Source organism: Psittacula echo, assembly GCF_963264785.1.
Source record: "Psittacula echo genome assembly, chromosome: 2".
Lineage (NCBI taxonomy): Eukaryota > Metazoa > Chordata > Aves > Psittaciformes > Psittacidae > Psittacula > Psittacula echo.
The window spans coordinates 8,366,390-8,438,478 of NC_137737.1; the positions used below are offsets into that span (position 1 = coordinate 8,366,390).

Genomic DNA, 72,089 nt, shown 5'->3' on the forward strand with positions numbered 1-72,089 from the left:
ATGTCATACTTCTTAATGTCACACTCAGTTTTGACCAAGGATATTTACTGTCTGGGCTGACAGTGAAATGTGACAATTCACACAAGTCATACATAAAGAGATGACTTGGAAACCCTAGCACATGAATCATGCCTAGTGGCAGATTCATTTGCCATGCCAGTAAAGTGCATTGCATAAGTGCAAAATAGAGCCGGCTTTTGCTGGATGCTCACAGTACTGATGGCTGGCCATTGGTAAACTCCACCCAACCCAGTGAGGCATCTGCTCCCTTGGCTGTCTCCTTGAACACTGAAAAAATGCTTTAGATGAGGCACCAAGAATTGTGTTTTCATATATCCCAAGGACTGGGGTTTTTGGGATACTACATTACAGAGGAGAAAAGAAGTGAAGCATTCCACTTATAAGAAATGTTTGGAAGATTAACAGCCACAGTTTTTCCCTCCAGTGAAGTATCCCCCTGAGCCAGAAGAGCACATAGTCAACAGAGAGAATGCTGCTTCTATTTTTGCCTGTGAGCTGGGTGGTCCAGTGGGTTAGTGCATTGGCCTTTCTCTTCTGAACACTTTGATTTTAATAATAGCTTTCAGCATAATAGAATGTGACACATTCATCCTATTTGTGTCATAAAACCTCTGTACCGTATTTAATACACTGGGGAAATTCAGAAACAAAGGAAAAACATCAGTCCGTGACTATTTTTGCCATAATATTTTGCCATATAATTTTACCAATATAATCAAAATTTATATGAATATTTACATTGATCCTATGCTTTTTGAAAGCCCACTTGTTACAGCTGCTGTAAAACTTCCATCGAGTTTTACATAACCTAATGTAATGGTCACATAGGTGACCATTTCTTTTTACTTATCCATATATACATCTTTGTGACCTGTCTAGAAGTTAAGATAAAAGGGGATAGATAATATTTTCCATCTGCTAACATGCTGTTAATACCAGAACCATTTTCAAAGAACCTTAAATGGTGCTTGGTATATTTCTGAGGGCCAAAAGACTGTAGTCTGCATTGGGAGTGGGGAAATGCAGTGGTGGAGCTAATGTTTAACTGACATATGTTTAAAGTTCTTGAGCTGAAATGAAGGTTAACCTCTGTAAAGGAGGGTGTTAAGACAGTCACACACTGAGGTCCAAAAGGAAAGCTCTTGTTCTTTGAATTCTCCAGACTTCAGAGTATCTCCATCATTGGACTCAGAGGCATTTGAACTGAGCAAAAAGTGCACTGGAAGATCAGGAAGGATCAGATCTTTCTGTGTACTTCTTTGGCTGTTCATAAAAAGAGAATGTAAAATGACTGCCAAAGAACACACTTCTCAATGTCTTATCATGCTTCTCCCAGAACATTCCCATCATAATGATTGGAGTGATATTAATCTGCACACTTAGCATCCAGAGAAGGAGAATTTTAGAAAGCACCTTGTGTTCCCAGCCAGAGAGCTGGTCACCCCTGTTACTGTTCTGAGAGCAAAGGAGTCCAACTCTCATCCCTGACCATGGAGAACATTGGAAGACAATTAATGTTTTCATAGCACTCTATAAATACCCTACACATAGACAATGCAAAGCACACTTTGAACCTGTACAGTTATTCCACCTCTAATCCAGTGAAATCAAAACTTGCACATTTGAGAGTTTAAAGTGAGATACCCATGTTAAAGTTAACTTGATTTTCAAATACAGAGCAATTCTTGACCAACGCCTCTTTCAGCTGAAACAAACCACAAGATGAGCAATGTGCAGTTAACTTCTTGCAGTTAAATCAAACCTATTCAAACCTATTTCATAATTATTTTAGATTATATTAGATGCATACAGCATTCAGACCCAGTGATCGGTCACCACAGTTGAAGTAGTCAGATTATGCTTATTGGTTTGACTTTCTTACACTCCTTTCAGGCAAGGAGAGTCTATATAGTAGATTTATCAGAGTAGTTTGCAGTAAGTATTAGAGCTTTAGTTATTAGAAAGGTGCTTTGAAATTCGGACTGCAAGTTCTGCTACTCTGCTAAAGGAGGTACCCTAACCTCTGTTATTTTTGCTAGCAACATCAAATTGTTGAAAGACAGGAAAAAAACATGGAATCTGCAGGTATTCTGCCAACGTGATTGTCAAATGCTGCTGTTTCTCCAGAGGTTTTAAAATGTGGTTTGAATGCCCAGATTAATTCCTAAAAAGGGTAAAGTTTGCTGGCAGAGATTTCACTTGAAAATAATCCGGAACAAGAGAGCTGGGATTCACTCACTGCTGGCGGGAAAATTCATTGCAGCCACCTCCACAATATTATACTGTAAGCAAATATCTCTCCTTAGAGACTCAAGCTCATGGGAATCCACCCATTCAAAATCTCATCAAAGATCCACAGGTCTCTAAGATGCTGATGTGATAAAATTTCTATGAACTGTGACCTCAATTAGTAACAGTTATCCTTAGAAAGTGTTCTCTTTGTCAAAACCTGGCAAACTCGAGTCTTCCCAAGTGAGGCTTTTATGCCTGCAGGCTGACTCCAGGTAGCGCCAAGCTGACCAAAGCACTCCTGTTAGAGTGTCTCGTTAGGACTAGTAAGATTGCATAGACTCACAGACCGGTTTGGGTTGGAAAGGACCTTAAGATCATCCAGTTCCAACCCCCCTGCCATGGGCAGGGAAACCTCACACTAAACCATGCCACCCAAAGCTCTGTCCAGCCTGGCCTTGAACACTGCCAGGGATGAAGCATTCACCACTTCTCTGGGCACCCTGTGCCAGCGCATCACCACCCTCACAGGGAAGAACTTCTTCCTTAGATCTAACCTGAACTTCCCCTGTTTCAGTTTGAACCCATCACCCCTTGTCCTATTGCTACAGGCCCTGATGAAGAGTCCTTCTTCAGCATTTTTCAGATACTGGAAGCTGCTCTGAGGTCTCCACACAGCTTCTCTTCCTTCTGCCACAACTTGCCTTCAAGATCTTCATCTAGAGATGTCCCAAAAGACTATCTAGCAAACAGAATGTGGAGGTGTTGGAGCAAGTCCAGAGGAGGCCACGAGGATGCTCAGGGGCTGGAGCACCTCCTGTATGAAGACAGGCTGAGAACATTGGGGCTGTTCAGCCTGGAGAAGAGACAGAGAGATCATGTAAGATTTCCTCACTATTCCTTACCAAACATAGAATCATCAAATAGTTAGTGTTGGAAAGGACCTTAAGATCATCCAGTTCCAACCCCCCTGCCATGGGCAGGGACACGCAGTGCACCAAGAGGCATCTTGCAAAGAAATCCCGAATTCTTTTGTGTACTTGACTAGTCGTTCCCTGTTCTCAACCATCTTTTTCCTTGCACTTCCGTAGCTCTTGTCCTCCTCCGGCCTTCATCCTTGGTATCTTTCTTGAAAGCGATGGCAGCCCTCTCAGCCTTTGTCTTGCTCCCGGTAGTCATTGTCTTCTTCTGGCAAGGTCTTGCTGAAGCAGTAGCAGCTCATGGAAGGACACTTCCCCAGTTGTTCCTGAATGCAGAAAACCCCACAACTTAGAGCATTTAAGCCGTGTCAGCCAGCCGCACAGCCAGCCTGTCACTTCTCTTCTGCCTGAGCATTTCTTGGGATCAAACACTGTTCTGATTCTAGGAAGGATTTTAAACCAGTTATTTTCTTTCAGGCTGAATCTCTGCCTGTTTTCCTCTGAGACTCTGTTGTAACATAGAATTAATTCACAAGTAGAAAACGAGCCAGATTCTTGGTCCGAGATGCGATTTCCTTGGCAATGGAAACAGGCTTTGGGGGAAAGGTAGCGGACTTCATGCATTAGAAAGTAACCATTAACTCTCACTCACATATAGTACAAGTTAGGTCAAAGGATCCAATAGTTACCACTGTGGTGCTCTATTAATGGTCACAGCTGTTAAGAACTGGACACGGCAGTTGCTTTTTTCCTTGAAACACTATAAATGTGTCTCCAGATTTGACTGCTGAGGCTGCATTAAATTCAGCTTCTGTACCCTTCTATCAAGTATATAAAAAACACAGAGGAAAATCACACTGTGGATGGGGAAGACACACAAATATAAAGCACATATACAGCAGCAGAATCCTTCCCCCTCCCCACAGCACATGAAGGAAAGCCCATTATCTTTCATTCTTTGACTGTTACATTTCCTAGACTCGTTCATCCTAGATTTTATTCTCACATTACATAGAATCCATTTAAACATGGCATTTGTTTAAAGACTACCATACACATCTAGTAGCATAATGCCATCAAGGTGACAGTTTCTTCTTCAGTCTGGTTTATATTGAATGAAGGGGGCTGATAACTCTCAGATGAGCTGTTGATCAGCTGGAACTCAGTTGCAGATGAGCCAGAACTGGCCAAGACTTTGGACCACACATGGCAATCACATTAAATGAACATGGGTTTGAACAAGTCTATAAGTATTTGCTCTGCGGTTTCCAAACTAAAGTTTTGAGACTCGCTTTGAAGCTTGGTGAAATTTAAAGTAAAATGAGGATTACAGTGAAACTCCATGCATTATTTGGGGTTTGGTCACCAAAAATGCAAAACCAAACACTGTTCTGGATCAGATGGATGGGTTGGGGGTTGTACCCATCACTAGTTTTGGTGGACTGAAACATTGTAATGCGGAAAATCATAGTTTGGTAGAAAACTAAAGCAGAATCCTCACTGCGTATGTCAGTCTGCTTTTACAAAGGGAAGTTTTCTCCCAGCATCTAGAGAATGAAAAAGGATCTTTGGAAAAACACACAGGAAACACCTTTAGAAAATGAATCATTCAAACATGAGGATAATGAAAGAGCAAGCCAGTGCCTTCAACTCTTGTGAAAGGATGTGAAAACAAACCAGTACAGCTGCAGGGGTTCTTCATCTAGCTACATATAAGCAATTCCAGTAATGGGGGCACTTCTGCTTTGATTCCAGCCTGGAAATGCTTCTCACACACACAGACCTAAGTCTCAAACACAGGGCAGAATCTTAAAGGAGAAAATCTCACTAGCAGAAATACACACTCATAGAATGGTTTGGGTTGGAAAGGACCTTAAGATCATCCGGTTCCAACCCCCCTGCCATGGGCAAAGATAAAACACCATTCAACCTGTATTTCACTTGTGTGTATGGAAAAATGAAGAGTCACTTGTAAGAGATACGGCTCAAAATACAATAGAAAAGCATTCAACTGAAAGGCATTTTGTGAAATGACAGAAAAGAGGTTTACAACACAAACATGGAAGTTGTTTTATTTGGGGCATATAATCTTTATTTAATCTGTTACATTGGAATAGCTTCATAGCATAAGATTTCTGAGTAGAATTTTTTCTCTTTCCTCCTATGTCTGTTCCTGTTTGATGTTCATGCTTTAGCTCCCCACTCTTCACGGGATGAAGAATGATTTATGTACAAAATTATACTCCGAAAGGCACCTCAAACAACACGATGCCTTTATATTGATTTGTAGGATCTCTCTTGCACCGAGTGAAGTGAGAGCAGGGAATATACAGTGAACACAAGTCGTCAAGAATAATCACTATAAAAGAGGAAAAACAGAGTCTGGCATAGGAAAGTTTCTTCATTATTCCTTAGTATATTTATAATCAACCGATTTTCCATTTTTCAGCTCTGTAAAATAAGACTTCCTGTAGATCTTCCCAGAGCTTGTTTGTAAGCCATACAATTCCAAGCAGCCATGCTTAAAGGCATTTTATAACCTGCCTTGAAAGTGGCATGATAACTTTCCCATGGTGATAGTCACTGGACACATAAATTGTTCCTTTGCCAAAACAATACTTCCAGTTCTTGATGGTTTTGACTGGCTTCCAGGAAGAGCTGCCACTTGGTTACATCCCATGTTCAGTTCCTCTGCCAGTGATCTTCTGTCTGAGTCACAGGGTTCACAGATGAAAACCTCCAGTGTCCTGCACAAAAACTCCAGAGATGCCATCTTCCCCACTGTCAGTGTTACACCACATGTACATACACTCACATACAGTTCTGCAAAACTTAGTTTACCAACCAGCTTTACCTATGTGAAGTAACTTCATCCCTTTTGCAGTAAGGGGTCCATTTGCCTGGAGACGCTCCTGTTTCTGAGAGCTGCCTGAGAATTCCATGATGATGAGGCCTGATGGAAGTAGAGAGCTTTGCACCAGCAACACCAATAGCCAAGCTCAGAAGCAGTGACTTTGGGCAGCAGCAGCAGGCAGCTCTTAGTTCACAGGAGCATTGTCTCAGTCTCAGTATCTCACAGGTTCCATTTCAGCAGATCTGAAAGCCTTCTGACGAGTTTCTCTCTTTCTTTCTTAGTGGTTTTGGAAGAAGGAAATGGAGAAAAACAAAGCTGAGAGGAAGAACTTACACCAGGATATCACTTCTCTTGCTGCACCATACTACCAGTGTTATCATGGCACACGTCAACATGACTGGGATCAAGATGAGAGTTACAAGGATTTCATCCGGTGGATCTTCCCAGTGAACCTTCTCTGAAGTACAGTTTGAAAAGAACTGTTTGTGAATTCCACTGATGAAGCCCTCTGCGAGAGGGTTTGGCCAAAAGCAACTTGCATTGTTGGCTTCACGTTCTGTGCACTGGGTAAAGTTGTCATAATACCTGGGAGAAGAAGGAAATGAAGGAAAAAGTTTAACTAGAATGCATATGCGTATTACACTTAGAGAAAGCTACGTAAGGGGCCATATGGAATCCGTAAGAGTGGGTCTGTCATGGAGATACTCTGCTGAAGGACCTCTACTGGAAGCTGTGAGTACCAAATACTACACAGTGAGGCACAAGGAGAACTGACTCACACGTACTCATACAACTGGGAGATCTCATGTGAAACCCTGAGACCCCCAATGGACAGTGGTAAAAACCCTGTCTTTTGGGTGCTGCTACTACAGCCAGGACCTCCTAATGCCACTTAAGTAGAATTAGTACCCTCACTAAAGGCATCTACAGGATCTTTAAAAAACATATACACAAATGTGCTAAGAACAGAACGTTTTCAGCAAAAATGGGTAATTCATGCCTCATCTGTCATTGGGCGTGACATTGTGGTGAAAATAATGATGTGGTACTGGAACTGAGCAACAACGTGCGTTACTGTGTAACAGTTTCAGTTGTGTTGTACCCTCAGGCAGTAGAAGGATAATGGTAAGATAAACATACAGAAAGTCAGCTTCTGACAACCTTCATCTTTTTCCCAATTCCAGTGAATGCCAGGCAGGGGGAAAAAAATAATTCCTAATTACACATGTTAACAATCCTAGAATCACAGAATGCTTTGGGTTGGAAGGGAACTTAAAGCTCATCCAGTTCCAACCCCCTGCCACAGGCAGGGACACCTTCCACTAGACCAAGTTTCTACTTCTGTCAGTTCAAAGCCATTCCCCCTTGTCCTGTCCCTACAGGCCCTTGTCCAAAGCCCCTCTCCAGGTTTCCTGCAGCCCCTTTAGGCACTGGAGCTGCTCTAAGGTCTCCCCTTAAGGAGCCTTCTCTTCTCCAGGCTGAACCAGCCCAGCTCTCTCAGCCTGGCTCCAGAGCAGAGCTGCTCCAGCCCTCGCAGCATCTCCATGGCCTCCTCTGGCCTCGCTCCAGCAGCTCCACATCCCTGTTGTGCTGTTGCCCCAGAGCTGGATCAGGACTGCAGGGGGATCTCTGCAAAGCACAGCAGAGGGAGAGAATCCCCACCCTCAACCTGCTGTTCATGTTGCTTTATTGAGAGCCACTTGTAATGCCTAACACCTGATCTGAGCGCCCCATGTGCTGAAGTTAACCTGTCCAGGGTAACTTTATTTATGAGAATTGGCTACCCCTCAGGAAAAAAAAAGGAAACAATAAGGCTAAATGAATAATTGGATGGGTTTTATGGTGTTACTATAAACCAAAGAAATTCAGGAAGCAAATGATATATGCAGGAGGAGTTCGGAAGTTAAGAAGACAAGGAGTGTCTGGTCAGTACAGGAATAGGACACGAAATAAGGAAGCTGCATTATTGTCTGTTGCGTTTTTAAACATTTATTTCAGTTCTCCGTGACTCAATAAGCTCACTTCAAAGCGAAATTAAAAATAGAAAGGAGAGGGCAAGAAACCATATAACACCTCATGGGATAGCATCCTGCACATTGATCTGAAGGCCCTACCCTCCCTTACAGTGCATGTAAATATGGTAACTCCTGACAAATGGCTCCTTCTGACATTAAGTACCAAACGGGACTAATGCTGACTCAATCCTTTGTTGTGAAGTAGTGCCAGTATCTGGGTCAGGACTAAGGTCCACGGCCTATTGCCTGTCAAGGGAGATGTCTGCCTGCCTGTGCTACAATCACAGAGCTTGGGCTGATGCCACTTTATTCATAAGCAAATACACTGAACAGTCTGGTAAATCCACACCCAGATGCTCTGACACACAGATGCCTATATGCACAATGTATGTATATTGTAAGCAAAACAACTAGAAAGGAAGCTTTTGTGACAACAGCAGCAGCTGCAGGGAAACAACAGGAAATAAGCTAAAAATAAACCACAAATATAAGCTGTTATTTCAGTAGTGTCATTCTTCCATGTGACCCAGTAGCATCCATTCTTTATGTCCTTGGACCAAATTAGAAGCTGAAGATGTCTAGCTGAATATGGGAAAGATGGTCCCAGAGGAATCGTACATCCAAAGGCAAGCCTACAAGGCTCAACAGACTGCAATGCAGAGATGGTGCACCCGGTTGCCCAGGCAGGTCAGTGCTCTGTAGCATAGACACCAGGCAGGTGCCGTGCTAGAGAGAGCTCCAGCTCCCTGTGGCCACAGCCACCTCATGGTCATGCAGAGTATCAAAACCAACAATAAATCCTGATGACCTGAGCAGACTTTACAGAAGAGCACCCTAAACAGGAAGATTTATTTATAGAAACCTTTCCTCTTCTTTTGTTTTCTGCCTGGGTATAAAATCCTATAGAAAGCTCACTGGTCTGCCAGGAATTCTGTGGATTTTCCGTGGTATGAACAGGAGCTTTTCCCCCTGATTTTGCACATCAAGTACAACATAGCTAGAAAAATATCTGGCTAAATGTTGCCAAAAGGCCAGATAAAAACCATTAGAGAGTTACATTGTATTTGAAAGAGCAAATCCCTAAGAGCCAAAATAGAATAAAAATGCTATCTTAATAGTTTGAATTCCTCACAGTCTTCCCTTAATACCCTCTTCGTTACCTGCACTATAACTGGGGTTTTCACACAGTTCTGAGAGTGTAGATAAGGAAAAATCTCAGCTATTTGAGAATGCCACATCTGCCAGTAAAGCTCAATTCACTTAAATATTTATGTAATTAAGTAATGTAGAGTTTAGGCACTGCAGCAGAAAGCTCGGGTTAAAACCAATCCTCTGCATGGTACTAACAGCTGCCTCAGGAGGGAGTAACTGAATCCTCCTTACGTGGCATTTTGTACTTGATCAATTTGTTCGCAAGTTGTTGGGCTTTTGTAAGAGGGAGGTGGGGGTTAATAGATCTTTCATTCCAATTTGATTCTCCTGCGCTTAATTCTCTTACGCCGTATGCAATTCTCTTTATTCCAATGGGAAAGGCTAAAGTAGGAAAACTACTCATTCTGTGTAATAAAATGACTACCACAAAGATGCCCTGACCTCTGACTGGAGGTACTGCAACATCAGTGCATAAAAATTACATATTTTGGGAAAGGAAAGAACAAGAAATGACATTTTCCACTTACACCCTGAACAAGTAATTGGACAGCAGTACAGCAGCACAAGCTTCTTTACCTCTTGGACCATAATGAGGTGTGGAAGGTTATTATTCTCTGTCCTGAGTCACATTTTCATCTCTTTCAGGCTAGCTCCAAGTTAGTTAATACTCAGCAAAGGCACATTCACTGGGAGCCAGGTAACAAGCTTTGTGATCAGTGGGCTGAAAAATTAATGTATTTCCCTTGAGTTTCAACTCGGTTTGATAGGCCAGTACCAAAAAACAAGAGCTAAGCATAGTCTGAGCACCAAAATTCATCTAAAGCTGTGCTTTCCCCTCATATGCTCACGGGAATCATTGTAAGTTTTGAGGAACCAGCTACTTGGGCATAGGGCATATTACTGCAAATAGTTCCAGAGAACATGAAAAATCCTTAATTCCTCTTTGGAGCAATCTCTGAGCTGCAGCACATTTGTCATGAAAGACAATATTAAATATTCTAGAACAAAACTTCATTTTGAGAGCACAAACACTTTTTCTCCTGTACTTTATGTTTCCACTAAAAGAGAAAATAACAATCAATGTGGCTGGTTTTGTGTAAAACCTGAGGAGAAATTTAGTTTGTGAGTTATTTTACCCATGATAAAACATATTTATATATATTTATCTATAAGCAAGAACCTGGACAATAGGCACTTATTATCAGTGCACACATTTGCCCTAATGGGACAGTGTCTCCTGGAGTGCCCACTCACACTATTTAATGAGCCAGCTGGATGTGTTACATCTCATCCATCTTAGGGTACCCAGCTGCCCACCACTCAGAGCACTGGTTGGTCTAAGTGGGGCTTCATCTCATCCATAGTTTCCCACATTCCCAGGAAGGAACGTGGTAAATCCTTGCTCTTTCTTCTTCAATATCTGTACGGAAAAACTGCAGGGATGATTGGTTTATAGAGAAAATATACAACTCCCTCCTCCAGGCTTGCAAGAGACCAAGGAAACAAATGGATTGTTTCATGATGAGCTTCAACAAACCAGCACTTCCCAAAGAAAAATGTGCTTTCTAAACCCTCCAAACAATTCTCCAACAGCAGAGTGCCATAGATCATGGTGCTGAGGACAAACTGTCGAAGGCATCTGGTGGCTGCAGACAGCAGACCCACCAGCAGTTCCCATAGGAGAATTTGCCACCTCTGCAGCACTCATGGGTAGAGATGCTCTACACACAGAGTCAGGGATGTTTTGCCATTGCTTAGTGAGATGGGTGAGGAATTCAGAACCAAAACAACCACTCTCCTGTTTTACATAAATCAGGATTAGTGGCAGAATTATGGAAGGGTTCAGTGGGGTACATACATCATGAGCTCATTTTTGTTATTTTGAGTCATACCAAGTATTCAGAAACTACAGGGGAAATTCCCTCTAGCACAAACGAGTCTTGATATAAATCAGGTAACAGATCCTCCAGAGACACTCCTACTACTCAACAAGCCTGGAAAGGAATCTAGAGGCACTGTTCAGGATACCACAAGTTATGCGGTGCATTTTAATAAAGAAGTTTTAAAACTCTTCTCCCTCATACAGCCCCCAGATGCTTCAACCAAGACATTTCTTTATACACAGTTATATATTAAATCAGAGTTCAAAGTGAATCATTCTCCTTGTAGCCTCCACCCAGTCTGGAATGAGAAATGCTGAAATAATACTTATAAATATCTTCTGATGAGATTTCTTGCAGCATTTCTGGACGGAGGCAGGAAGTACCAAACAACCTCACAAAACAAAGCAAAAAGCCTGTTCTTGTGTGATATGCAGCCAGAGTTTATAGGATTTAAGGGTGTAACAATCTGGATGAACTTCAAATAAGGATCCAAACCTTAAGATTACTATCTCTTGAGGTTTCATCATCACGGTGAAAGCAAAGCTTTAGTTCTATAATCAGCTATGAGCCTACAGATATGGTGCAATATTTCTCAGCGTGTTCCATTCAACATCTCTCCAAACAGATCCATGGCTGTGTCTCAGCACTGCTTTTAGAGGAACATTCTCACAGACACACTTCTACCTCCCTGTTCAGATCACGTCTGCTGTTGTGCATCTCCGGCATAGAATTCAGCTAGAAGAAAATAATGCTCTACAAAACATAAGGAAGGAAAGGGGGGAAAAGGAAAGGGGACACAAGAAAATCCTTGCTGGTTTAATGTAAAGTGTCATTTACTCTCATGTCACTAAATAATGGGCATTGTGAGAGATTTACTCACTTGGGTTGAGAATAATAAATACATTCTGGTGTCCTTTGAAATAATTACAGATCTGCACCCTTGGCTTCACATCAACAGTGTCTGATGTGAAGATGCAAGATGATTGAATAACCCTCACTGAAAACCCCAGAATGCACAACTATTATTCAGTTGTTGTTCATTTCCTGAAGAGGCCAGGTTGGAAAGGGCTTGGAGCAACCTGGTCTGGTGGAAGGTGTCCCTGCCCATGGCAGGGGGTTGGAACTCAATGAGCTTTTAAGGCCCCTTCCACAACCCAAACCAGTCTGGGATTCTATGAAAATGTAAACATACAGAGCAACTGTAGATGTAAGCAGTAGTTTATAGACCTATTATCTATCTCCAATGAGCAACAGACACTATACATTAAGCAAATATAGAACAAGGAGGGAAGCATAGCCTGACAGCAGGTACTATGCTATAAAGATCAAAAATTTAGTAGCGCTGGAATCTTACCAAGCCAGAAGCTTCTGCTATCAACTGTACTTTGCCTTCTACCACTCCTGAGCTGTGTTTTAATGATTACTTAGTTGTAAACTCAGCCTAATTTGGGGATACACCAGTTCAGAAGGGAAGTATTCTCTGAAGCCATCACTACACCATGTCTACAGGAGACAGTCCCGTAACTCCCTTGAATTAGATAAAAATCAAAAGAGCAAGTGAAGGCAAATCCTAATCCCACAAACACTTAAGCATATATATCCAACTTCTTATATGCACTGCATCTCCTAAGTAGCATCACCATCAGTGAGCATGTGTGGAAAAAGATGTCCTTCATCTTTTTCAGTGAAGAGTCTGCACTGGTCTCAGATGCTTTCTGCCACCTCATGAATTCCCAGCTCTCCAGCCCAGACAGAAACAGCGAATGGACTGTGGAGGGCACAGGAAAACGCAGGATGCAAGAGCAGCACATGGAACTGGCATCCTGCAATCCAAACACTGAAATGCTCTGCAAATGTCTGGCTTGCAAAGGGTCATTCATGTGCTGTATCTTCCAGATAAGAGTTTTGCTCCTTAGAGATGAATACAACATTGCAGTGTCACTCTGCTCTGTGCAGTGATCTGGCTCAGATATAGCATTATATACTATGCTATTGCATGAACACTGAATTATGGCAGAACATATTAGTTGATCATGAAGTCATCATGGACAAAGAATAAAATGAAGAAGGCTGAACTACTCCAAAGAAATCCTTGAGCTAGCTTTCGGAGCAGCAATGAAGAAATAGGTGCTATTTTAGTGGTTAACATGAGTTCTCCACAAAGATGCCAAGTTGAGGCACATCCCCTCAGCAGTTTGACACAACAGGTACCAAGCTGCTGTGTTAATTAACACACCATCAGAAGCTCTGCATTTCTGGCTTAAAAATGTACATTACTTTATTGCAAGAGCAGGGTCTTCTGTGGCTCACTGCTTTTAAATCACTACTGCTCAGTTTCTAAAGTTGACTTGAATTACAGCTTTGATGCTAGAGCACCTGATAGAGACCACAGTTAGCACCACAGCTCATTTCTGCTTAAGCTCCTGAGGCACAGCAATGCTGCCAGTTAACAAGTGCCTTGGTAAGCTGACGTCCCTAGGTTTGCAGCAGCAACCCTACTATCTCAGTTCAGAATGAGCTTAACATGCAATAGTGCAAACTGAGGATTCAGGACTATTTTAGGAAGTCTGATGCCTGCTCTCTGCACTGGTCCAACATCAGCAGCTATTGTAGTAACACTGACATTTGGTGGGAAACAGAGAGAATGGCCAGGAGGAAAGAAGGGCCGTTTGTTACTCACTGAAAGCTGAAAGAAAGCAGAGTAATTTTTAAAACAGGCTTTAGTGCTGTGAGCTGAAAATGACACCCCCTAATCCTGAATGATTCCTAAACCTTGAGAAGGCACAAAATGGTATTTGGAAGGAGTAGAAGACTGTATGTGGAGGAAAAAGCATTAATTAAAGATGTAACCTTGTTACTATATTGTACCTTCCATTTAGAAAACTATGCTATTACAGCTAATAAAGATAACAGTAATTCCAATGTGTTTTCTCATTTTTCCTCTTTCTTCTGTCTTGTGTGAAGGGTTGTTTGGGCTGTATATGCTTGTTTAATGTTGTGCTGAATTTTACAAGCTCAAGTGTGCAGTGTGGGTCTGAAGGGACACGAGCCCTTATGAGATCTACAGCAATGGTTTAGAGACAGGTTTTTAAAACCAGTCAAATCCCTGAAAACAGTCACTAACAGTCCTTGAAATTATGTGTGTTATTGCGCAGCCACTAGGATATAGAACACTGGACACACATGAATTCCCTGGGAGGTACATGTAAATCCTTTTTCTTTCCTCTGCTTCTGGGGACAAGTGAAGTCTCTGTAGCTGAATTTCAGCTACAATCATCCCCAAAGTGTTTGGGAATTCAGGTCATATAACCAGAAAGCAAGGCTGGTTTGACTTGGCACAGATGACAAGGTTTCTACACCGTGCTGTATTCCTCCACCTCCAGCACCATGATTTATGCGCTCTTCACAAACTGGTTCCTGTACAGCACAGCACTGAGCACCACAAAAACTGTGGCGGTTTGCCCTGCAGATGCTCATGAAGGAGAGATGCTGCCAACACAATCTGCATGTGCTCATCAGTGAGACATCTCTGTTCCTTGTGTGAGCCTCTGTAAAATGAAGCTAAAGTAGCATTGCCCAATCTCACAAAAATACTGTGTAATAAAAGACAATAAGGTCTCTAGTGACTACCTTAAGAGGGACCGTATGTGTCATACACATACAGTTTAGATGGCCAAAAACTACCCAAGTAGATAGCAACAATCCCTGTATTATTTCTCTGGAGCCCCCAGCACAAGAGGGACGTGGACCTGCTCAGGCAAGTCCAGAGGAGGCCATGGAGATGCTGCGAGGGCTGGAGCAGCTCTGCTCTGGAGCCAGGCTGAGAGAGCTGGGCTGGTTCAGCCTGGAGAAGAGAAGGCTCCTTAAGGGGAGACCTTAGAGCAGCTCCGGTGCCTAAAGGGGCTGCAGGAAACCTGGAGAGGGGCTTTGGACAAGGGCCTGTAGGGACAGGACAAGGAGGAATGGCTTTGAACTGACAGAGGGGAGATTGAGATGAGCTCTTAGGCAGAAGTTCTTCCCTGTGAGGGTGCTGAGGCACTGGCCCAGGGTGCCCAGAGAGGCTGTGGCTGCCCCATCCCTGGCAGTGTTCAAGGCCAGGTTGGACACAGGGGCTTGGAGCAACCTGGTCTGGTGGAAGGTGTCCCTGACTGTGGCAGGGGGCTGAAAATGGATGAGCTTTAAGGTCCCTTCAAACCCAAACCAGTCCAGGTCTATGATTCTGTGATTTGACTGATTGCCATAGAAGTATTAAAACGAAGCCCACAGTAGCTGTTTGTGCTTATAATTCTCAATCCTGTTTGCTGTGCTGCTCAAACTGTAGGTAGCAGTTTGCTTTTTAAACAAAGCAAAGAAAATCTTCTCTTTACAGTTTCTGCTATAAAAGAGGCAGACAAATGTGGTGAACTTTCTGTATTAGTTCCCATCTGTACTCAAAAACTGAACCATGTAAATACCCATGCAGTGACAGTGGGAGAGCAGATACCACTGAAAAATGAATAACACATAAACCCAGCCTGAATAACTGGCTTTGTTTTGGTTTCAAAGTCAGAGGCCAGTTATGAAATAACTGGTCTAAATAAAGCTAAAATAAAACAACTGATTTCTAAATGAGGGATGGTAACAGGAAACAAGCGTGGCACACTGCTATTTCAGACACTGATTTCTATGCGCAAACTTCTTAGTGGTTTGTATTTTTTACTAATGTATACAGGCAAAAAGATATTGCAAATAATGCCTGTGTGTCATCTAATACCTTCATCCATTCATTTGCAAAGGAAGCAAACATCCACATTGTTTTCTAGATGACAAACATCACACAAGGAATCACAATTTGCCCACAGCAGAGCAGCTCGTGGCAGAACTGGGAACAGAGCGTGGGTCTTCTGGGCTCAGGACCAGGCTCTGTGTACAATCCCCACTGCATATGCAGACTCTAATTCTTACCCTGCAACCGGGGTACTGAGAACAACCCTCTCCTTGTGAGATCTCCACTGTCTGAACTGTAAACACACACACAAAGCATGACTACACATGACTTAATTCCATAGGAAACCAGGCCGGGAAGTATTACAGAGAAAGTGGAGCTCCAGAGGAGCTCAGTCTTTGGGGACTGTTTGGACAATGGAGCACCAGGTCCATCAGAACCTGACAGAGGGAATGGAAGGATGCCCAGAACTTCTTTCAGCTTTTCCCTCTGCACCTGACTGAAATACAGTCAGGAAAGAAAAACGCTGTCCATGCTGAATACAGGGACAGAAAACAAAGCACAGTTACCGCTGAGCAGTTATCTAGGAATATACACAAACCAGCAACAGCCTGAAGGAGATCTTTCAGTGACAGACCCGAGCATCTCACTTACAAGTGAGGAATATATGAACTACCATCTTTAATTCAGTGTATAAAAGACACCCTGTACCTCAGTCCTGAGCATATGCAAGGGCTCTGCTCCCAGAGAGTTCATGCAAGTTTTGGCACAAGCTCCAGTTTCATGTATGTTACTGACACAGTAAGTGTCACATAAGTAACATAAATAACACAGTCCTCAGGTGAAGGGGAACTCAGTTACAGACTAATTCTGCACTGTCATCCACCTTCCCTCTCCCTTCTTTTCCACAGGAAGCAAACCTCAGCACACAGGCCAGACGAGCCCTCTGACATGCTTCAACAGAGCCGTGATAACAGGCTGCTATCAGAAGAGAAAGCTTCTAGAACCTTGCACAACAAGTGAATCACACCACACCACCAGAAATGAGACACAAAACGGCGGTGCGACTCACTGCACTTTGCTTTCATCTTGCTTCATTCCCCTGCAAATGCACTGAGCTTGAATTTTTCACCCAAAGATCAAACCTCTGTCTCCATTCAACAACTGGCTTGTAATCTTAAGCTCTGCAAACCTCATTGAAAGAAGTTTATGTTACATAAACTTGCATATCCAGACAACTTGAAATTGTACTTTTGAGATATGCTGCAAATAAGTCTGTAAAGGTGAGGAGATAAAAGAGATTTAAGAATCCTCAGTACTTTTGTGCCTACTTGAAACTTGACTTGCACACCTACTCATTCTCCCTGCCACGGTTTTTCATGAAAACCATGACCTCAGCAAAGATCTTTGATGTGTGGGAAAACATACATTTCATAGCAGAAAAGAAGTGAGGATTCCATTTAAGAATAGACCAGATATTTGAGTTCAGCTCAGCCACACAAAAGAAATCTCAGTGTTCCTTATTTACATGAAACATGGAACATTCTTTAAGAGACCAATAGCGTTTGTGCCCTGAAGAAGCTGATCTTTCAGAATAAACTCTGGGCACTGACTCTAGCGTTAAATACAGAAAACCACACGAACACCTGGTAAGACATCCACCCCAGTGAGAGGCAGTGCTTGTGCACCAGGCCTGCAGCCCCATATGGAACACTGTCTCCATCAACTCAGCTGTGACCACTCCTCACTTCTCCAAGGACTGCAGAAGTGCTCCTTGCCAGACAAAAAGCAGGTTTTGTACTTGCCCATGGGTAGCTAGGGTCTGTATTTTCAACACATCTGTCAGACTCCTCGCAAGGTCTGCTTTGGAAGCCTGGTCATCCTTAGATGATATGAAGCACTGCTGTGGTGGGTGTTACAAACTCACACTGTTTCTCCTCTCTCCAAGTGCATTTTCCCCACAATGCAGAAGCAAGCTTTGTTTTTGGATAGACAGATTGTGCTGCTAGCTTTAAAGTGAGCAAAATGATGCATGTGAGCAGCTTAAAAGAAACAAACCTGCAAGAGCAGAGTCGAGTCTGCAGTTTGCCTGGGGCTGTGCTTGAACAGTCTCTAATACATAGGTCTCAACAGCAAAACAAATGCACATGAAACCACAAAGATACCTTCCCTAACATTTTGGTCCCCAGCAAAATTCATGCCAATTTGCAAGAGAAATGTCCACCTTTCCATCAGACTCTACAGCAACGAACTAGCCCCTAGTCCTTTGAGAATTAATCATACTATTAAACCAAACATATTCATGCTGCTATTATTAATCTATTTCAAAATGTAGATTAACAGCTAAATTACTATGGATATTAACTGCTCCACTGGCAAACCAATGTAGGAGTGGTTATTGCTAAGCTGCAGCAATGTTCTCCTCAACTTAGGTTTAACAAAATGTAGTGTTCCCATAGGAACAGTTTCCTCCTTCAGCCAAATCACTGAACACACTGAAAAAACCCTAACCCTCAAGCTCAGCAATAGAAAAAACAAAATCACAGCTAAACCACAGACCTAGAATGGAATTCCTCAACAGTTTTGTTTTATTGCTATTTAATCATCACTTCCAGACCCAGATAAAGGAGGTGGAGTTCTAGTGGTTAGAGCAGTAAAAAAGCCTCCCTGTAAACAGCCCACATAACATGTCAAAGAACTCCTGCCTTCAATAATGGTGAAGTGGCAAGGGACTGAACGGTATTCATCTGACCAAGCAGCAACATGATTGTTTCTCACTAATGATTCCCTGGAAAGAACTGAGGTAACTCTAAGACAGCAACTTTCCCTGCAACTATACTTATACAGCGTTAGTCCATAAGCTTTGTTCCGATGGTAAATGAAGCACAAATAAAAAGATGTTCAATCTGTAAATCAGCTTATACTTAAGCAACTAAACTAATGCAGTGCAATACAATTATTCCATGGTAACTTTTAATTAGCCAGCCTGACTATTAGAAACAGTTTAGCCTTACCTACACGCACCTCAGAACAAGCCCACGTATCACGTGTGGTGCACACATCTTTGCTCAGCTCCGTTCTCCTGTGGAGTGGACTGGTATTGCTCCCAATCTACTTTGGGTTTAAAGGCAGGCAGTTGAACTGACACTGCACTGCAACGGAAGCTTTTATGTGGACACATCCTCCACAGGACTCCTTTTCTTCTGAAACACAAACCTCAGGTCCCTGCTCAATTCCAAAAGCAGTGATTCATGTGAATGAGAGGAAAACCTGTTTGCGTTCATTTGAAAAACAAGGATCTCATTTGCAGAACTGCAGCCAACAGTGAACGTCACATCTTATTAGTAAACATATTTTCATGCTTCTGCAACATGAGTTGTGTTTTCAGCACTACTTGGAAATGAAGAATAGCAAGTGGCAAGTGTTCCTGTTGATCAAGTCCTATCCCATTTATATTCAAAGCAACATCACTGAAAGTCTGAGGATCCCATAGCAACATTTGTACAAGATTACTGAGCTGCCTTGTTCCAAGATTTCTATGACCCTCCAGGTTCTTTCAAGAAAAACTGAAAGCTGAATGTAAATGAATCTAATAACCAAGGGACATTTCCTTGATACCTTCAAATAAGCAGAATCAGAGATAACAAAATTAAAGGACCCTAAATAATGTCAATGAAGGCTTAATTTTGAGTTACTATTGTTATAAAATAGATGCTTTCCTTCCTGGAGTATTCTGAGTGCACAAAGAACTATCTCTGTGCAGAAAACCTCAGCTGTGCCAAGCTTACCAATCAGCTGGTGATGCTGCATCCTCAGACACCAGCACCCCAATCACCAAAACCTCTTACACTTGTCACTCATGTCCTGCTCAGCCTTGCTCTTTACCTCGCAGCTGAAATGCCAAACAAGTGCCTGTGTGTCAGTAGAGAACACAAAGTACAACCTAACAGCGTGTTGGAAGGAGGAATTGTACAAAAGCACAAGATGGCTCAGTGGCTCAGAGGGTTTAATTGCATTAAACATCCTCAGTGAGGACAGTTACCTTGATACAAGGGCATGGTACTGAACAATTCAATACTGCTCAGCAGTGATTCTTTGTTAAGAAAAACAAATAAAATCCACACTTCCTCCAACATCAGCATCATGAATTCATATTAGATTGTAACTTTGAAGCAGAATGGGTCTGAATGATAAATTCTGTAGAAGTACCAAGTACTTCCAAACCTGACTAACATTGCGTAGGTTTTGAGGAGAAGAAATATGTCATAAGCACAGTACTGTCCAAACCATAATGTCCTACCTGTATTTTGTTGTCTCTAGAATGGGAAAATTCTATCAATAGAATACATTTTCAGTTTATCAGCAAGGACATCACATAGAATTGTTATTTTATTCGAGGTATCACATGCTGCAGTTTTGTTAGGGACCTCTAATGAAAGGGAATTACAACAGCCAATACTCAGAGTTCTAAGTCACAGAGAGCAGAACTGCTGCAGTAGCCTGTTCTCTCACTTAGCATTTGTCTCCAGCCACTGACTGCGTTTCATGGGGAACAAGTAACACATTTCTGCTTGGTTAAGACTTAAAAGCAAAGCTTTTCTGCCAGTGAACCCAACCTCTTTCAGAAAGCTGAAGGGACTGCTGCTAGAAAACAGCTTTTTTGCTCCCATGATTTACATGACAGTTTGTATGGGGATAAAAGGCTGCTTCAACTGATGATTAATTACCCCCTAAAAACTGAAAAGACAAAATAGGTGCATGTCAGTTGTCACCAGTTTTTCTGCCTTATCTATCAGGTGGGTATATTTTCTTTAACCTTACTTTTCTCACCAACATACCTGTATAGAAACCCTTATTACTCTTTGCATCTCTAGCCAATTTCAGCTCCAACTGTACCTTTAGCTTTCCTGATAGCATCACTACACATCTGGGCAGCATCCCTGTATTCTTCCCTGGATACACATCCCTCATTCCACTGCCTGTGCATTTCCTGCCTACACTTTCATTTGACCAGGAGGTCCTTACTCAGCCATAGAATCATAGAATAGTTAGGGTTGGAAAGGACCTTAAGATCATGCTGCTCTCCTGCCTTCCTTGCCTGATTTCATACACATAGGATATATCCTTAAAGAGCTGCCAGGTCTCTTCTGCTCCTTTATCCCTGAGGGCAGTTTCCCAGGGGGTCCCATCTACTAATTACTTGAGCAACTGAAAGTTTGCTCTCTGAAGGTTCATGGTCCTGACTGTACACTTCACCTTGCCCATATCTCTCAAGACAGTGAATTCCAGAAGGGCATGATCGCTGCTGCACGGAGCTGCCACCAGTCTTGACCTTGACGTGAACATTTCCCAGTCTGTTTCCAAAGGCCTTGTGAGCCTCAGTCAGAGCGTGGCTACAGAGATGGCCGCAGTGCCATCTTTGTAAAACAGAAAGCACTCTTTGTAAAGACAAAACACTCTTTGTAAAGCAAAAAGCAAGGGATGAAATTCTCTTTTCAGAGAAGAGAGTATCAGTCAAGAGTTGCTTTAGAAAGGCACTCCAGCTACTGACTGTTTCAGCAGCCTCCTAAGGATTTGAAGGCTGAGGAGATGCATCCACTTTAGGTTCTTTCTGAAGTTGAATAGCTCCTCAAGATAATGCTGTATTTTGGACCCTCACATGCACACCTGCAATGCTGACATGCAAATAATATCAAATCAGAACCTTTACAAAACCAGAGAGATTTTGTTTCCAAAGAGATGTTTTATTGTGGCTGTTTATCTTCCCCTTTCTAGTTTGCTTTCCAAGACCCATGAAATGCTGAGTGGTTACATCAGTGTGTCTAGCCCCTGAATCCTAAACTCTTAACATCTGCAGTTTGGATAGAGCTTCCAGACCACTCTGTTGAGAATTAAGGCCTGTGTTTCCAGCACTCCTCAAACACCCTGTCCACTATTCCTTAGTGTCTCTTGTTCCTGTTGTCTGGTACAAGCTTCACAATACTTTCTATGTAATAAAGTGACTTCTAAAAGCTGTGTTGGGGCCTGTCCCATGTCAATTGAGCCACTGTCCAGTGCCCTCAGACTGGTACTGAGACTAAACCAGAGACCTAACACTCAACTATAATAGTTCCTATAGTCTAGTAGAAACAGTGGAAACGGAGGTCAACTCAGTAAGAGAAAAGCTCCTCCTGAAGAAGGGAAGAGAGGAAGAATCAGAACAGGTAGCCTATACTGTAGCAGGACAGGAGAGGAAAGAGATGGAATAATAAAAGAGGCAAAAACTGTCCAGTCCCTATCCATGACCAAGCTCCGAGACAGGCAAAAAGATTTCACCCATCACCAGAATATACATGTATCTTTCAGGAGACATCAGTTGATTACAAGTAGCACAAACCATTACACACCTACCACTTACAGTCAAACAAATCAGGCTTGTGTTTCTCTAAGTTAAATGTAAACTTTAGGACTCCTTACTTATGGATCAGGTTTCAAACTTTCTGTCCAGTTGGTCAACTAATGAAAGCCCTTCATCTTTGTGAGCTTCTCATGAGAGGAGACAACATGTTTCTGGAGCGAGCATTCAAACACATCACATGAGTTCGTGTTGCTGTACTCATCAGTAGTCAAGATTTTACATCTAAAATGTCAATCCTTGTGCTAGCACATGGAAGGGAAGCAGGAAGTACTCCCGAATTCAGATCCAGAGGTCTGAATATCTTTTCATTTCTAGTAAATACTCCTCAGTGCTGAAAACCACAGGTGCGCAATCTCTGTTGCCTCATCTGCCTTTTCTCTAGTACATTCAGCTATTTCTCCATCCAACTCAGATTATTTCACAATAGGTCAAGGCAAAGGCAAAATCAGACTAAGATCTGGTATTTTTTCTCTCCCGTTTTACCTCTCCCTTCAATCTCATTAAAAGTACCATTACCATTTTCTAGTGCATATCCTCCTTCAAAGGCCAGAAATGACAGAAATGAGAGCCCTGAGAAGCTAATAACACCATCTGAAGGTGTATTCCCACTATTTCTTGTCAGGTTAGATTTCATAGCAAACTTCTGCATGCTTAGAAATTAGTCTGCCTTTATAGTCAGCGGAGACACTGGAATAACTATAGGGCATGATTTATATGATATCTTTTAAGACACCGAGCTTAAGTTTCTGCTGACTAGGAAGGGGGTCCAGGACAACTAGTACATTGGATGGATGAATCCCACAACTGTTCTGTGTAACAAAGAAAAAAACATCACAAAAAAGCATCACAAAAGGCAAGAATTACACTCAAATATGCCACTGTCAGCGACAGAGAAACATGCAACCAATATGCTATCCTTGCATCTACTTGAGTTTATCTCCTTTCCAGAAAGGAGTCACCACTTGTTCGCACAATCTTAGCTCCAGTCAGCCCAAGTGCAAATGCTCTTGGGGCATGCAGGTATTCAAGAGATACCAGTCATTTATTGAGGCAATCCTGGTTTCTCCCAAACACATCAGTCTCTCTGTTCGTTCACTTTGTAAAGTTTACTGACCAGTGATGTATTTATCACCACTTTTCTCCAAGTGTTCCAACTCCATGCTAAAACCATTATCCCAACTGTGCTTCCAGACTTAAAGGCTCAGCCAGCTTCAGTCCAATCCTCCAACACATCAGGAGGAGCCAGAGTCAGTGGGGAAGAGCCAATCCCTAGCCCAGTGCCGCTGTGAGCTAGTCAGTGGCATCTCACTCCCTGTATCATCTCAGCAGCTCCAGGTTGTGCTTTCCATCTAGATGAACCAAGCTGACACGCAAGCAGACAAAATGTGGCTCTGATCCAGATCAGTGCTACACAGCTGGGCCTCCCAACAGCTATTCCAAACAGGCACCTGCGAACACAGTCATTTTTCTGACCAGCAGACAAAAACTCATGGGGAAAGCAATAACAGAAGAGCCCTCCTCATTCATTCCAGCCTACATCTCCAAACAACTGCTTCAGTTCCATTTTTAAAAGGATAATAAAGGATATTAAAGTGTCATCTGCTGAGTGGAAGCTGTTATTAGATTCCACTTAGTCCAAAGTAGCACAAGCCTTTCATAACACCACAGCATCGTTTCTTAAAGTGAAAACAGGGAGGAGAAATATCTGATGATACTCAGCTGTGAAACAGGAAGCATGGGTCAACCAGGTTTGCACTTTGAGAAACACCCACTGCAGCATGTCCACAGAGTGAAAAATACATCAAACGAAAAACTCAATTCATATGGTTCTAAGTTGAACTTTCTATCATATTTCCCATACCCCTCCTTACTTAATTTGTATGAGCATGCCAAGAATGTTGATTTTTTTTCACTATGGAAAATGGGTTTATATATACACTAATAAAATCCATTTGCTTTGGGAGGAGGGTGGCAGTTGTTTTCTATTGCAAGCAGAATGCAAATAATGAGGGTCAAGAAGCAGGTGACCAGTTACAGACCTAGATATGTATTAGGTATATATACTTCCCAATAATATGGTGCAAAAATCCATTATAGATTACAGTGAAACATTATAAATTATGCATAATATAGACCCCTGTAAGATCATCCTGCTTCTGAAGCTACCTTTCTGCAGATCAAAATCAGACTCAGAGCTTCAGTGACTCCCAGTCCCACAGGCTCCATAATGGAGGCAGACACAGAAACCAGTTCCAGATACCAGAATGCTCATTTTAACTTTTCTATGTCTCTGATACAATCTGATACTCACATTAATACGAAATGGTACATTTTAGCTGTCAGTAAAATGTATGAAGGACACCTGTACACCCAAGAGAAATGTAGAACATCAGTTTCTTGAAAGTTCAAGAGTGGTGCTCTTAGTTGTTTGTCTCTGCACTATGCCTTGGCAACCCTGCTCTTTCCAGCTCTTATACACTCAGGTCTTATCACAGAGAAAATCTTTAATTTTACAGAGCTCTCTTCTACCTCTATCATGTTTCATAAGTACTATAGTCATTTCAGACATTGCATCAAGTTTGTCCGTGCAGCTAGCAACATACAGGTTGCCCAAAGAAGTGGTTGCATGCTCCATCGCTGGCAGTGTTCAAGGCCAGGTTGGACAGAGCCTTAGGTGACATGGTCTAGCATGAGGCATCCCTGCCCATGGCAGGGGGTTGGAACTGAATGATCTTAAAGTCCTTTCCAATCCAAACCATTCTGTGATGCTATGATACATGTCTGCCTTTTGCAAACTATATGCCAGGCTGAAGAAGGTGACTAATCCCTGTAAGAGTGCAGAACACTGCTTTTTTTTGTCTTGGAACTACTTTCCAGCATTGAATTATACGTTGTTGTGCAAAGATAAATAGAAATGCCAGAGCCTTGTCAATTAACCATGTAAAATACTTACTGTAAAATACTGTTCTCTAATAAACTTCTGTAATTGAAACAAGACCCTGACTATAGAACAAATGGGTAGTATTAATTCGTACCTCATCGTGCAGTCAACAGTTAATCACATGACTAATACTGCATGTAGCTTGAAGCAAGCAAATCTATTTTCTTTGCCTCTGCTGGGTTAATCTGGGTTGGTTTATATGTTTGTGGTTAGTTGATGCAGTTAGAAAACAAAAATGTACAAAATGTCTTGCAAACCAGAACAGAAGAACCACAAAAGTTGGTATTATGCATTCATTTTCATAGCACATTTACCGTCTTTCATTTTCACCGCCTCCAAAAATAGACTGTCCATGATATTTGCATTGCATAATTGATACCAGTCTATCACTAATGCCATATTGTTTTACCACTGAGTAACTTTAGACAGAAAACTTACGTATTGCTTATTTTGAAATATGACCTTCTGTAATAAGCTCCATGAAGACAGTTTTCTATTACTGATCTTTCCACAGCAAAATTCAGAGGGCATGAAAGGTGTTGAAAGGGCCTATCAGCTGACAGCCATGAGATTCAACAGCAGAGTGCTTTCTAACATCACCTCTAAATTGCTTACAGTATCTTTTGCAAGTGATTTATCCATTAGGATCGTTATATTAATGTATTTTGAACTATTTGTTATTTGACTTACTTTACCAAGTGCTGACATACCGATCCCACCTTGTGAGTACAAGCTACCAGCCATTAGTCTGATGCATCTGCAGCAGTACACATCAGTTTGGTGCATGGCACCCTTGCTGAAATATTGCCTGTGGGGCCTTCTAGTGACCTTAACTTCACCAGTGTTGGAAACTCTCCAGGACTTTAAGAAGAAATTATCAATATATACATTGGTGACCTTTTGGCAAACGCCAGATTTCACTCTCTTCTTGAAAACAATGACTCATGACAAATGTAACAGATGTCAAAACTTGTTGGAAAAAAAGCACTTGAAAAATTGAAATCTGATATTAAAAATGGAAGAGTTTTCAGCTATTGGTAATGAAAAGGTCACACAGTGACAGAACTTGCACAAAGACGTGCAAAATTCTCTGTAAACTGAAGAACAGGAAAGTTTGGGCTCTTAGAAACTTTAAAGAGATGGAGAATGGGCTGCAAAACCACACTATTTTGGCATGATAGAGTCATCTCTTTCCCAATGGCAGACACACGGTCTCCAGTGGTTTAACAATAAAGAAACAATTATTCTTGATGGAAACAAACTCCAGTCATTTTCTCTTCTCCCCATGCCTCAGTATTGGTATCCCCAGGTTGAGGCTTTTGTAGGCTGTGATTATGTATGTTGTGGAATAAATAGTAAATAACATTGGGTTTAGTTCAACAAACCTGAGCTCCTGGAATTGTGTGTATTTAACTCGGCAGCCTCTCAGAAGATCGGCCAATTTCTCCTTATCCTGTGCATTCACCCATTTGCTGGTTTCAAGGAAGCTCTTCAAAGCAAGGTTTCCCTTGCAAAAAGCAAGATTTTTCAGTGTCCAAACCAAAACTCATCAAATGTAAAGTTGACAAGGCTTTCCTAGTTTGTAGCATAGCTATTACTATAATGTGCTGCAGAAAAAGTGACAGCTTTGCACAGAATTCATAAATTCCAGTGTCAGTGCATCATTAAAATTTGGAGGTCAGAATAATCCATTTAAAATTCAGTGTCCATTAATGTTTTTCACCACCTTTCTGCATCATTTAAGTAGCTACAGCAGCCACAGATTTGGGAGCAGGTTGCTGTAATGTTGCACTAAAGTGAGTAAAAATGCTAGAAATGAGTGTCCAAAGCCATAAGCCTATTCAGTCCCTCATCTGGAATTATCAAATATAGATTCCATTTTCATAGCCATGATCTGTACAAAGTATCTTTCCCTCTCCTATGTAGCAAAGAAGAGACAATGTTAACTGTATAAATAACCATATTTCAGCCTCCACATCTACCAGGAAGAAAGCAATTATGTGGCAATGAGGTGTTCTTGCCTCATGTGGAACCCTGGTCTCTGAATTCAAGCCTTATGCACATTCATCAGGACATACTCTTAGCTACATGGTATAATCCAAAGCTAATATATTTTGTATGAAAGTAATGGAGATTCATCTGAAATGTAGTTCCTCTTAAGATGTTCTAAAATCCTCAATCAGGGACAAGCTGTGCCTTTGCATTAACTTCATGGCAATTTTGTGGCTAGAACGGCTGATCCCAAACAGGAGGTGAGTGTATACATTTTCAGCACATCTCTGCATCTGGCAACTTTGTGAGACTTTATATCGGGGGGGGGGGTGGGGGGGGTGGGGGGGTGGGGTGTATTTCCATTGTTTTAAAGAATAGATAGCAAACATGATTATTTCTGCAATGAAAAATTGCTGTTGTCAGCTACCAGCACGATGGCAACACAACTGCTGAAATATGACATTCCTTTTCTTGCAGACACCTAACTGATTTATAAGCTTTGCTTCACTTTGGAAAAGGAAGGTATGAGTCACCAAAGGAAAATAGTAGATTCTTGAGGGTAATGATTACCAGCCTGGTTTTGCCACTGCTGCCATGACCTCTAGGAGTTTTTAGAATGATTTTTTAATAAAAATGACTGTAAGCTTTGATATATGAAGAGGTGGAAGAAATACACAGGTAGAAGGGATGAAATACCAGCATTATCTGCCTTTCACTGAGAGCTTAAAAAGAAATCAGTAACTGTATCTGCATGAGAAGCCCAAAGGAAACCTGTTCTATTATACCACAGCAGTCCTTGTTTTACTATGCCGCACCAAACACTTAATGGTAAATAAATCACACTGACATGAGGCCACATAGAGTGCAGGTTTCTTCAATCTTCCTTCACAAAGACGCTAAGCCGACATGGAATATTTTCTTCTACAGAATCTGGCCTGACAAAACTGGGAGGGGTTACAGCAGGCTAAATAAGGAATTTTGGTTCCCTTCCCCAGTAAATCTTTAGAGGAGGGAAAGGGAATTCTTCAGACACACACAGAACATAAGGGGAAAACATTGCAGAAGATAACCTGGAGACCAGGAAACAATACAGTGAGCTTTTGTTCTACAAGCACATTTGTGATTTGCAGCATTTTCGTCCAAGATAAAGCTTAACCAATGTAACTTGTCTATCAGCATATAAATCCTAACACAAATACAGACACACACCCCTCTACATGGTGTGTGTCTGTAGCCCCTCTACGTGGCACAAGTGAGGAAGAGTGGGACTTCCTTTAATCAGTACTGTTCTGGATCTAAAAATCACGTGTGCTGGCCACTCAGAGGGCCAGCTCCAGGCAGCCCCAGTTTGCTTTTCATGTGAGAAAATCACATGCAAATACCCAGAATTGAGGCTTTTCTGATAAATGCTGAATAGAACGAGCCAAAGGTGCCCACTTTCTAATTGTGAGACACGTTTCTGTGGGAACAAATTAGCCCACACAAATCAGTGCCTCACCTTAGCTGCAAAACAAAGCCAGTGGTTTGTCTGAGATTTCCACAGTACATTCCCCTTGTACAGCTGTTTTGACATTAGCAGCTGGATGCAATCACCACTCAGCAGCCAGATCAGGCTTCCTGCAGCAGTCAATGGGGAAGATATAAAAAACCTTATACAACCAACCAAGAAAATGACTCAGTTTGGAGGGCTCTTACGTACACACTCAGCCAGCAGATGTTATTAGCTCTGAGCTTTAAGAACTGGGGACATATAATTTCATCTTGGATTGCACATGTTTCTTCCCGTTTGTTTTCCCATTGATTTTAATGTCATCTGGCATTCTTTTCTTTAATGTTTTACTGTGTTTCTTTGAAAACTAGACACTTATTAGTAGTATAGTTTAGTTTAGTTGGGCCAAGTTGTAACAGGCAAAACTCCCTTTGACTTTAAAATTGAGCAACAGCTTTAGGATTATTTTTCCAGAAGATTAGATCAAGTTTGGCTCTAGTCAGATGTATCTTTTTTCCTTAATTCCTTTTTCAAATCTTCAACATCTGTACAGAACATGGTGGACTCCTTCGTCATCTTCAATGGGACTAAAGCCTATTGCTTCTCTTTATAGACTTCATCTTTGATATACAGTGTTCTGGGAAGTCTACATTGAGGCTGTACTGAAAATACAATGGTTGTTCAGCATGAAGATAGACCTCATTCTCCCAGCAGAGCAGGGAGTTCCACCACGTACACGCACATACTCCCAATGAATCAGCTTCAGACACAGTTTTGCCCTCTCCTATGCTTTTAAGGACTCAAATTTAAAACTTCAGAAAAGTACAGTTGTAACACCTTCCAAGTGCCACAGGTCAGTGTCACACAGCCACTGCCTCACAGTGAATTAGGGGCTCTCTGAGCTATGAAAACAGGCTTGATGTGGTAGAAAAAAGCAGAGATTGTAGGAAGAGGTCTGTTACAGTCAATACTTCTGAAACAGAAAAGCCAGATCTTACATGTGTTACATGCACTGCTTTGCTAGAACTCTCTTCCTAAACAAATATTGCTATTTCACCCTCAGCCTCTTGATTCACAAAGTAGCAGGTATGTTCCCTTACACACTTGTGAGATGACTGTGGCAAGAGTAGTATTGGCCTGAAATAATGCAATGTCTTTCTTACACCAAAACAGACAACACTTGACTAGGTCAAAGATAACAACAGAATCCTGCATTTCAGTCCATTACCAAATAAATGTTAGTGAGGCTGCTCTGTCCCTTCAGGAAATGTTTAGAGGACTGGAAACCCTAGAAATTACATATCAGCACTATCTTTTGACTATTAAGTTATCAATTGTTATTTCATTTACTGATTCAGCTAAAGAAAAGCACTCCATAGTTTGCTTTGGATCCATGAGAAGTTAGTTTGGGGATGCACTCCTTAAAAAACTTCTGGCTGGCATGACTATGCGGAGATTTCGGTTAAAGAAAGGACTACTGGAATGACAAGATGTTTAACGATACAACTGAGTAAGCGTGCAGCAAAAGACATGTACAAAACATGTAGCCATCCATTTCTCTTTGACTAAAGGAAGGTCTTTGAAGGAAAATCACTTTCTGGGCTCATTTGCCATCACTGTCCCTAATGACATCAGAGAGACTGATGGGCTCTACCCAGAGACAGATGCTCTTTTCACTATATCTTTCCCTGTCCTGAATCATGCAGCATCCTGCCCTCATTTTGATTTCCTGATACACTTGCCTGAGTGTTGGCAATAGGGTCATGTTCTTTAGTGGCATCTGCTGCTCAGTGCCCCAGACACACAATGGGCATCTTTTGCCCAAAACAGGTTCCTTCTGACAGCTCAGTAAATAAAGCCCCAACTCTTAACATTTCAAAGAAAGGAGGTGTTTTAGTTTGAACCCATTACCCCTTGTCCTGTCGCTACAGTCCTTGATGAAGGGGACTTATATGTGATCATTATACATTTCCAGCAAGGTCAATATCAGCTATGAGCCTAAAACTCTGTTACTGATTTCCAGTACCACCTGCCACACGAGGGCTGCATCTGTTTAAACTCAGTCAAAAGGCTTCTTTTTAAAGACCATGAGTTTGTTAAGAATAAAGTTAATAAATGAGTAATGGAGGTGTCAGAAGATCTTACAGTATAATTCAGTTACAATGAATTGAAGCCACTGAGATGTCTCTCACAACTATTTGGCTGAACAGTGAAGCAATGCGGATAATGCTATTTACAGTCCCATAACCAAGGACAGCTATTTACCCCAAAGTGCTAAAACTCGTCCATAAAGAAAGAGTTCAGAAAAGAAGCAGATTTCCATAAAAGATTACATTTTGATACAAGATACAAAGCCAAATTTTGTAAAAGCTTTGTAAATGAAAAGCACCATGCAGAAATTACTGTATGAAGAAACAGCTTCCTTCATAGTAAACTCAGTTTTAAGCCACTATCTCGTCCAGGCTGACTAATTTTTATTGTTTGAGGCTAGATGTAAAATCAAGGTAAACTAATACTACCAGGTTTAAATATCTGAATTTTAAGTGACCATGGCTAGAAATACTGTTTTTCTCCTGATTTGTCAGAATACTTCAAATAAAGAAGTGTTTTAGGCCCATCTGTCAGGTTCTTCCCATGAGAAGGAAGAAATTACTCTGCATTTTTCTTATATAAAGTATGACATCAAATCACATTGCCTGTACTCAAAAGAGTAAAGTTCTTAAAGGTAGATGTAAATGTGCTGTTTCTTCAGTGCAGTGAACCCTTAAGATAAGTTTGCCATCACACTGATAATGCTTGATTAATACTTGAAATAAATTCCAAAGCAAACTCCTCCCTTTACTCTCTCCTAAGCTTGATCTTGAAATACAAGTGATAGAAAGAAGTTTCTTAAAAATGTATAATGTAAAAATGTAAAGGATTTTTCTTTTGGAAGAGGCTGGAATTCTTCTGGTACTGCATATGGCAAAAAATTAACAAAGCCTCAGACTGACCCATTTCTTCAGACAAAACAATCTTCACAGATAGGCACTTTCTTGTACGGGAATGAAAATGACACCAAAGGGGAAGTGCAATCAGAAAAGATAAAAGCAAGGCAGATTCTTAACTCCCATTGAAAATCAGGAGAACTCAGAGACTTCAGTCACCTCCAAACTTTGGACAAATCTTGTGCCAAAATGTTTGAACTCTTGAAGAAATTTTAGTGTAAGGCTTGTGAAAAGCTGCCTCTTTCTTCATCTGCATTAGCAAAGGCAGATTCTAACATTTTCACTCCTGTAATGTATTTTCACTCCCCCATTCCTTTCTCTGCTGTAAATAGCCCCATTAGTTCAGAACACATCAATATGAACACGAACTCTGTTTTGTTATTATAATACAACTGTAATGAAGACCAAATGGAGCAAAATTACAGTTCTTCCTGCAAAATAAGTAAACCAGCTTGTATCTAGAGGAGTTTCAAAATTAAAATCATTACCACATAATGTACAGATACTTGTTAATAAATCTAGCAGTACCTGCATTGCAAAGATTTTCTTTTCCTTTGCATAAGCACATTTCTCTGTCAGATTTGAAGGCAATTTCTGCAAGCTGGATAAAGAAGACCTTACCTCCTTTTGCTCTTCCCCACGGTGGGAGAGAGCTGCACGAGTGCATCTTTCTCTCCAGTGCCATGAGATTTAAGAATCTACCTTGTAGAAGGTTGCAAGGTTGTAATGTCATCTAGGGTGTGTAAATAAAAGTGCTAAGAAGGAGTAGTATCTAAGTTGTTAATATGCTGTCAGACTAATGAAATGGGCAGGACATGTCAATACAGATATCAGTGGTACGAGAAACATGGGGAACTGCTGCGACGTAGCACAGCAGTCCAGCATTTCGTTATCTATAGTGTCTATTGGTCATCCGCTAGTTAAAATCTTGCATAAGGTGGCTGCAAAACCTAGCATTACCTGAGGTGATACTACATAGGAGACAAGACCAATGATCATATGAGACAAGAAGATATCTGGGGCTATTTGATGCTGTGACAGATCTGGTGACAGCTAGCTTGTGGCTACCCTGCCTCAGGAGCATCCCCTAAACCGTCACAGTGCAGTTTCAAACTCAGGAAGATGCTCTGCTTCAGGCTGGCTTGTAGCACACTTACTCACTGAAGTCTCATTTGTTGAAGTGCTGAATGTCTGCAGTTCCCTCTGATTTCAGGGAGTGCAGAGGATACTCAGCGCTTCCGAAAACCAAGCATTATGCATGAGCAGACATGCTCTGAAGAAGCAAATGCTCCACAAAGCCAAACCCACCACCAATTCCACAAGCCCTCTGAGTTCCCTGCAGAGCAGAGTTTTAAGTGTGCAGCTTTATAGAAAAAAAAAATATTACTTAAGTAACCTTTGTCTAAAGTGTACAGAGATAAAGATTAAATACAAACACAACTGTCTGAGGTAAAAGCAATAGCAGCTAGTATTCATTAGCCCACTGGGTGGTTCTCATTTAAGTGGTCAATTTTGTGCACTCTTTAAGAGTTGGGCCTTTCTATGTGCATGTGGCCATACTTCAGGGACTTAAGAGCTACAGCTTGGCCCTCTGCAACAGACAACCAAATACAGGAGGATTTCAATTTATCTGGAGCACAAACACTTTATATGCATTATGGATGTACACATTACAGTGTTCTTGGTCTATGAGGTGATCCTTTCTTTAAAGGACAAATAGCACTATCAGGTGAGAACTATTAAAACCAAAACTAGCTCTTACATGATAAATTCTGTCAGGTTGCACCATTTTTTAGAGTCCACTTTCTTCATCATCTCTTCAAAGGATTTTCCACAGGCAGGCAACTTTTCTAACATGAGAGATTCATTGCAGAGATTAGTCTGTTGACGAGCACCTAGGTAAAATCAGAAAGCACCTTAAATCTCAATCACTGAAATAGAAGCAGCACAAACATATCACTCACAAGTTACATTGTTGTAAACCTATTAGTTAACTTTCCAAACCATTTTAGAAAATAGATAAAATACACCTTTACATAAATTAATTAAAAACATAACTTAGTATGAAATGCTATAGGTTACCATATATAGTATCATCTTTTAGACCTAACATAGAGGAACCTACCTATTCAGTTTTCTAACCTTACTATCTAGTAATACTATTTATACTATACTGACTTACAAACTAACATAGAAACACCTATTTGCATTTTCAGTTAAAAGCTAACTGGAGTTACTGACCATATACTTCAGTGTAGAAAGTACTTCTCAAGCTCACACAGATGCATCCCATTCGACTAACTGTATGGCTGTAAATGTACTTCAACATCAAAACACTTGTGTGTCTTATCAGCTAAAGGGCTTGAATTCCACAGCCACAGTTTAGCTTTTCCTTTAGTATATCCACTAAAAGAATTATCTACCATTATCAGATGTTAATGTTGCAGCATACAGCTACTGGCAAAGAAAGAATTAACCTTGACTTGAGCAAACCTGTATATTTTGCAACCTGAAGTGGCAATTCGACAATATTTAGAGCCAAAGTCAGAGGTTTTTCTCATCCAGCCCATATGTGCATTGGAATATAAAGACTGTATTTTGGTATTTCTTATAAACTTAAAATTCTGCAAACAATCTATTCAGGCTAACTAAAGCTTTTGATTTTGATAAGGCTGAAACATTTTGATTAATTAAATGTCTTGCTTTACCTTTATAAATGTCACTAGTTTGATTATTCTTCTATATACAAAAAGTATACATTTTGTAGAACATTAAAATTACCTGAAAGTATATATATGTCAACTTATTTAATACAAATGCCTAAATTAAATTAGTCAGAAAAACCTCAGTGTGATTACTTCTCTTTAGAGCAGCACAAATCAGAGAAAAGGATTTACCTGAACAAAACTGCAACCCTAACAAATCCTCATGTGTCAAACAACCCTCCTGAGAACTCTGGAGGAAGAGCTTTTTATACGAATAAAGCCAAGAAGAACAGACTACTTCATCCTTTTTAATCATTGAAAAAAGAAGTGTAAGTAGAATCCTGTCTTGCACCTTTTTCTTCCTGAACTACCTTTTTCATTGAGATCCTATTTATACCAGGGAGAGGAGGTATTTCTTTTCCTTCTATTAGTTACTTTGAAAGCAGGATCCCATCATTGCTGAAAAGAGCCAATGGTTCCAGTGATGTGTGGTGACAGGCAAACACACTGCCAGGTGAAGCAGGTCGAAGGCATGCAAGTCTTCACTTGAGAAGTCAGGCGCAGCCCCTACTCTCAACAGGGCACTGTGTTCCTTACTGTTCAGTCCAAAAAACCTAAGCCAAGATGACTGGTTTCAGGCTTCACATCATGACCCAGCCATCAGTCAAAAACTTGAACATCTCATTCAAAATGGGCCATGTGATTGGAAGACAGGCTGGAGTGCACAGTAAGTGTCTTACCCAGGGAGAGGGCTTTGGAGCCTGGGCAGGAGCACCTTGCAACTCAAACTGTCGCAGCCAACATCTTAGCTGGGGAAGTCACTGACCAAAGGAGACACAGCCGTCACATCTGACCAAAGAAATACTTCACTTTCACATACTTTCCAAAAGCAGCAGATCCATAACTGAGACCTGCTATTTCATACAGACCACAAACTGCTCCGAGTATACGGCTGACTCACTGGGACCCAATCCTTTGTCATGTCTGATTGACAGAGCTCATAAAGCTGATGCTAAGTGTTCATCCATGTCAGAAAAAAATCAATTAATCAGCAGTGATAGGGGGAAAGTTATGAAACAGGGGCAGCATAACTCTGTCCTTGGAAAGTTAACATGGTAGTGTGGGCCCTGCCTATTTAAGTGTTCCTGCCAATGCATCTGGTGGCTGCAGCAGTTACGTTTTACGTTCCACTGCTAGATCTGCAGATGAACACTAAAGCTGGGCAGAATTCAAAACCAAAGATGAAAGTTGCATAGCTGGCAACTTAAATCCTGCATTGATGCTTTGACAAAAGTTAAGCAAAGCTGCCTTCCCTGGCAGACTATTCTAACCAACCAGCTATCATTTGATTTATAACTCTATAAATCCAACAGAATACAAGTGTCTCCTCCATTACATCATGTGCACTGACAATTTACTCCAGCTCCTTCCCAGCAGGGTGTTTAAATGGATTTTCCATGGCCTTGGTATTTTTGGTTAGCTTTCTTTAGAACTTCAATATTTTGCAGGGTTATAGAAAAAACTCTGATAGAGTCATTTGACAGAAACAATCTGATGATGCAAGGGTTTCTGTATAAATCCCTGGCCAAAGGGATTTAAAATTCAGAATAATTGTACTGTTTTACCATCACTCTTGAGACTGACCTTTACAAAACACTACAGAACTTTCTGTTCATACAGCTGTTGGAGATGACCAGTTGACTGAAATGAGACAGGATGGAAGTGCTTCTCAGACAGCTGCCATCAATACAACAGAAAGAGAAGTTTGAAGTTTAAAAGCAAAGCTCACCTGCGAATCCAAGCGTCATCAGACCATTAACTAGAGGGAGGGTGAAAAAAGAGAGATGAGTTAGATACCTCCATGCTGTTATGTCAAAGACAGTACAGATACAAGCAAACCTGAGCACAATTTAGGCTTCAACAGAATACTCAAAGTAATCATTTGATCATTAGTTTCAGTTTTATCAAAGAGTGAGTCTGAATGGAAAAAAATAACATTTAAAGAACATGATGCTTTTAAATTCCTTTTTACCTATCCTTTAAATGCCTGAGTCATGCAGACGTATTGGTCTATCCACACCACTCTTTCCTATAGATTCCAATGTTAAGAATTAGGGACAGGGAAAATTTTACTTTAAGCTTCTTGAGCATGAAAAAGTTGGAGAAATAACACATTTGCTCAAAATGTAGGTGAACTGCACATTCTAAAGTATAAAGCAAAAAAACCCAAACCCTTTTGCTATTAAAATTAAGCAAGCACAGAATCATAAATAAGTGTGTAGTATATTCGTTGAGAAATGTAATGCTGTTTTTCATGGTCTCCACCTTTTGCACGGTGAAATCATACATTTTGAAAACCATTACAGTCAAAACACATAAGCTTCTCACACAGATGTTACTTTAACAGGTATGTCAGAAGAGCATCCAAATGGAAACACAGACTATGCCAACAGAAGGAGACTTCTGATTAGCAGTCTGCAGTACATTCAGATGGATTAAATGAACAGAAGCCCACTGTGTTTGCACAGCCCCAGCCACACTTAGGAGTTTGCAGATAGAGCTAAAAGGGATGTGGCTTCAATTGTTTTTGATGTCCCACTGAGAAGAAGAAAAATTGCTGACAAATCTTTATAGTATTAAGTATATAGCATGCATCAGAAATGAGTAATTTCACACACATGGGTGCCCCCTGCTTCTTGTTTATACTTTACATGTCACTCCAGTAGAATGAATCAAGATATACATAGCAGCATATTAGTCCAAATCATATCGATCTAGCCTGTACAGTCACTGCAATATGCCAAGCTCTCGACTGAGTTAACTGCAAATTGTGTACATACATCTGAGGAGAATTTAGACCCTTCCAAGGAACGTATTTTTCTTCCAGACAAGCATTAATCTCTGTCTTAGTTACTAATGAGACAAAATGTACCGAAAACTGTAAAAAGCAGGAATCCAAGTATCTGAAAATGGAGTTGCATCCAACACACAGAGCTGAAACGCCATTACACACTCTGATGGCTGTATCTCTTTCACAAACAAAGCACTGCTCTTTCCAGACTGTAATACCAGCTGTAATACCAGTAAATATACTTGAGCCTCTTTATCCTCACTTGAAAAATGTGACTGATCAACTGCAGAATACTGAAGATCAAATTAAAAGCACCCACTTTCTGAGGAAGCCAAACCCACTGATTCTGAGGAAAGGGGTTTAGATGCACATAGGTGCCATAGATGCTCCCCTGGAGGACCACAGTCTGCACCTCAAATTTTCTATCAATTTCAGTCACTAATCTCTAAATCCTTCATAGTTATTGCTGTAGTAATCCTCATGAGACCATGGGGAGGCAAATAAACCAGGAATTACAAGAAGAGAAAATCAGTAAGAGAAAACAATGAGTCCACGTTTTACAGAGAAGAGGCTGAGTGACCACCCTAGTGTCAGGCAGGGAAGCTGTGATAAACCAAGCACTGAATAAAGGCTCTCAGGTTTGTGCTCACAGATCCTCCTGCTCACATGAAAACATGCTTTTTGCATTTTCTGATCTGCTCATGACAAAGTAACACAGGATGTTTTGCACCTATTCTCAACCAAGAGAGTCCAGATACCTTCAGAGAAGGGTGAAGCAAAAATGCAGACCACTACATGCTATCATGCCCACCTCTCTTTGTTTCTTTACTCCCAGTTATTCAACTCATAACAAAGATTCAATCAGGAGACTACAGCTTGTTGGCCATGATAGTTTACACAGAAAGTATGACCCTTCCATCATATATTTTAAGAAAGGGCAAGTTCAGCTTATTTCTAGAAAGCCTGATGCCATCATATCTCATTAAAAGATAGAGGAAGTAAAGTGGGTCACAGCATTGGAAGATGCTCCCATGATCCCAAAATAAACAGTTGCCACACACTCCTACCTGAACCAACATCTAAGGGAGAAAAAAAGGAGGTTGAGTTTAACTGTACCAGTTGACTACAGGTTAAATCCTGTTAATAATGCACCACAACAATGGCCATTAACTTTTATGTTCTCCATACACTGTAGCAGCATGTGTGATTGCCTCGAAGATGCTCCCATGATCCCAAAATAAACAGTTGCCACACACTCCTACCTGAACCAACATCTAAGGGAGAAAAAAAGGAGGTTGAGTTTAACTGTACCAGTTGACTACAGGTTAAATCCTGTTAATAATGCACCACAACAATGGCCATTAACTTTTATGTTCTCCATATACTGTAGCAGCATGTGTGATTGCCTCTAGCACTAGTGGAATTAGATGTGAAGGGGCCAACCAGCATGAAGCCACAGCAAGAGGTGAAGGAAGGCATCATTGAAAGAAAGATGGAGAAAAATCAGTTTGAAGAGCCTATGGAAAGAAAAATAGGATAAAGTGATAGAAAATAAGAAAGCCAAGAAAAAGAACAAGTTTTTACTAATAACCTTCTTGTATATGAAAAAAGAAAATCTGGTCCTAGACTTTCACTGCAGCCTCTTATTATTCACACTCTACCCTCCTTTTGTAAACAGGCATTCTTCTGGCATGAAAAAGGGGAATTCAGAATGGGATTCACAGCACCATGTAAATTCACTATTGGGATACATGAGAGGGTAACTGTCCTACAATTTTTCAGGTACATAAATGAAATCAATAAATAAAATGAATAAATATTTCTAAATGGTTGTTTTTCTGCTGTACTGTTATTATTCCCTGGTGTTCTCCCTTGAGGCTTAAAATTAGCACTGGAAGTCTTTGGATTTGAAGCAGCCTCTGAATTGCTGTGTGCTCTTCCTCCTGCACGTTCCTCCAAACACTTTGTAAGGATAATTCTGAAAAGCTTGTTTATGAGGGAGATGTCAGAACATTTGCCTTTGCCTGATCATTTCTTGAGGCTGCTGCACTGCCTGACAGGATAGGAAGATTTTTGAGCAGCTCCAAGACTTTCTCAGAATACATATATCAAATAATTCTTGTTTTACCTAACCACTCTATGCAGTTCTTCACCAGCAATTACAACAAAAGAACATATAATGGCCTCAAGTTAAACCTCTTGTCAAGACCCTACTTCTATACCTCTTTCTAAAGACAATCGTGCCAATTGCAATCATCTAATCTTTAACTACATGTCAGGACATCAGATCTCTATTGGAAGTTATGTATTAAGCAAACACCTGCCTCTCTGCAGAGCCTGAGGTTTTCTTGATAGCTTTACTGATGCCAATATTGAAGCTTTATTGATAGTGTGCAAAAACTGCTCTAACATATAGAGCACGAAAGTAGGTGGAACTGCAGTTTGAAATGGCAACTGCCGCTCTGCAGTTCTGCACCTCTGAGTTGTTGGAAACACAGGAGAAAGGTTAATACTCTATTAGTATCATTTTGTCATATTGATCACATCTCTTTATCCACATTTCTTTTATAAATCTGATTTTAAATACTAAACAAATCAATCTTACAGAAGTGTACCAATGTTTCATCAGGTATTTACCTGTAACACAAATTTACCTGTTGTGTGGGTGGTATTACAGATCATGTTAAATTCACTAATCTTTCATGTAAACCACAAGTTATACCATTACAGGCTCTCTGGCAGGAATGCACAGAGACTTTGGGGTACCTAATGCATAAGAGACTCCCATGGAAATAACTCCATCTATGCTCTGACACAATGTCAAGTACATCCTACTGCATCAGAAAAACAGTGATTACAAGTAGCTAGGGGTTCTTTATTACATATCTTCCTGACATTTACGAGCTCAAGAGCCTCATTTCACTAGGATTTTTATGAATACAGAAGGAAAAGATGAGCTAACACAAGCATCACATGGCTGCTTTCCAAAGAGTTCTCTAAAAGCCCTTCAAGGGGGCAAGTAAAATGTATGTCACCACGATGCAGAAGAATCTGAAGAGGCTAAGCAACCCTGAAGCTTGATGGGAAAGCCCACAAAAGCCTGAGCACTCCTGCTTTGAATAAGACTAAGACAAAACAGTTTCTTCAAAGGTATTTCATCAAACCCACCTTTTCCCTTGCATAATCTCTATGCCTTTCTTCAGACAAATACCATCAGTAACCATTGCTTAAAGGCACATCAAGGTACATCTCTCTCTTCCAATTTTGCATCATGTTAGGGCACTCAGTTTTGTATCACCACCTCAATCGCAGTGCTGGCAGGAGGGGCAGAGGTGGACCAAGTAAGGGTATGAACTGGGCATGCAGAAACTGGTCCCTACAGTAAGAGAAACAAGCAAAAGAACTTAAGACCATTTCTGTCATTTCAGCTTAAAGCCAAGGTTTGCTACACCAGCTGTTGAGAGAAAAGGTACTCATCTTTAGCTAGTATGAAAGAGCACTGATTGAGTTTTGACCATGTCAGCCTGCTGAGGAGCAGACTGACATAGGCTGATTTACCAGACATGGTAACTGAGGTACTGGAACAGATTTGACTTAACACCCACAGTGCCACTGCCTGCAACTGGGAGAAGTCTTAACACAGATAGTTTCCTATAGGGCTGTTAACGCTTGAAGCCATGTATTTCTCAGCAGCCATACAAGATACCTTGTCCCGCAGGCAGCTGGCTGGTCCTCCCCCTGCTGCAGCCTGTGCATCTGAGCCTTCATCCTTCCCGCCCTTACCAGGCCTAGTTTATACCCCCACAAACTGCAGCTGTGGGTTATTTTTTAAATGATAAACTGCTTCTCTGAGTCCAGTTCTCATTCCAGCCTAATCACACCAGGATGCTAAGCCCTCAACAGAGATAACAAAGTGATAATTTAGCATGAAATTGGTATACAGATGGGCAAAGCATAAAATTCTGTTATGAAAATGTCTGAAACACATTCAAGGGAAAAAGAATTGATGATGACGAGTGATGAGCTGGGGTGACCCCAGCACCATCCCCCAAGATGGGCAGAGCCACGGGTGGGAAACTGGCTCTATTCGCAGCTCCATTGTGGCTGGGGATGAACCAGGGAGTGCAGCAGCAGCAGCAGATAGGCCCAGAGGCCAGGTTGGACAGAGCCTTGGGTGACATAGTTTAGCATGAGGTGTCCCTGCCCATGGCAGGAGGGTTGGAACTGGATGATCTTAAGGTCCTTTCCAACCTTAACTATTCTATGATTCTATGACTCTATGAGGTGACCCAATACATAGGTCCAGAGCACATACAGGAAAATAGCCAGTAAGCCAGGAGCACTTACGGTGTAGCTCAGGGGACAGTGGGGGAATCAGGCAGGGGGCAGAGGGAAACTCGCTGGGGCTGTTGAGGGTGCTGTTAATGGACTGGGAGTCTTGACAGTAAGGCAGCAAGTGGTCAGCAAAGTGCAGCCTTCCACCTAGGCTTACAAACATGATGCAAAAACTGGTCCAGATGGATAACTATATCGCTATACAATGAAATGTATGCCTGTGTGTATGGGGAAAACGAAATGCAGCTTCTCAGGTGGCCACCCTCAGAGAGAAAGCTATCATGAGTGATTCCAAGTCTTGAGGTTGTTATAAAAGGACAGAAAGGAAAAAAATGCTATTGGTACAAAAACTGAAGTCCCACCTGCCAATCTTTAAATAACCCTTGCTACCATATATATGGCTCAGAAGGTCATCTTTTGTTCTCAGCTACTAACTGTCCCTTTGACACTTTATAAGAGGAGCGGGATGGGGAGGGAGAGGAACAGGAACAGGACACAAGAACATCATCACATAGTGTGAAAGCAGCCAAGGAAATGAGGCAACTGAAGTTCACGGAGCCAGGCAATGACAGGAACCCAACACAAAGGAAGGATGCCAGGAATAAACAGAAGCTTGCAATAAATATAGTACTTGAAAGAAGTGTTACACTTGCATTCAGAATTGGCCCAAAAAAAACCATGCCTCAGCATGTGGAGAAGCAGGAGCAAGTAAACCTGTCGGCAGGGTGCACTGATTTGTCCCTATGCCCAAGAAGTTATCTAGAGAGCTAGGATAACAGGTAGCATAGAGGTCAGCTTTGCACCGTCCCCTGCTTTGATGCTAAATCCTTTTTAATATTTTTTTTCCCTGTGTCAACTTTATGGAAGACATATATTAGCCACAGAAATGTAATATTCAAAACTAAAAGTGCAGTTCAGTGCTATACTTTATCACAGTTTAAGGTATTATGTTATTGCTTTTGAATTGGTAAGGTAATTTCAGACAGTTAACAATTTTGGATGCCAGAGTCTTCTTCCTGCAGAGCAAGAAAAGCAGAAAGGCAATTTAAGCTTTTTCATTTCATCACTGCAAATCAACAGGGAACATTACTGAGGACATTGGCTCTTCAGGCTCATGTTGGCTCAGAGTTGCCCAGCTTTCCAGCGACTGCAAAGAAAGGTGACAATTATTCTGAACTCGTACTTCAACTGGGAATTTTTCAGAGTGGGAATACAAATTATTGCCTTTTACATTCCTTGGTGGAGTTCTTAAATCACTGCTGGCAGCGTATAAATAATGCTGCCCGATTTCTGAACAGCCTATGGCTGCTTCCAGAGGTGTTGGATGAGTTTTCTACTACTTTGTTTGAAAGCAGTATGATTTATTTCAATATATATCTAACCAGTACTTTTCATTAAATATTTATTTTCTTATTAATATTTATTTACTAAATAACTATTTAAATAAACCCTGCTACTTCAACCACAGACTTAGGGAGGGGATTATTTAGCAACTTACTGAACAATAAGATCTGTATTGTAATGGAAGGCCTGTGACTCAACCTGAAATGTCACATAATGTTTTCTCCCCTTCCTTTCTGTCCCATTATGCTTTTGATGAAGCACTGTGTAACTGAAATATAAATCCTTATTTTTTTTATTGCCACTGACTTTCAGAAGGTGGATGAACTAAATATTCCAACATCAGAACCAAATGCTTGAAGAAGACCATCTTCACACTCTTTTAGAAGAGTGCTATGGACAAATGTGATCCTTGACATAAACCTCGAGATCCATCCTTACAGTAAAACTGAAGAAGACTAAGAGGAGTACATTTGTTTCTAGAGTAGAAAGAAAATTGTGGCATTAGAAACTGTTTAAGGATGACACCCAGCAACAATACAGGGACCACGATTTGACTTCAGGGGGCTGGAAGAGAGTCCCAGAGGACTAACACTCCTCAGGAGGTGCTACCGCCTACAGCTGGCAGAGACGAGCAGAACAGCTTTCCTGACAAATCCTAATTGACTGAATTCACTTCTGTGACTGTTCTCTGGGACATTAGGAAAACACTTATTTAGGATGTACCTACAGGCCTTCCAAAGGTTTTGTGCTCCTTGTTTTCATCTGATTTCTGCCTGTGAAACCTGGTCTTCTGGGTCTTAGAATACACTAGTTATCACACAGATGTGTAACCTCTAAACAAACCAAATTCTCTCTCTCAGTAATTTATGATTACAGATAAATATGCTTCTAGCAAGAGAAAGTGAAAATCTTTTTTTCACCCCCTAAACATCTGCACTTCTTCAGGTTCATTACAGCCTTGTGTGGTACCACTGGTGTGGTCCCAATTTTACACCAGGTATGGAAATGATGACAGAACTAGTAAGAGATTAGTCTCAGTCACAAGCAGGAACCAGCATCACATTGAGAACAGAGTGACCCAGCAGTGGTGTGGTGCCAGGACCTCTATTTCCGCACTATCTCCTCTCAGAAAATGTTGCCAAAGTAACTGAAGAACATGACAATCTCTCTGTCCAAAAGAGAATAATAGTGAAATGTGTCTGCTGTGCAATTTATGGGAAAGGAACATCACCAAATGAGGCAGCACAGTTCAGATCTATCCCCTGCAACAGGCCGGGCAGTTTGCAATTCATTGTGAAGAGAGACACCCCCCCCCCAGTGCACATCAGAACTGTGACAGCCCCCAAAGCTGGCCATCCGCATCCAGGACCTCAGTCTGTCATTGTACCACCTAATCACCTGGAAGCACATATTAGACCTAAGGGATGCTCATTATTGTAACCCAACTGCCTGTCACTAGTCAAAAAGTCAGGGAAACACAAAAGAAAATGTGATGTGACATGAGAATTCCCTATAATAAGGAAACGTAAGGTCAGCACAATACTGACTTTACTCTATACCTATCCACCTGTGAATGAGTGTAAAACACCAGTCCCCCGAGGCAAATAGTCTGCTCCTGTGGATAGCCTGAAAGAGAAGCCAAGCAACATTTCTTTTTTAATAACCTTGGGAAAGGGAAATGACCCGTGAAGGTTTCACAGACAAGGGTCACAACACACTCCCTCCTGAGGAAGTGTTTAAAACCATGGGATACTTGAAGACATTAAAAGTTTCTTCTTCCCTTGACAGGCAGAACATTTAAATCAAGATATTGTCATCACAGAAGACCTGGGAAAATGTGGGATTTTTTCTCTTTTCTGACCAGACAACAAAAATCCCCACCTTGCACATCCACCTTCTCTGAATGCTGCATGTACTTCTCTCGCACATCCACCTTCTCTGAATGCTGCATGTACTCCTCTTGCAGACTCCTAATGCTGTTACATACTGTGCTGGGGCATTACATCAACATAATTTCAGCAGAGTCATGCCTCCAACGAATTCTACACCTACCATGAAATAGTAAGTTGGCCTGACCATTCAAATGTGGGCTGTTTCGCTTCAGCAGCCCAGCTCACCTGTCAGTGTTCCAGAGCTCTGGATACTCAACTACACAATCACACAGTATTTTCAATGACATATTGCCATGAGGAACTCAAAAGAGCAATAAAACTACCAAAACCTCAGAGATTTGCATGCCTATGTATACTGCTATATATGTACCTGCTTATTGTAGGTCTGTGTGGCTCTTCACAACAGCATCCTTACTCCAAGGAATAAACACTGAAAATATATCCTTGGCAGTCTGGCATGGAAGCATGATCCCTGCACACCATAATCTTTTCTGGATAGATATCCCCACAGGAAACTGCACAGCAGCAGGCGCTGGTATAGGAAACTACTTAGGCCAACCCTGGAGTAAATCATTACTCTCAGTGGATATGAAGAGCAGAACTGAAGAGCAGAGGAACACAAATTCCCAGGTATCCCCCTCAGCAAGGCAGGGTACATCTGGCTGCTCATGCAGAACCCAGTGCTGCTCAGTTTGCACTTTCTCTACACCGATTTTATGTTTCCTAACACAGTTGCTTTGTTTTCCAAATAGCAGGTGCCACCAAAGGAGTAAGAGAAAGTGACAGGTTTAAACTCCTTTTTATTTTTTCCACCATCTGCTATCTTAGAATCATAGAATCATCCAGGTTGGAAAAGACCTTTAAGATCACCAAGTCCAACCATTCCCCAGCACTGCCAAGGCCACCACTAACCCATATCACTGAGGGCCTTGTCTACACAGTGTGTGAACACTTGCAGGGACGGTGACTCCACCACTGCCCTGGGCAGCCTGTTCCAGTGCCTATTCCAAGGTTTCTTTGGGGAAGGCATTGTTCCTAATCTCCAGTCTAAACCTCCTCTGGCACAGCTTGAGGCCATTCCCTCTCATCCTGTCACTGGTTACTTGGGAGAAGAGACCAGCCACCTCCTTGCTTATTTATTAACATTGTAAAAGTTGTGCAAGTTGATTACAATTACTCCTGAGGAATAGAACCAAGGTATTTAGTAGTAAGAGTTCCATTAAAAACTTACAGTAACAAAGGTATGCATGAAGTATTAAGCCAGTAAAACCTTTAAATTAAAGTTTAATTTTATTTAATTAATAACTTCTGTCCTGGTTTTCATTCATGTCAGTGTTTTATTAGGAAAAGTTAAAAAAGGGTAGTATATCTGACCTTATTTTGTCAGGCAGCCCAAGACCAAACAGATTTCAGCAACAGCAGATCAGCAGTGCTTCCATTTTCATGGGAAAACTAAGACTCCGCTAGGAATATGCCAGTTAAGAAGTATGGAAAACCAAATGAAAGTAAACACTGCAGAGAAAAATGCTATACCATAGTCATCCCTGAGCTAAGAAAACTGCTAGGGCATGAGGAAGAAATCATTCATCACTATTTGTGAAACCAGTGAACACAACCAACCCTGAAGAGCAGGCTCCTGAGGAGATCTTCAGATCTCCACATTTTTGAGCTCTGGGGTGGCTGATCCATAGCCCAGAAGCCGGTGCTGCACAGCCACCCTACTGTGGTTACTATCCAAACCTTCTTCACAGAGGCTTTTTCTCAAGCTTTCACCCTGTAAATAATAAAAAAGCCTTCAATAACTTTAGACTGAAGCTAAAGCTGCTTTGGGGTGTTACAGAAATAAACATCTGCATAAAGCCAGCTGCAGAAAGATTTATGTCCCACTATTCACAAGCAGCATCAGAGCTAACTGTATTTTGTGAGAGTGACTGCTCAGCTAACACTTCTCTTTTGTAACTTGGTGTGGTGCTGACCCTGGCTGGACACGAGGTGCCCACCAAGCCACTCTATCAGCCCTGCTCCTCAGCTGCACAGAGGAGAGAAGATACAATGAAAGGCTCACAGGTTAAGGACAGGGAGAGCTCACTCACCAGTTACCATCATGGGCAAAACAGATTCGACTTGGGGAAATTAATTTAAGTTACTGCCAATCAAAACCAGAGCAGGGTAATAAGGGTAATTATTTTACCAAATAATAATATTTGGTAAAAATAACCAAATCTTAAACACCTTCCCTCCACCCCACCCTTTTTACCTAAGCTCAACTTCACTCGATTTCTCTACCTCCTCTCCTTGAGTGGTGCAAGGGGGCAGAGAATGGGGTTGTTCATCACATGTTGCATCTACTGCTCCTTCTTCCTCACACTCTTTCCCTGCTCCAACATGGGGTCTATCCCATAGGAGATAGTCCTCCATGAACTCCTTCAACTTGAGTCCTTCCCACAGAAGCGCATTTGCAGCCACTATGCCAAAAACAAACATGAAGAGAAAACCTGTTCCACAGCCCCTGTGGCTACCAGGCAGCACAGCCCTGATGCCAAGGCTGAGATACCCTTTAAGCAAAAGGCCCCTCTATACTCCAAAGCTGCAGAGTGTGTCCAGGTCGCCCAGAGACAGCAGAGTCCCTTCAGATCAAACTAACTGTAAGCACCCATGTGGCCTTTGCATCACCACATCAGGAGGATGTCTTCCTCACAGCCCTGAAGATATTCTCCAGTGCACAGAAGGTGAGCAAGAGAGAAGACTACAAACCAAAACTAAAGTCAAAGAGATCAAGTCTTGGAAGAAACCTGGACTTTGTGTCCTATTGATGAGCACTTGAACGATTCTACAAGATGCTATTTCTGTCCCAGTATCTCTCCATCTCTTCACAATACCCTCTGGCTGTGAACTCTCTTTTCATTTCTGCTGAAGGCAGGAGGGCCATACAGACTAAGAGCTGCACACCCTGTCAAATCTCAAGCCATGTATTTTGAGACAACAAAAATGCAAGGATGTTTTCTAAAGATTAGAGTCTCTAGCATTAATCTGCACACAAAGGGATGCAAAAGAAATCTGCCACTTCCCAAAAGTCTGAATTCCCATAGAAAGTGACAGTCATTATTGGCAAAGTGAATGACACTATTTCTTCTCACACTGCCCACAGAAATTTTCCCCAGATCACACTCTCCAAAATAATGGCAAATCAGTCATATTTATTTGAGTGTAAAAGCAATAAGAGAGATGCTTTACTGTAGGGTGTGGTGCTTCTGCATAGCACTTTGCTTACTCAGCTTAATCTGGTTAGATGTGAAAAAGATGTGCTTCCACCAGCCCTGTGCTGTGCAAGGGCCTATCACACTGTCCTCTTCAGAGGTCAGAGTCTCCCTGGCTCGGAGCACAGTGGAGCAAGTGGCATTCCATTTGCACAAGGCCATCAGCCTGGCTTCAAACAGACAAAATGCTTTATTCCAGGGGATAAATCGAGGCCACCAGCTGCTATGCAGACATGCCCTTTGTTCAAGCCAATATGGTAGGGTATGTCAAGCTGCTCTGGAGCTGAAGGCTGGGACCCTCTCTAGCTTTCAGACCAATTCTAACAGTGCCATTGCATTTCCTTTGAAAGCCTTTAGAGGAACAAAGCTGTCTCCTCCTTTCAGGCTCGTTTCAGGATGGCCAACAGAGATCAAGCCTAAAAACCCATGGAAAAGCAGGCTTTCTCCTATTTTGCTTTCCTTCTCTTTTCTTTCCTCATACCTATCCATATCCCTCCCAAAAGATCCAAGAGTCCTTCAGGCAGCTTTTAGGACCTTCTACATATATAGTCATATTATAATAATGTCATTCTTTGTCACTTATATTTTCCAGTGTATCTCAGTGCAAGCCTGACTATGAAGAGACTCTTCTTTTAGAATAAAAATCACAGCTGCTTTCACAGAACATAAAATAATACATTTGTACACTTCTATTCTGAAGTAAGATGGCTCATGCAACAGCTTTCACTAATATAGAGAGGTGCAAATGAAAACAGGTTTCATTAAGTTTGTGAAAATTAATCTCTTTATGGGCCTTCAATGAGAACACAGTTTGGTTTCTTCATACCTCTCTCTCAAGCACTAATTTCAATAGCAAGACATGGATGGTAGCAAATGGTGTTTTGTAAAGGACTCCCTCGCCACATTTCTTTCCTAGGTAAGAAAAAGTGGAATTTGCTTTGTTTGCCTCCAACCCAAGCCAAGAAATCGCCTCTGTTACCAATGGGGAGGTGGAAGCAACTGAAACAACAAACTGTACAAAACCTGCTGGTGTTGCAGTTTTTAAAGACAACTTCATTGGCAAAACCTTGCACGGTTCCCTTTGAGCCACCCCAGCCATGCTCAAGACCATGTCCTTAAAACCTATGTGGTCTGCATATATCTGTACTTATAGCAATACCTGTCTATCCCAGGACAGCCTCTGATGGTTTACCTCATAGATTTGGCTAAAAATGAGCCTAAAAGCTAAGCCCTCATACCTCAAAGGTGTTTAAAACCCTGACTACTATGTAGGTGGGGCCCTCAGCACAAGAGGGATGTGGAGCTGTTGGAGTGAATCCGGCGGAGGCCACAGAGATGCTGCAAGGGCTGAAGCAGCTCTGCTCTGGAGCCAGGCTGAGAGAGCTGGGCTGGTTCAGCCTGCAGAAGAGAAGGCTCCAGGAAACCTTAGAGCAGCTCCAGTGCCTAAAGGGGCTACAGGAAACCTGGAGAGGGGCTTTGGACAAGGGCCTGTAGGGACAGGACAAGGGGGAATGGCTTCAACCTGCCAGAGAGGAGACTGAGATGAGCTCTTAGGAAATTCTTCCCTGTGAGGGTGGTGAGGTGCTGGCACAGGTTGCTCAGAGAAGCTGTGGCTGCCCCATCCCTGGCAGTGTTCAAGGGCAGATTGGACACAGGGTCTTGGAGCAACCTGCTCTAGTGGAAGGTGTCCCTGCCTGTGGCAGGGGCTTGAAACTGGATGAGCTTTAAGGTCCTTTCTAACCCAAACCATTCCGGGATTCTATGATAAGAGCAAGAATTTACTAGCTAAATGGTTCCTAGGAATGGATCTCATTGGTGTAAATCAGGTTTAGAAAGCCCATTTTCCTCTTTCCCACTTTCAATCTGGACTTACCTTCAAACACACAGTGGAATTCCCCCCGGCTGCTGGGACGGAGGCAGCTGTAGATGGCATTTTATGCTCTATGCTACCACCTGCAGCCCACTTCCAGTCACCACAAGCAACTGAGCTCGGACAGGACGAACCTGCTCCCTGTTGGATGGTGCAGACCTCAGGAAAAGACCAACACCTCTCCGAAAAAGAAATCAAGAGATACAAAAAGGGTGAAGGATGGTGGGAAAGATGTCTGTATCCAAGAGTAAGTTGGAACAGAGTTTGGATTTATGCTCCATCCTTTGCTTTCAGGATGGATGTTGATGGGGTCCGCCCACTATCTTTCTGCTTGTCTGGTGTTGCAAATTGCATCTTCAGGAAAAGCAGCATCATTTTGGAAGAGAAGTGGTTTTGTTAAAACTCTCTGGTCTGTCAGATGTTCTGCTTTGCAAAGGTTTATTTGTCTTACATGCACACCCACCTGGGTTTATTTAATTCAAAACTCCTACAATGGTTTTCCCTTTCTTTGTTCCATCCTTTGCAGCTGCAGAACAGCATGATATATTAATAAGAAAGTAATGGAAAAAACTTGATTTGGGTTTCAAACTTTAGCCCAATAAAGTTGTTTCCTGTTTGTTTTGGGTTTTTTTCCATTAAGAGTCCAAAATCCCCAGGAGTTACAGATGCTGTGTTCCACGCAAGGGGAGCTCGGGACCTTACAGAACTCAGGTTTTAACATACAGCTTTTCATTATTGTTTGCAGGATGAGGTCTGGTCTTTAAAATAGGAAGTAAGAATGGGAGCCTGGAGCCAGGCTCTGTTCCCAGCTTTCCAACTGTCCAGTTGTTCACCTCTGGCCAGAATGCTAAGCTTCACTAACCACTGTGAAACAGGATGATGAAATGCAAACAGCTATAGACAGTCTTTGAAATCTGCATAGGGAGACTGCTCCAGGTAAAAATCACATCACCTCTCTCTACAGGGGTATGCATCCATATACTGAGAAACATTCCTCTAGAATTGAAAAAAGTACTCATTTTATTCTGGCAGCATCTTTCAACTCACATACAAATAGTACCACTGAAATGCCGGCATTATGTAAAGGATGAAAAAGTAAATGTCTGGACATGGAAGGAGAAACAGCGACTTGTGTAAAATAACCTATTTAGCCTGTTAAAAGTCTTGGTCAAGCCCTTCAGTTTCTCCTTGCCTCAGTTTCCATAGGTAGATGTAGAATAAAAGAACCTGGTATTATGGTACATACATAATTTGTGAGGCACTCACATTCTGCAGTAAGTAGGTATCTCTAAGTACCTCCAGCTCTGCTAAGGAAAGCACAGAGGATTTCACCAGGCAGCTGGTGTTTGCAGCTCTGGATGTTATCAGCACTTCATAGGGTAAACAGTACTGATGATGGTGGTCTGCAGAGCAGGTACCTCAGTTCACACCTTCTTTCCCCACCAATAAACACACACAGAGCAAATCCAACTCCTGTGGTCACTGAGCTTCCAGCAAGCAAACACGTTGCCTTTTTTGCCATCCTCACTAAGGAGGGACAATGCGTCAGATGATTCTACACAGTGATAATGTGTCAAGAGGCTCAGGTAGAAGCATATGCAGAAAGCAGTGGTTACAAAAGTACAATCCCCATCCCCATGCAGACAGGCTTCCCACTGGATTCATTGAGAGCTAGCACTGAGGAATTCTGGCAAGAGTTTTGTCTTAATGACATCAGTCGCAGGCTTCTGGTTAATCAAAAGAAGCCATTAGGAGAAAGGGATCAATTCAAGTAAAAATCCTTCTGAGACAACTAATACTACAGGTATGTTGTATTACTGAAAGAAGAGCTTTACTTTTCTACCACTTAAGGCTTTTCTTATTTGAACACCTCGGGCTTTTCTACTAGCAAATTAAACTAGTTTCATTAGTTCTTGGTTTTATCTATCCTTTCCAATTCCAAGCAAAAGTGATGCATTATCAGTTCACAGATATCCTTAAAATCTTTCTGTGTGTGTGCTATTCTGTTAAGCAACCAGCACAGCCAAAAATGTCTAGCACAATTGATTTACCTGTGTGTCTCTGATGAAAAATGTCTTCCTGTAGCTTTCGAAGCTACAGGGTCATTGTCCCTCATTCTACTCATCCTCTGAAAATAAATCTCCAGTGAGTAATTTTGCTTTGTAAAAGTCACAGTAACATCACGATGTCTCTACACACACAAAGATTCCTGCCTGGTTCCTCGAGTTCAAGACTGCATAAATCTTTCATGTGTCAAGACAGGTGTTGGTTTCTATTCCTTTTCAGCTGGAAAATAACAATAAATCTGAGTGATTAAGGTCAGATTTTAGCAATCCTCAAACCACAGAGAATCAGGAAATGTATGCATTTGACATGCCATTCTTTTGACAGACCAGGTCAAGACGATGCTACTGAACACTGTCAATATAACTATCCATTTATTTGTGAGTCTTTCCTAGAAAGATGTCCAGTGTTTACCAGCTTTGTACTTTAGAAGGGGCATAAAGTTAGCAAACAAAGTTATAAAGTCCTCAGATAAACCTTCTAAACGTACGAGGCCTGAATTTCTTCTCCCCTATCTGTGACTCACGAGGACTTGATCACATCTCTGGGTTTACTGCTGGGTGAAAAAGATCAGAGCTGACTTCTCCCAGCAACTTTTGACCTGACTGCAACATATTAAATCTGGCTAAAACAAGCTACATTACAAGGGAAAAAAAAGATAGTTCTTCTAATAGTGGAGTTACTCTAAGTGAAAGATCTTAAGGATATCTGCACTTTACAACTGCCTGTTTGCAACCCAACCGCTCCAACGCGAATCAACCCCTCGCCTGCAGCAGTAAACCTTTCCCAACGGCCAACCCTGCCTCCCCAGCATCGGCTTTGGGATCCGAGACGGAAAGCATGACTAACGCTAGAAGTCAATGAGATCGTTTTCCTGGGGGGCTGCGTGCCCTGGGCCGTGTTTCTGAGCTCTCCCCCCATGAAGGTGGATAAGAGGGTATAGCTGGCGTTGGGATGCTAGACCGGCGAATGACTGGAACGTTCCCGCCGCTCTGCTCGGGATGGAGAGCTCCGGAGGGGAGCAGTCATTCCCCGCAGCGGAGAGAAAGCTCCGGAGGGGAGCAGTCCCCGCAGCCCCCCACGGACCCACCCTAATTACCTGCTCCCCAAGGGACCCCCCCAGGAAAACCCCTCATCCCCAAGCGATGCTCCTGCCCCGGTACTTACCCCACAGCAGCAGGACGGGGAGCTGCGGCCGGCGGCAGCCCGGCGCCTCCATCCCGGCGGCGAGGGGCCGCGATGCTCGGAGCCCGCATGGGGCGGCCGGTCCGCCGGCGCGCAGGGCCCGGGCCCGCCTCAGCCGCCCCGCCGCGGATCCTCCTCTTCATGCCTCGGCGGCCAGCCCCGGGCGGCGGCGGGGGGCGGGACCCCACGGGGGGAGCCGCTCCCCCGACCCGGGGGGAGTCCCAGCGCCGAGGCGGGGAGGGAGAGGCGGGACCCCGCGGCCGGCGCTGCCGCGGAGGGAGCGCGATGTATGCGCGGGGTGCGCGCGGTGGAGGGTGAATGTGTGTGTGTGTGTGTGAGCTCGGCAGCGTGCATGTGCGGGCACACCGAGGCATCCCTCCGAGAGCCACACAGCAGGAGGGATGCTTCTCGCGACCTCCGGGGCAGGGTGGTGTTTTGGGGAGGGGGAAGAAGTCCTCTTGTTGGGGGGAGATGGTTCTGGTCCCAAGTGTCCGAAGGCTGCAGGGGCTCCCTGGAGGCACAACAGCCTCCCCCATTCTGGCACAACATCCTGGCACTGGGGCTGAAGGCAGAAAGGAGGCTGGAGCAAGAAGGTGGCTGGTCTCTTCACCCAGGTAGCAAGTGATAGGACAGGAGGAAACAGCCTCAAGCTGTGCCAGGGGAGGTTTAGACTGGATATTAGGAACAATTTCTTCCCCAAGAGGGTGGTCAGGCACTGGAACAGGCTGCCCAGGGAATACAGCAGGGCAGTGCTGGAATCATTGTTGCTGGAGTGTTCACAAACCATGTATATGAGGCCCTCGGTGACATGGGTTAGTGGTGGCCTTGGCAGTGCTGGGGAACTGTTGGATTTGATGATATTAAAGGTCTTTCCCAACCTGGTTGATTCTATGATGCTAGCACCTTAGTATGTACAGCTAAACATGGGCAGTGAGCTAACCTAACCCCACACAGCACCAAAGCAGAGCAGCAGGAGCTCTAAGTAAATGCTTAATGTGTTTTTGTGTTGCCATGTCATCTCTGCATGGCTCTTTTCAGAGAATGGCACTGCTCCTAATTTTCATCAATATTTAAAGGCTGCATTCCTGGAGCTCTCTCTCTAGGAAATTAGCGTCTCCAGCAAGAAATACTTGGCTGAGAAGCTGCTGAAGAAGCCTCTTCTTAGCTAAAGATAATTGTACTGCTCAGCAGTGTAAAGAGCCAGAGTGTGTTTCTAGGTACATGGACGCTTCTCCTCAATAAGTGCCTTTTAGCAGAATATCACTGCCATTGTTAAAGGTCAAATGTACCATAAAACTTCATATTTCAGAAAGATCTTAATGCCATACACAAGAATAAAGGGTGCTTTTATGTATCTCTCAGATTGTTCCCAGTGAGTCTGTACACTTGTATAGCATGGTGCCTTCAAACACTTTGTGGAGAGTGGGTACCCAACACAGTAGCAGAATTACGCATTGCACATGCCTCCAAAAGCAAACTACTCAATACACAAACTCCATCTGATTTATGCTGTTACCTAGGCTGAAGGAAATGGAAAACTTGGGAAACCACAGAGAAGGCTGGGAATCCAGTGTTGAAACAGTTCTGCAGACATTTAAGTGTGTCAGTTATAATGAACCTCCTATCATCTGTGTGCCACTTTTTCCTCTTGGCTGAAAGTAAACCTGGTAACACACCATAAGCCATAAATAAACCATAGCTCAGGAGATCATCCTTCAGCAGAGGGGCTGCCACTTCTGCTTTGTAAGAGTGTTTGCAATCTGCTCCTGCCAGAAGGAGCTACACTGAAGTGACAAGCATGAAAGCATGCACACCACAGACTTGCTACAGCACCCTTCCTAACAGTGAGATCTTGATTTCCCTCATATAATCTGTTAATGGCAATATCTGAAGCTACAATTTGTATTTTAAAGAACTTGGATTGATCTTCAGGAGGGTTAGGATGCATCGTGTTTTATATGCAATATTATACATTAAACAATATACAATTATATTTATATATTTATTATATTTATTATATTATATATAATTTATATTTAATTATATATAATTAAACAATATGCATTATATATTATATATATAATTAAACAATATACATTATACAATATACAGTATACCAGCAACATTTTGTTGACAAATAAATATGGAGATAATGCTAACAATTGTCCTTTACATCTTTTGTATTTGGTTTCTTTCAGATGAGAAACTGGAAATTTTTAAAAGTGAATGTTACTGCTTACAGCTACCAAGATTCCAGCAAGGGCTTCCCATTTTATGTTTGCAGCAGGTAGTATAAAGGTGCAAACAGTATCTTTGAGATAGAATAGCTAAAACTCATAGATAAATGCACAATTTGGAATGTTGTATTGAACCACAAGCCAACTATGCTAGGTGGTATCTTCAGCAACATGCTCTAGAGTAAGACTGATTCACAGGTGTACCTGAACAAAACTGTCATAGTGTTCAAACCACCAGCAAGAGGCAACTCTGGCTTTTGGCAGTTTTTCATTAAGACTGCCTCTCCCCCATCTGTTGCAGTAATGCCAATAAATTTACTTCAGAAGGGCTGCAAACCTTTTTATTCTGCAAATCTGCTGTCATAGCATCATGTCTCTATACCAACAGTAGAAATCCAGTTCAACTTAAACCCGAGAAAAGCTGTAAATGCTGTGCAAAGCTCTGAATCCCAACCTCAGCAATATGCAGTAGCAATAACCTCAAAGCCATAATTTGTTGTAATTTCCAAACAAACAACCCTTTGCAGGCACCCTGCAGACAGTGCTGCAATCACATTACTTGAGGAATGGTTTTAGAATATTTAAATCTGATAATAAGCCGCTGACTAAAGAAGACCTAAATGTAAAATTATAGCAATAGACAGGTAGGCAGTTGCTCCAGTATGGAAAGTTCCCAAGGAGTCTGAGATGAGATGGAAGGAGTCAAGCCATCCAGGGCAGGTATTATCGTGAGCAGTGCAAGATAATGTAATAAACTCTCATGCTCCAGAGGTTAAACTGATCCAACATAAACTAAAAAATAATCAATGATAAAATAAATCAATAAGAAGCTGAAGACATTACACTATGGAAAGCAACAGTGCCTTCCCCTATCACCTCAAGTACCGGCCTGGACAGAGCAGTGCTTGCCTGCATGTAGAGTCCTCACCTAGCGCTGGGCAGAAAGTTTTCTTCTCTTCCTAGAACAGTTATTTTGCATAAAAGATACATGTAGATTTTAAGACCACGTTTTAATAGGACTGATTGCTGGAGTGAGGTTTGAAAAAGTAGGTTCAGTTCATCTGTGGTTTTAAATTAAAGTAGGTCATGTTTCCCATCCAGTGCTCCTAGGAGCCTTTTCCTGCTCCAGAAATTGAAAAACTAAAAAGCATCTGCAGGTCATTAAGATAATTTCCTCCTTTATATTCTGTTTGTGGAATTCCACACAAATCTTTTCTCCTGCCTTTTACCATCAATATAGGAAATGTACAAACATGCTAAAAAAAAAGATAATTACAATGGCTTCTTCCTGTGACTCAAAGGCCACACTGTGGTGTACTGATAGCACATAAAAGCTGACTGCATTTTAAGTTAGTCAAATTTGATGAGCTGAAACTCTTTATGCCCATATTACCTGAAGGGGGAAGAAAAAAGCTCACATTTCTCTATGTAAAGATCATATTTTTTTTACATAAAAGCAGACAAGCATTAGGGAAGCTCACAAATATTTTGCTAGGCTTCTAAAACTCCACTTTTTAAGCCATGCATGAATGTGCTCTGTGATTTCAGCAGGGATCCTGTGTTCAGAGCAAAACATCTAAGCAGTGTGTATATGTTTCAAATGGCACTGTTTCACAGCTCTAAGTATTCAGCACCCCTAAGACCATTTTATTTTACACACCTAGCTATGACATGACAGCCTTCCCACCGGCACAGCATGTGGGCTTTGTTTGCAGGAACCAGAACATTCAATTACTTTGTTTCCACACTAGTTTCTAGGATGGTAAATTGTCTCGATCAAGCTACTTCTACATACTGCACCATCAACACCAATACCTACAGCTAATAAAAAGGGTTCCACAAGTCACGATGGAGATTAAGGAAAGCAGACAGATTGTATGGGAGAATGGCAAACACCATCTCCCCTCTCTGCTGGAGGGAAGGTCCCCTGTCAAGGGTCCTCTACCAAGATGCCCACCCCTTGTTTTACAGCCAGGGGTACAAAAGGCTCTCATCAAAGGACCCAAGCATGAATCTGTAAGAATTGAGATGTCTCCCTGATTCCCAGGTGTTTTTCTCTTATCAGAAGGGGCATCCCAAGGCTGATGGTAACTGTATGTGATACACGTTGTGATCTCTTCTTCTCATTGCACACCACGATTCTTCTTTTTCCACAACAGGCAGAAGCTTTAGTGTAACAGAAAATCTTTGCAATTCATCTCAGGCATGGGAAACAAATCATGCCTTCACTTTTAGTGTAAACATTAGCAAAATGCATACAACGCTCTATTCCTTCTAGACTAAATAAAGCCAAAGTTAATTCATGGGGTTTTAAACACTTCACTGTCAGTTATGTTCTAGAGGCCCTAAATTTTTACTCAGAAAATGCATTTATTTTTTCGTTACAAGCTGTCTGATCAGTTTGGGAAATGCCAGCAAGGGAATATGTAGACTGTCTGTGTACAAGGCTGTGTCTCTGAGAAATAACTCAGCTTGGAAAAATCAGGGAGAAAAGAAGAGAAATCTAAACATATTCCATGAAAAAATTAGAAATAAATAGAAAGAAAATAGAAATAAAATAGAAAGAAATAGTAACACTGTTACAATCTCTGTTCATACAAAACCTTACAGAGCTGAAGACTGAAATCTTACAAGACTGAATCACCAATACTCTTGCAGCCATCTGAAGGAATACTCAAGGATCATTTCATAACCTTTGGAAGGCAGCTGACTCTGCAGAGATTGGTGAAGCAGTACAAACCTACCCGCAACAGAAAGCAGCAAAGCCTATTCGAGTTCCCTCTGAGCTCAGGACTTCTGACTCCACAAGTAGGCTCTGATTAGTGCCATTATGAACCATCCAGCATCTCCCTAGTGTGAAACCAGACTAATTATCCTTCTTAGGTGCATGAAGGGCTGGCTTTAGGGCTGAGCAAGACAGATTCTAGGACACTTCTTAGATGGGAAGTTCCACACCTTTCCATTCCATGGGAAAATGGAATTTTCCACTATATAAATTTCCACTATATAAAGTGGAAAATATTGCCATGGTAAATAAAATGTTATTTGGAGGCACAAAATGAGTGCAGTGCATAACACTTCTAATTTTCTGGCCCTAATTTCTACCGTAGTTGTCCTTCTGAAGTTAAACAGAAAATAAAACCCCCATGTTTTCATTAAGGCTGAGTTCACCCCGCTATTACATTCACACAATTAGACATCTACCATAACAAAGCATCCTATTTTAATCCTGTCATCTTTACAGCCCCAAGGCAACCCCAGTTCATGTACACATCGCTTGCACCTCTGTCCACAGACACACCTCACAGCATTTGCTACAAACTGCATAAGAAATGAACCCAGGCACAGAGATTGCCTTGCAGTGTTCTACTTGGCCAGTTTCTCCTGCAGAGTGATGGTGCAGAGCTCCAGTTTCCATTACTTGAGGAGAAGAGCCAGAAAGCTTCCCCAGTGTCATGCATTTGCTTTACTACCTCCCTTTCCCCTGACTGAGAACTGATGCACAGCAAATACTTTAATGGGAAAACTGGAGAAAATTCATTGGCAGTGCACCTAAAGTGCATCACTGGTCATCACTGCCATTGAAAAAAGGAAGGGAAGAAAGAACAGTGATGTACCAGAGACACATCTTTGCTCATGTTTTCCGTCACTGTCACAGATCTTTCTAGGGGTCTCAAATGTCTCCATTCACAAGGGTTTTTTTTCACCTTTTGAGCACACACTTTCAGAAGCCTTGGGATTCCCTCCAAATTACTTCAATAAATAATTATTTGCCTCACATAGCAATGAAACTACTGTTTGCATTTGAGTGCATCAATTAAAAGTTTAATCAAGTTTATTGCACTTACAGAAAAGAGAGCATCTGCTCAGATTCTGCTGGCCCCAAATGACAGAGAGTAGCTCAGTGTGCCAAGGGACCATGACTCTCAGTTGAGAGAATGACATGTCTCAAACATCTGGAGCAGCACAAAAATCAGAACAGGACATGCGTAGGAACAGGGACTTGAAGATTTATTGTTGTAGCACTCACTGTCTTCCCCCTACATTAAACAGCAGCATATGCTGCTGATATGTGTGTGCTCAATCTCTGATTCACTGAGAATTAACCTACATTTTAAGGAAATTCCAGCTATCATTAAGAAAAGTGTGTACTTATGGATTAGCTCACATTAAACAATATCTATCCTCAAATAAAGTTAGAAAATACACAAGAAAGATTTTCTTTTCAAATATTCACTGATTATAAAAGGCATCTGTCTTCATAAAGCTACCTTGAACAGAATATCTAACCCTTCATATTTAATTGATTTGCTGCAGAAATCTCTCACTGTTTTTACCTCTAGTAATAAAATCTTCTGCATCTCATTGAAGTATCAATGAAATCATACATGGGATCTCTCCTTACCATCACTCCTTTTTGTTTTCAACTTAGAAAAGATCGGAAGCAACAAAATGAGATAGCAAGACTGTTCCATTCAAAGGAAGTGAACAACTAATACAGACGAGCACAAATACTTTAAATAACTTAGAATAACTGAGATAGGCATCTATTTTATTGGTAGATACAAATGTAAAATACTCCAAAGGCGAGCTATTTTTACCATTATTTCCTGAGATTTCTAAATCAGAGGAAGGATGTGAGTAACTGGATGACAGGCAGCGCAGGTGGTGTAGCACCGGCACGCATGCACACTCACTATCTCCAACTACTGTATCAGCCGGTTAATGAATTAGCTACAGCTCAGTGATTTCAGGTGGAACTTACTGCTTGATCTGGCAAGGGTAACAGGAATACTTGAAGCAAAGCCCAGTGTAAAAAGTACAGGGGAAGCTGCACTAGGGGAAGCAAGATGTATCAGAAAATATGAAATCTCCCCCCAGCCCAAAAGCAAAACCGAGGTTTAAAGTTCACAGTAAAGTCAGTGATGAATATGTGCCAAAGTGGGCTTTTGCACTGCTGTTGCAAGTGTGTCATTTGCTTCAATCATCCATCAGATCCTATCAAATAAATGGGAGTTTCAAAACCAACTCTAAACAGAATAACCTGAAACAAAAATATAACTATACTTCCTCAAGAATGCTCAGAGTGCATACTGGGGGGAAGCATAAATATTGAATCAAAAATATATGCCTGTGCACACCATAAATTAGGCAACTATTTTTAAAAGACAGTATTACCTCCAAATACTTTTAACTTGCTCTGTCTTCAGCACGTGTCCCAACTGTCCCTCTATCAGAACAATCTCTGGTTATTTTTTGCCTACTCTTCAGAACATTTCTATTTTAATTCTGAATAAAATTAAGATTGAGCTTGAGGAAAGCTGTGCTCACGAGTTGAGCTAGTAATTCCATCTCTTAAATGAATACATTTCCTTTAACATTTCTTCATTTCCTCAAAGGGATGAATAAAAAGATCAAACAGATCATAACTTCCTGAACACCATTTCTTTCATTTGTCTGTTTTGCTTGGTATAAAATCAGCATTTTGACTAGCATTGTGACAGTTTGTTAGATGGGCTCAGAGAGCCTGAGCGTGAGACTATTCCTCAGGTGAAGGCTTCCATGGATTTACATTAGATCGGTCTGTGCAACAGATGGGCACAGATGTTTCCTGCAATCATAACATATAGATTTACTTTTCTCAATTAATTTCTTCTGGAACCTAGTAAATATGCATTAATTGAGAGAAGGGCTTCCATTAAAGACACTAATCTTCCCTAAACAAACTATACAAAAATGTGCTGTCCAAACAGAACACTCAAGCAAAGAATTGGCTTAATCAAAGAAATCCTTTGAATGGAATTATCTTGACCAAGTAAGAGGAAGTAATTATCGGCACAGAGATGATATGGGTAATCATGGTTAAGATGTCAAACTCTACCAGTGAGAGACACCCTGTGGTAAGAGCCTGAACTGTCACCACTGCTGTCGCCAGCAAAGAAACAGAAGAATGGATTCTTTATAATGATTAAATAATAGATTAGAAAGGTAGATTAGATAAAGATGGATAACGGATCAAAGAAAGATAAAGAACAGATTCTCTTACGGAGGTGGGAGAATGAGAGGTTAACCTGGATCATTTTAACAGAAACACGCTCAGGGGAAAGTACATGTGGCTTTATACTGGCTGCCTTGATGGACTGGAACCTCAAGCTCGACTGAAACCAGTTTGTCAGCAACTAAAATATACAAATGAAGTAAGAAACCTCTATCACTTAAAGAATCTAGAAAAATTATTTCATTCTCAAAGCATAAAAATATTGAGGAAATATCTCTTAAACATATATACCTCATTTAAATTGCTCCATTAAATGAGTCTGAACATAAACAGAATCAAGATAAGCTTGCAAAGCATATGATTGAGCAGCATGTTGCCTCTACTCTGCTGTCTTATATGTTCTGCAAGGTAGTGCTTCCAGGTAAGACCATTAGCAACACTGATATAAACCCCTCTGACTCATTTCACTTAATAGCTTGGAATAAATGTCCATCATCTTCCTGAACCACAATACTAAAACCTCATGCATTATTCCACCCCCACTTTTCATCTCTACAGGCAACAACATACTGAACATATTTTTCAAGCTTTCAGCTCCCTCTACTGTGGGAACATTATAAAAAACAAAAAACCAAACCTTAGTGTTTTGTTATTTAAACCAATGTAGGAGTGAAAAGATTCAGACCAAAAATAATGTAAGAAAATATGTTATTTTCTTGTTTTCCCCTGTGTTGAGCGGCTCAGTTTTGAACTGCTTCTGTCCAGGAACTGGGCATCATGAACCTAATCTTGAATTACTCTAGAGCACAAAGTGGCCAAACCTCACCACAGCCTCTTCATACAACTGTAACAGATCCATCAGATGCACTGGAAATAAATACTCAACTAAAATTCATGCAGAAGTCATGCAGTGAAGGGGCCACACCAGTTCCTTTCAACATACACTGTGTCTGTGAAAAGCTGCCTCTATATACATCATCACAAAATATCAAGCCACTGAAGAAAACAGCTCTAAAAACTCTTTCAAGGACACGTATCACAAAGGTTAAAAGTGGAAACAGGATTTTATTTTCTGTTATTTCATGTTATATTGCAGAGACCATTTCATAGCCAATGCTCACAAGTACCAACACAATGCATGTGTGTCGGCAGGAGCAGGCTAATGCATTCTTCAGGTTAGCCTGAAAAAACATCCCTTGCAATCTGGGAAAGGAAAACCACAGAAAGCAGCAGCAGGAAGACAGAACAAGCAGTCCCTGTCTCCTGAAGACTGAGAACGTGAAGAATGAGCATCCACACCGACTACACACTAATGTGCAAGAAGACGGGCAGCAAGGCTGGAGCCCTTCCAAGCACAGGCTGCTGTGCACAAGAACCCCTGGAGAAATGGAGGCAAGGGAATAGCAGTGCTCAATCCTGCTCTGAGCTTGCACTGGACAATGGAGCCAGAGAGAGCCAGGGCACGAGGTGCCCTGGAGGTGTGTGAGCAGCGGGTGAGAACCGAGCCCAAAGGAGCCTGGCAAGAAGCTGTGCTCAATGCGACAGAGGACAAGCAACAACCCCCAGGGGCTACCCTGGGAGTCACAAAAGCTTCCTCCCCCCAGATGTGGGGCACAAGGGGCACCCGCATGGAGCAGGAGCAGCAGCCTTTGGGCCACAATAGCCCAAAGAAGCCCTGTCAGGGGGCTGGCTCACCGCTGCAGAGGAAGGCAAAAAACCCCACACTGGCATGCCTCCATGGGGGGAAAAAAGCCTTTCCTCCCCCCAGCTGCAGGACACGAGAGGCCACCTTCGTGGTGCATGAGCAGCAGGCAGTAACCCACCAGAATGAACCAGAGAAGCCCTGACAAGTGTTCCTGCTTGATGCTGCAGAGGAAGGCAAAAAGACTTTTAAACTCATTGGAAAAGAAGCAGATTCTTGTAGTCCTCACAAATTTAGAAGTACAGTATGCAAACAGCATTAATGAGGAAAAATGGTTGAGTGTGAAGAAGATAAGTTAGGGAGCTATAAGGATTCTGTATGGTTTCCTAATACAAGTAACTAACTCCTTTGTATCTTCTGATATTTAAGAATAGATTAAGTATTGAAAAATACTAAGTAGGGAACAATGCCACAAGAGTCTGAGGGAATTGGACTAGGTGACTTCAATTTTTCTTTCAGGATATGCACTTTAACAAAAGCCAGGATGACTCTTTGTTCAAAGAGGCTGACAGGAAGAATGTAAAAGATACTGAAGATGAAAGCCAAGAGGTTTAGAGCTTGAAGAAATGCTCTGCTTAGATTAAGGAAAAGAAAAATCATGCAACCTGTAGAAGAAAGAACAGGTATTGTAAGAAGAGTGAGGAGAAAGCTCCTATATGTGGTTTATAAATCAGTGTAACAGAGACAAGAGATTCAATGTAAGATGGATCAATTTTCAAACTGACTAAACCAAGGTTAGCCCAATGATAATAAACTATATGAAAAAAAGACAAAAATCAAAGAAACTAAGAAAAACAGAATAATTTGGGAATAAGTGTCTCTCTGGGAGTTGTGGGGTTTTAGCCACTGACTCAAACTGAACTGTCAATAACACTTCAATGTTAGTAAAGTGATAGGAAAAGAAAAAATCCAACTTTTTCTTTCATTTTTAACTCCTGTGTTTATTGGTGAATGTGCAAGTTTAGAAAAATATGTATCTTAGGGCTTAAACTTCAAATGGAGCTTTGATTTTGGTGGAAACAGTTTCTCTCTGCACACAGAGAATAAATAATGACAATTAACTGATGGAATTTCGAGCAACAAGATCCCATAGCTCACACAATGCAAAGGGGCAAAAGTGCCTCTGTTCATGCTTACATACTCCACGTGTGGCCTGCTTCCTTCATCTGCTAAATAGTAAGGTTCACTCAGCTATTCAACTCAGGTTCACAGGCCTTGTGCCTACAGGTGGCTGAGCAAAGTATGTAGGTAAGAGACCTTAAAGGAGGACAGTAAAAGTAGGAATTAGGGCAGGGAGGGAACAACTATCACACAAAAACTCCATAGTCATCAGCAAGAAGTTTGAAAGAGTTCAGAAAGCTGCGAAATAAACATAACTTATTAGCAAATCTAACAGAAAGAAACAAACCAAACAGGATTATGAAGAGATTTAAGAACCAAGAAATACACTCAGACGGCATGACAGAAGAAGAAATAATCATATCACAGTAAACAGTGAGGAGCCTGAAGGTCCAATTGATGCTTAAATACACTAACCAAAGAATAGCTGTCAAGGTGATGAATGCCAGAATCATTTGTTACCAATCAGCGGGGAAACCAGAAAGGCACTCAATTTTTATCAGATCTGTTTCAAACTCTGAAAGAATGCTAGAAAGCAATGAAGTTATCAGTCTGCAGAGCATCAGAAAACAAGAACTGCAAGGTTTCAGTCCCTGAACCCTGTACCCTAAAATAGTACATTCATAGACAACCAGAAAGCTTGAGATCAAAAAATCTAATGGAATTTCCAGGTCTAAAAAAAACATGCTGAGAGAGTAATAAAAAGCAAATGAAACTGAGGCATGGATACAACATATTGAGGTTTTCTGCTCTGAAAATTCCTGTTATAGTCAGGGCTACAATTCCCTTAAAAAAGATGAAAATTAAAATAAGAAAAGAAATCTTGCAAGCATTTTATAATGGTTCATTTATATGTAGATTCCAGCACCTTCAAAAGACTTTAAATAAATATAGCCACTGAACTTCAAGTGAATATTATATTCAGACAATTTAGTATAATATCAATTTTGCTGGCAGATAAAGTAGCCAGATGGTCACACAACTAGCCTGAAGTCATGTAGCAAAGCATTTACAAGTGAAGATAGCAAAAGCCTTCCTTCCAAGCCTCTTCTCAATCCCACAGTATGGTTCCCAGATTAATCTCTACTTTTAGTGCAAAACCATGATCAGTGCAGGGCCAATGACAACCGAGGTTTTGCCTCACCATGGCCATCCTACAGCTTTCCTCAGTAAACTCTTCCCTGCCTCCCTTGGTTAAAAATACAACAATGCATTTTCTTTCACTTGGGAACCAAGAGATTTCATGTCCCTGTGGGAAAGTGATGTTCTAAAAAATTCACTTGTCTGGTATTTGAATCACCACAAAGTCGTGTAAGCTATGGCTTCCCATTGGCTTCCAGCATCAACCCTGGAGCACTCAGCTACACTTACTCAACTTCTGCTGTCTTACTCAACCTCTCTGGCCTACCCTCTCAAAACCCATCCCATTGGTGTTCTGATGGGAGAGGTGGATAATGAAACACATGGCTCAATGGAACTAAGAATATTTTCAACTAAACACTAGGGAAAGGCTTAAAGCAGAGCCTGTTAGCAATATAAATTTCATATACACACCCCATAAACATTTGCTGTACCCAAGGACAGTACAGAAAACACCTCAGAAGTCTTTTTCCTCTTGATAGAAAATCCTTCCCATGATAGCTCTGAAAACATAGCTTACAAGAGAGTCTGACTGAAGAGCTGCTTCACTGTCACAGAGCTGAGCCTCAGTCTATGAAGGCTGTGAGCCAAATAAACAAGCCCAACAAGCAGGAAAGAGCATAATGGTTAACAGGGGGGTTTCTAGGCTCTCCTTACAGGAAGGAAAGGGCTGTAACACTTAAGTAACTCACTGGAGGTTTGCAAGTAGAAACACCTGAGTCCAGCTTTACCTGTTAATTCTAAGTGAGCAAGATTTGTTCCCCTATTATGAACAAACACAACAACATCCTCTGAGATCTTGCCATTACTCCAAATAGAAAGCAATGTGTTTACTGACATTAGTAAGTAAGTATTAGACTCACTAGTAGGGTCTGATTTAAACAGCTTTACCATCACATTTTACACTTCTTCCTTTGCTTTACTCTCACCATAGATATCAAATATATTTAATAACATATTTCAGACTTGCCATTGATAATGTGTAAAGTAAACCTTGGCATAAGACAAATCAAAGAAAGCAGTGGTTATTTTGCCCTTCACAATGATTAGTTCCTTTGTAGTAGCAGAAGAGCAGATGGAGCTTCTTAGTTACCTGGGAAGAATTCAGGGTTCCCCCTTGAGGTGAGAACTGCTGCAGAGTTTCATTCTGACACAGGTATGTCCAAGGAAGAACACAGAAGAAGAACTCAGCTCTGATAAGCTGAGAATACTGCTGCATCTCAAAGAAGTGGTCATGCTGACCTTTTCAAACATTGTTTTAAGATGCCCACACTGACTGGTAGGACAGGACAGGTTATCAGACTCACATGCACCACTCGTAGTATTAACCTGTTTCTGATGAACAGTCTTGTTTCCTTCCTTCTTCCTTTTGTAAACTACTGTAAGTGCTTAAAAAGAAAAAAATACGGGAGGAAACTAACTAACAGCAACAGCAAACCCATCACAAGACAGAAGTTTTCTTCCCAAAATACAATAAAAACACAGCGCTGAAATCTAGAGGTGAACTAATTCTCTCTCTGGCACGCAAAGGCAGGAACCACGCTATTTGTATCACATTTGTAAAAGCTTCCACAAAATGAAGGCTTCAAAACCTTCTCAATCTCTTTCAACACTTCAATATCACAAAAACTAACCTGAATTTCGTTTTGTTGCAATCTACATTCGTTACCTCCTGTGCTGTCCATTGTTGATAAGGGGAACAGCCTGCGCAACAGCCAGAAGCTGTAGTGCAGCTCCATCTAGTGCTAATAGTCTGTTAAAAGACCTTAAAAAGAGCTTGCTGACATTTTACAGAAAGCTAAATGCTAGTATGTGAATTATGTCAGCTCTGAAAACTGTATCTGATCAATTATTGAAGTGATATAGAATGGACCTAATAGCAGGGCCAGATGTTTTGGAGTGCTGCTCATGAACGACTTTTCAAGAGATGGAGGAGTTAACTTCAGTGTGGGAAGAAGCTGATAAAAGGGACAAGAGAAGCAGAAAGCCTTAGCTATAATGCATGCTTTTATGCACTTAAGTCTGGGGTAGAAGCTAAAACTCATCGAAATGCAGATTAAATTAGTTTCAGGTCCTGTTTTTTATGGGAAGTTTGATCCAATATGTGGATCTCCATGCAGGGAAAGCCTATACAGTCTCTTGCAGCCAGACGTGCATTTTTTCTGCCCATGGCTACAGTAAGGGTGGCATTTATCCCATATCTGCCTAAAAATATTATGTATATAGACACAAAACCAAGGGAAGTGAACTGGCTTAGGGAATCTGCAGGCCCTTGGCTTTCTTTTCTAAATGGACTCAGAATACAAAACATATGGGGTCAAGCATTACAGAAGTGTTGGCTTAGAAAGTACTGAAGTAACTGGAAAAAATTGCGATGAGAATGTAGAAATTACACAGCCTGGAAATTGTGCAGTAAAGAATAAACTTGCCTTAAGACATAAAAATAAACACACACCAAGAACCCAGGAAAATATAATAGAAATCTGAAATGCAGTTGCTCAGCTACTGGCATAATTATTGTTTTCTCTATTATTTATGGATTTAATAGCAAAGTAGCATGATGACATCCATCTGCACACCATTAGCTGTGGTAAAGGACAGCTTTATTAAAACAAGATAAGTAATAAAAATAGTTTAAGCAAAAGAAAACTCATGTTCAGTGTGGAACTGTTACAACACAGCACAAGTTATTAGGTGTGAGTCAGGCAATCTTAACAACAGATGGCACTGATCCGTGGACTGGGTTGCTAAACATAGTATATTATTAAATCTATTCAAAATTATAAGGAATACTTTTCAAAACAAACATACCAGATTCTGTATATGAACAGTATAGCTGAAGTACAGGCTCACAAGCATGAGTATATCTACAAACTCTATATGCCTAGATTTTCTATAAATCAGATTTTTACCATAATAGTAGGATGGAAAGACTAAAGAAGGGAGTTAAAACCAACAACAACAAACCCCTGTATCTCTAGCAGAGGAATCATTTTGGATGGACTAATGTATCAAACATTGCACTCCCTTCAGGCACCTGCCCCACAGGAAAGCCCCATACATTTTCTCCCTTTTTGGCTGCAAGGCTCTCTGCTTTCACACTCCCCTCAATGAGCCTGCAGACCCTTCCAAGACCTCCATGCTTCTCCCTCCTGTTATGGTTTCCCATGATTACTGGCATCTCCTCAGCCCTGACCCCAAGTTTTACTCTCGTAGTTTTCTCCTTTCCCTTTTTCTTACACAAGTTCTGGTCATCATTCTCTTTCAATATCCTGCCTTTTAACCCTATTTTCACTAGAAAACAGTTTCTACATACAAAAAAAAAAAAGGTGCAAGCTTTTGATACTACCTCTAGGAGATATTCCTTGGGCGACTCAGCTTTTTGTTAGCTCTCTTCTTCAATGCCAGAAGGTGATGCTTTTTGTTACTCAAGGAGCTTTTTTGCTAGTTTTACTGTGGCTTTGATACTGTTGAGGAAAACCACATTGCTCTGGACCTGGTCTATTAATACCATAAAGTATCCAGTATGCTCCTGTATTCATAAGGAATACATAGGAATGCAATTCCCAATAAAAAGCTTCAACAATATCTGAAATTCCTGAAACTCAGTCAAATGTGATTACTCCTGTCTGGATTTTATGAGTACAAGAGTAAGTAATGTGTGCTTATTTACTGTCAAAAGGGACAAAATTAAGATTACTAAATCTTCAACAGCACAAGGACAAAAGCCTGAAAAAAACCTGAAATGTTACTGCAAAACAATGTTGTTGAAAATATTAGTGGTAGAAAACAGGTGTGTAGAGGAAGATAAAGTCTCTGTAGCTGAGACTACAGACATTTTCCATGGACTACATCATCATTCCTACCTCTTGGCACTCTGTGGATTAAAACTGTTCATAAAACGTTGCCTGATTCAAATATAGCACAAAAATTTCCTGTGGGAAAACTGAGTGCAAGACAATTTGCTGTAATCTGTTACCACCACAGATGCGTAGAAATTGCATTAGAACAGCATGGAGCTTCCAATCAGTTTTCAGCTGATGCATATAAAAAAGTTGTTCCTACCTTGAAAAGGCTCTTAAAAATCAAAGAAAGGTTTTCAGGGTTCTTAAGGAATGGTGAAATATATTTGTCTGGACACAGGACTTCCTAGATTTAAAAATGATGCTTATAAAACTGACCAGTAGGAAACAAATGCTAATAATCATAGAATCATAGAATCAACTACGATTTGGTCCTTCAGCCTCAGACCAAAAGAAGTCTGGAGATGTGGATCTGCAGAGATAACCACTTCCTGTATTTTACAGAGCTAAAAGAAACGTATTTCATAAACCAAAAGAGGTTGGCAGCCCCAGGTCAGCACAAGTCCCAGTGAGAATGAAAACATGTGCCAAACTCATGTAAGCATTTGCCCTCTCTTGTCATGGATATTGCTTTGTGCAGGTTTGCATCAAGGGAGGAGTGGAAGAATATAGAGGTGATGAGAACAAAGAAGGCAAAAAGGCTTACTAAAAGGCACTGGGCTCTGAAAAGAAGCTTTGAAAAAGATCTTCTTGGACATAATTGATTGTCTGGGGGAATAAGGAACCAACAGACTTGACTCTTACCCTAGGGTTCACGACTTGACACATTCCTTTTAAAAGGCCATGTCTGCATTTTAAATTTTCAAACTCAACTAGATTTTAACTCCTTGTTTAGCTGCAAGACCATACAGTTTTGTCTAAACCCTCATGTCAAAAGGGGTAACTCTCTCTAGTCATCCTTTACGGATAAAACTAGGTATTTCTAAGATGATCTTTTAGAGCAGCAACACAAGCTATGGGTCTAATTATCAAACATCCTAATACTTTCAATTGGCTCCAACTTTAGATGGATAAATGGTATTATTGAAATCAAACAGTGCAGTGAGCTACTTTGCTCATTTATATACAGCTCAGGGAAATGTGTTATACCTCAACAGGAAAAATGTTCCGAGATTTCCAAACTCACCCTCTTACTTTTAACCCATAGAAGTCATTAGTAGTTTCTAGCTTGGATTCTAGCATTAAGCAGATGTGCAGACTGAGCTCAGAACAGGCAAACTGACATAATTTATTCAATTACATGATTCTTACTGATTAGCCAAATATGCTCCTAATGAAAACTATACTCACACCACCCCCCCCCCCGGTATATTTAGTTATGACTCTGACTGGGACTAGGTTTTCTACTTACATCTACTTCAGGTAGCATAATTTTACACACTTATTCAGCGACTGCATGCACTCAGTAATATTTTCAGTTCAGCTGATGTGTGTGGATTTGTGCTCATGTAATGAAGAACAGAGCTAAAGCATCAGCTCACCACACAAGAATGAAAGAGTACAAGCACTCAGATTTCAGCTGTGATGCTGGCTGCAAAAAGCCCTCTTATTGACACATAGTTCCCTTTGGCACTCATGGACAGACTTTTTGAGGCCAAGGAAGCATATATATGACCTCTCTCATGACTTTTGCCTTAGATTTGGCAAGAGGGAGTTAAGAACATGGGATGAAAAGAAATACACTGTGGACCACATTTACTAAACAATGGTGTTCTCTCTCCTCACCCCAGCCAGACACCCAAAAAAGAAAAATAAAGCATTTGTACCCAAGTATGAAAAGACTAAACGCAAGGATAACTAAACTCAATACTTACAGATAAGCATCTCTAAGGTCTACATTTCCCCCTTTTAAAAATAACTCTTTCTTAAGGATAGTGCAGTATAAACCCAACAAATTATTGCAACTTAGCAGGAACCAATCAATAGATAGTTAATCTAAAGTTTTACTATTACCTTTAAAAGGAGCTAGAAAAATGCTACCTAAGAAGGGCATAGAAGTCTTAACGTTTATTTCTGCCACATCTGAGTACAATGCTACTCCTGGAAAACAAGCTAGTAAGACAGACCCTGCATGGAATAGCAAGCAGAATGGGGAGCTCACCCTCCTGACAGGATCCTGCTTCAGTGGAGGACTGGTGTCACGGAGCTGTCCTGTGTCCTGTTTCGCTCAGGCCAGAGCCCAGAGGAAATGGAGGCACCAAAGGATCCTGAGCAAGTGCATAGGTAATGACAGCAAAATATTACCCCGTTACTCACTTCTAAATACAGCTCCAGCCCCAAATCTTAGAATCACAGAATGGTTTGGATTGGAAAGGACTTTAAGATCATCCAGTTTCAACCCCCCTGCCATGGGCAGGGCCACCTCACACTAGACTGTGTCATCCAAGGCTCTGTCCAGCCTGGCCTTGAACACTGCCAGGGATGGAGCATTCACCACTTCTCTGGGCACCCTGTGCCAGTGCCTCACCACCCTCACAGGGAAGAACTTCTTCCTTATATCTAACCTGAACTTCCCCTGTTGCAGTTTAAAATCTTGATCAGCTGCAAAATGTTTCCTTCTTAAACTGCATTACAAATAAACACTTGCTTTCTTCTACTTTAAAGCAGACAGATCAGGTACTCTTGGTTCAAAAACTACAATCAACCACCCCATCAATACATGCGACAGTGAGGTAGGATTCAATATATTCAGTATTTGCACCAGCATTAGAGTATCTCAAGCAGAAGAGCTGTTCTCCTGACAGCAGGAGGAAAGGCTTTCTCTCACATCAAACCAGAACACCCTGGAGAACAAAGCCTCCCCAAATATCTCCACACAGACACCAGAAGGTGAAATCCAACACTGAAATCAGTGCCTAGTTCCCACCGCTAAGAGTTGGCTCCCGCTGACCAAGATGATGGAAAAAGTGAGTATAATAACAACAGCAATTTCCAGTGCAAGG

At 41.5% G+C, this 72,089-nt stretch overlaps 1 protein-coding gene across 1 annotated transcript; it reads right to left on the bottom strand.

Moving 5' to 3' along the window:
- Positions 1–6,353: 6,353 nt before the first annotated feature.
- On the bottom strand, positions 6,354–53,122 carry RAMP3 (receptor activity modifying protein 3; the record flags this gene model as incomplete). Its single annotated transcript, XM_080610541.1, has 4 exons — positions 6,354–6,609; positions 33,348–33,480; positions 36,080–36,109; positions 53,071–53,122. The coding sequence occupies 4 exons, from the start codon at positions 53,120–53,122 to the stop codon at positions 6,354–6,356; spliced, it is 471 nt and encodes a 156-aa protein (XP_080466667.1).
- Between the last annotated feature and the right edge of the window lie 18,967 nt (positions 53,123–72,089).